This window comes from Gallinula chloropus (genome assembly GCF_964237585.1).
Source record: "Gallinula chloropus genome assembly, contig: HAP1_SCAFFOLD_213, whole genome shotgun sequence".
Lineage (NCBI taxonomy): Eukaryota > Metazoa > Chordata > Aves > Gruiformes > Rallidae > Gallinula > Gallinula chloropus.
The window spans coordinates 27501-97476 of record NW_028168653.1 but is presented as its reverse complement, the minus strand read 5'-3'; the positions used below and the strand labels follow the sequence as shown (position 1 = coordinate 97476).

General features: G+C 50.5%; 1 protein-coding gene and 1 pseudogene across 2 annotated transcripts; both read left to right on the top strand.

Moving 5' to 3' along the window:
* The first annotated feature begins 13815 nt into the window (after window positions 1–13815).
* LOC311204280 (hydrocephalus-inducing protein homolog) lies at window positions 13816–51407 on the top strand (annotated as a pseudogene). The gene is made up of 19 exons: window positions 13816–13965; window positions 15521–15616; window positions 17122–17217; window positions 17759–17911; window positions 18482–18550; window positions 18951–19140; window positions 19341–19468; window positions 19872–19985; window positions 28705–28765; window positions 28826–28904; window positions 31728–31852; window positions 33233–33393; window positions 35280–35379; window positions 36426–36544; window positions 36831–37054; window positions 38618–38771; window positions 46472–46624; window positions 47769–48004; window positions 51404–51407. The product of its transcript is annotated as a hydrocephalus-inducing protein homolog (transcript).
* A 1739-nt stretch (window positions 51408–53146) lies between these two features.
* LOC311204279 (hydrocephalus-inducing protein-like) lies at window positions 53147–65454 on the top strand (the record flags this gene model as incomplete). Its single annotated transcript, XM_084280728.1, has 15 exons — window positions 53147–53255; window positions 53769–53908; window positions 55066–55206; window positions 55449–55658; window positions 57006–57143; window positions 58419–58596; window positions 59048–59178; window positions 59853–59986; window positions 60382–60518; window positions 61331–61458; window positions 61575–61796; window positions 62230–62304; window positions 63179–63240; window positions 64242–64375; window positions 65360–65454. The coding sequence occupies 15 exons, from the start codon at window positions 53147–53149 to the stop codon at window positions 65452–65454; spliced, it is 2034 nt and encodes a 677-aa protein (XP_084136854.1).
* Window positions 65455–69976: the final 4522 nt, after the last annotated feature.

Genomic DNA, 69976 nt, shown 5'->3' with positions numbered 1-69976 from the left:
TACTTCTTTCCTACAATACAGGAAATAATACACAGATTGTCCCTAAAACTACATAAACTTCACAGAATCACAGAATCACAGGGGTTGGAAGGGATCTCGAGAGATCATCGAGTCCAACCCCCCATACCAAAGCAGGTTCTTTAGGACAGGTTGCACAGGGAGGCATCCAGATGGGTCTTGAATATCACCAGACATGGAGATTCCACAACCCCTCTGGGCAGCCTGTCCCAGGGCTCTGTCACCCTCAACGGGAAGAAGTTCTTCTGCATATTGGTGCAGAACTTCCCATGTTCCTACTTGAGGCCATTGCCCCTGGTTCTGTCTCCACAGACAACTGAAAAGGGGCTGTCCATTTCCCCCTGTGTCCCATACTTCAGATACTTACTTAGAATTTCTAATTGACCTAATGGAAACACTCTAAAAAGAAAAAAAAAAAAAGAAAAAATCTTTTCTGAGAATATTACTGATTTCTTTTGGTTTTCATATAAGAAACAAAAAAATGCTGTCTTTTGGAATTATAATGCAGTAGGGATAATAAAAGAAAACTGTAGCTTAGTCTACTAATACTCAAAGTGTTACCCTCCTTATTTTATTTGGTTTGTTAGTTCAATGTGACATTAATTTAGAAGATTATGCAACTTTAATATTTTTACACATCTCTTTTTTTCAGTCACTGTTAAAGACATTGAGTCAGCATTTCTGTTTTCAGTTCTGTTATTCAAGGATCAAAATGGCAAAAAAATTGAAATAAAATACCCCTAAGTCCATAATTTTAAACAATAAATAGTGGGAAAAAAACCCAAACCCAACAGTACCAATATCTCAATAATGGATTGAGGAAGATATTGGTACAGTAGACATTTTTCCTGTCTGACAGACAAAAAATTTCATCATGATCATTTGGTGGTGGGAGGACGTATGTTCTCAAAAGTCCTAAATTAGTTAATTGCCAAATGTTTCTGACTTCCCAAGATCATAATTTTCCCATGTTTTCCCATTTCAATTCTTATTCAGCTGTTAATATTTGTCAATGGGAAGTGATGTTATGTGGTTTGAAAGAGACTTGCAGGTGCCATGAATAAAATTTGGATCATCCAGATGATTGACATTTCCCCTTTCAATGGTTTTGGTCTCTGGTAAAAGCATCCTGAGTTTAGCAACACAAGTCAGCTTTTATCCTGGAAACTAACAGCCACTGCAGTTCTTAGTAAGACATCTTGAGTACAGGGCATTACTATATGCACGTGGCTTCCAAAAGGGATCTTGCATACATCTGGCTGAGTAGAGGCTTGGTGTCTGTGACTAGGCATTCTAGACTCCAGTAGAGTTAGATCATGGTACCTTGGTACAACAAGGTGCTTTGAGTAAAAGGATAACGTCACTTTATCTGACAAATAGGAAAATATTTTCATTAGGCTTTGAAATTGCTGATGTTGAATCTTATCATGGTTCTCTTTCAATTCCCTCTTTCTGAAGTTACTCTGCTCTTACACAAGTTCTTCATGTTTCCGAATTGTTTATCAAGATGAGAACCATCCCCCAGAACCATATTATGACCTTTAACATATACAGAAATTTACCATTTATCACAGGTTTTGTTTTCCCTCCCTTAGTCAATTTTTTCATGAGATTGTGTCGTGAAATTCTCACAAAGGCCTCAATTAGTTTAAATGGAAAAAAAAAGAAATTGCTTCCATGAAATAGATTTTGAGCACAGAAACAGTCACAGTCCTCCTGTTAGAGATCCTCCTACTATATTTTCAGATTTTTACAGGGAGAGGGAAGCTTCAGAAATACCCCCCCTGAAAAACAAGTTGCACAGGTATGACTAAGGAGCACCCAGTAATTGTATAAAGAAGGCTTTTGTTTTTTAAAATACAGTAATTGCCCATTCACGGGTGATGATTAGTCAGGAGAGACAGGTGCTGGGGAATTAGAGGAGATGCATGACTTTTGAGGCATGACAACTGTATGGAGGGACTAAGATCTCTAATATCTTAAAAAACCACTAAGTACTAGTCAGTGTTCTTGACTTATAGAAAATACATTTTAGGACCTTTACCAAAAAAACCCCATATATCTTTTCTTTACAATCCTGCAAAAACAAAAAATCTGTAACTGTGGGTGCATGGTGATTTTATCTTGAAGTCTTTCCACTGATGAAGAAAGAATTACAAGTACAATTAAAATAAACATTACTATCTGAAAAACTATGATATTTTAGGAAAAACTAAAATTTCCTAGAACCTCTTACAATTACAATATGGTCAGCTGATACAATCCACAAAACATTTAATTTTCATCTACACTCAAATATTTTCGATAATGCCCTGTGATTAAAATGATAAAAAACACCCCCAGACAGTCTGAAGACTGTCTGAGTGACAGCAGGTCAAGTCGGTGGCCACAGTCAGAAGCAACATGGCAAAGACAGATTATGAAACAGTAAAGAAATCTTGACTCCAGTATAATTTGAGTTAACTTTTTGGAGGTCTCATGGTTGTTTGTATATTTTATCTTATAAATTTGAGGCATGAAGTTCAAAGTCATTTATATAATATTGAGGCCTGAGTTGAATATTGGATATTAGCGGAATTATATGGTTAATAAAACCCTAAATACTATGTGGTCTTCTAACCAAAACATCAAATAAGGTCTTGCTCATTATTTTTTTTTTCAAATTAGTGAAAACATTTCCTTCATTGCTGCCTACTGCAAGCATCACTGGGGTTTGTGTAATTTTTGTCCTTGCCATTGCTAGATTCAGGGACAAAGAAATACATTTTTTTATCTGGGGATAAAAAAATGGATAAAACCCAAAAAATATTTCAAAGTAATTACTCTGAGCTAATCAGATTTGATCTGTAATCTGGAATACTGTCTACTTGTTACAGATATTCTCCTCTCATTGAGCTAACTCTACCACAGTGAAAAAATTATGAAAACTAGGTTAACACTAAGGACAAAATGGCTTCAACCCTGAATAGCAGCTAAACTTTCAGCCATACATCAGATTGGATACTATCAGCAAAATAATTATTTAATTAAAAGAATTTGTGTAGCTTTTAACAGCAACTCAAAACCCCAAGTTTCACACTGCCTGAAATAAAGGCAACAAAATAAAGTGCCTAGTTTCTAGTAACGAGAGTATTCTGTCACTGACACAATGCATTTCAGTAACTTTTAGGGCTTAACCTTCCCCCTATACTGTACCACAGCGTAGTGAAACACATAGATACAGAGAAATGTGGCTAGCTGAGAAAAAACAAACCCTTTTCCAGAAAACTAAGCTTTAAATAGCTTCTTACCCTAGAAGCTACAGAAATGCATGAATCAGACTAATATATGCATAATGGACTAAAATTCATGTGAATTCACTCTGCAGAGTTACATTGTGTGTACCTAAACAGTCTTTGAGACAGAAGTATCAATGTAATTTAAGGAAGTTTTCCATTTACTGTTTTGTTTTGCATTGTGAAGACTTCCTAGAAAGTTTAAACTGGATTTTTGTAACAGGGGTTTTTTATATTAAACTGAAGTAGAAGATGGAATCACGTAATGCACTCCAGCTGCAAACAGGCATTGGGTCTTTGGAACCAGGCTACAGGGAGTCTGAATTTAAACAAAATAAAATTTTATGTGTATTGTGTGAAGACCATACGTGTAAGTATGAATTTTAGGAACATCTTGAGAAACCTAAAAAAAGTTAGCGATACTGTCGTATTAAGGTCTAATATTTGAACTAGTCTGAAGCCAAGTGTAACTACTGCATTCCCAATGTCATAAAACAATTTTTGAAGTTGATAGTTCACAAAATGTCAGATCTTGAGGTTTTTTATTAACCTATGAGTAAATGTTCTCTCCTGTATCCCTGCCCTATGTCATTGAGAGCAGAGGATTCCAGTTAGGGAAGGAATATGCCAAGGTGATGGCTTAATCAAATTATAATTATTTAAAAACTGCTCAGAAGCTTGAAATTGTAGGAAACATTTCTATGGAATTACTGAACATAATTCATATAAGACAAAATGAGTGATAAATACTTCTCAATTAACTAAAAGAACAAGTCCTTATCATTTGTGCAACAAATATATATGTAAATATATTTACATTTAAAGATACCAAACTGGATACATTAAAATGGTTAAAAGATTTGATTCCGTCTCAGTTCTTACCTATGTGGGTATTTGTTTTTCTTAATGGCTATGAAAGAAAATATTGGAACTGAGTTCATATATGATAAATTAGATTCTAAATAAATAAGAACTGGGTTTAAACTTCTATCTGATTTCCTGAATTCTTGAGGAACATGAAACATTAATTGTGCATTATTGATTCAACAAGGAAGTGCAATCATTCAAAATCTATAGACCTGCATATATCCAGTGAAGTATCTTGCTCACTACCTTCAAAAGGAAATGAATGAATATCAGCAGCCAGGAGAGTAGTTTCTAAACCTCAGACTAATTCTATGAATGAATGTCCAGAAGTTAAGCCAGTCTTCACCGGAGAGTCTAAACATCTTCCTACAAACACACAAGAGTGCATGAATGTTCATGAAGCAAACACTCAAATAAGAAAGGGATATTTAACAGTGCTTGAGATTCTTCTGAGATTCATGCATTCACTTCCAGATCTCCCTGTGTTTTCTCTGGAAGTCTCTTTATGTTGGAGAAACATGTAGTTGATAGCTAAGGGAAGGTCTTACTGCAGGCATGTCTTTCATGTCTGAGAATGAAATGAGTACAGAGACTGGAAAATATGTAATCTCTCTAGATAGTGCAAAAGAAGGGGGGGAAAAAAAGTCCTTGACTTCAAGAGCCTTAGTAAATGATCACTTGCAAAGCAAGATATGCGTACAAGATAGCTCAAAAGAAATTGGTTATTGGTAAGTAACTTTCCCTTTCTTTGTTATCAGTGCACTTTTCAACTGGGAATAACCACGACGAGATGCTGACTCTAGCTATATTGCTTTAGCATTCTTTTAGTACTGATGTAGTGTCACTTTTTAAATCATTCCAGGCTAAAATAAGCACCCAACTTCTCTGGCTTGGAAAAACTGGCTCCACCATCTTCATCTTGTACCTGAGCTGGGATTTATGTAGCTTTTGGCAAGCACAAACGAGGCTTCTCACCCAAATACCTGAACATATATTTAAGCCAATCACATGCACACATACACACATATTTGCCAAATACCATTGATTTTACTGGCTCATTGTACAACAAGATATATAAAATCTGGTTTCATACCATTTTACTTCTTTTCATGCTGTGTGTATAAAAATCCACTATTTAAAAATATTTCTCACTTCAGAATATATTCTTCATGACATTTATGCTTGTCCACCTCTCCTCAGATATAATATAAACATGATAAATTTCCCATATCCATTATTTGCAAACCTGTATAACTTGTACTAATCTTATACACTTAGCTAAAAAGTTCTGATTGAGAAAGTTGAGGTTTCTTGGGAATTGTTTTACTGCTGACCTATTGCCTAGTGAGAATCTATGCTAAGGGGTACCAGAGTGACCATCCATTTTTTGTTCATGCTGATTCAAACACTTTCATGTGCATTATTTTACTTCTAGAGCTCACTGGGGTTCAACTACCACTGTTGAACATCTAATCTGCACACTTGATGATTTCATTATCACTAATTTGTACACAACTATGACCTTCAGTTTTACATCAGTATTTTCTAATGATTAATTTTTAAAATACATTTTGTAGTTTCTAGAAGATTCTGGGAAGCAGTGATCAAAAAGGGAGTGTAAATGCTCCCATAGAAAGGCTCATCTGCTACAGCCTTTCAAAACAGTATCTCCTCCAAGTCCACAGTGTACCTACAACAGGTGCTACACTTTGAAACTGGGAAAACATAGGTAAAATTCAGTGTATAATACATGATATTTTAAAATATTAAGCAAATCTATACTTCTTTAAGATTAAGATTTGAACATAAATGATGTCTGCAATACATTACGCATATTTGTGAGTTCTAAATGACATGTTAACAAGGCCTGAAGAACATATATATACTTATATGTGTTGGTGTAAACTATTTTGAGCAAGCAGAAATCTCTACATTGTTGACGATAACCAATCAAAACTGATCAATTCAGAGCAGAAACTGTGGTTCTGATGAAGGGATTGTCGTGGTTTCACCCCGGCTGAGAGCTGAGATCCACGCAGCTGCCTGCTCTTTAAAGGAAAAGAGGAGGGGGAGAGGTGTGTGGCGGGGGTGAGGAAAGGGAAGGGAGAAGGAAGGGGCAAATAACAACCCAAAACCAAGAAACCAAAAGCCCGTGGGTTGGGATAAGGAGAGTTTACTAGAATAGCAGAAAGGTACAATATTAGAAAGCTAACAGGACTTTAGAGCAAAATTATATGAAGCTGTTGATACCCAATGCAGTGTCTCACTGAACCCACAGCTCAGGCCGTGCCACCCAGAGCCGTCCCGGAACCTGATCATCCCCCCAAAACCGCGCATCCTGGAGCCGCCCCGCTCCTCCTCCCATCAGCCCCCCTTTATACTGAGCAGGACGTAATTGTCATGGAATACTCTCTTTGGCCAATTTGGGGCACCTGTCCTGGCTTTGCCCCCTCCTTCCTCATTAATAGAGAAATATGAAGAGCTGAGAAAGTCCTTGACTGCTTGACCACAACTAAAAACATCAGGGTGTTATCAGCACTGTTTTCATTTTAACTCCCAAACACAGCATTCCATCCGCTGCTACAAATGAAGTGAACTCCATCCTGACTGAAACCAGGACAGGGATTTGAAAAATGGGAAATTTAACTACAGAACTGTAGAATTTTTATATCACAGATTGTACCAGGAAAATGAAGGTTATCAACTGCTGTTCCAATTAATACTGTACTCCCTATGGGATGAACATGTGCAGAGGACCCAAAAGTTCTCTGTGGTACAGCATTAATCTTCTACATGCAGTACAGCTAATGTTGACAGAGCTGTGGCTGTTGTCAGGCCTACTGATGACTTTTGAGTTTTTGACTTCATCTGCCTTCTAGTGATTTGCTCTCTGAAGATAAGTTTGATGAGGAAAAGATAAAAAGTCATCAGCACCTTTAGTTTACAGAGACAGAAACAATGCTGAGTAATTACAGATTATTTTTCTCTAAGAATGTTTTGAGAAATCATATTCCTAAATAATTTCAGAAAATTAGGTAGAAATTTAAAGTTTCTTCAATAATTAGGAATTAGGAGAAGAAAACACTACAAAAGCTGATAGAAAGAAATCCAAAGTAGGATCACAACTGATGAATCATAGAATAGTTCGGGTTGGAAGTGACCTCTGAATATCATCTGGTCTAATCCCTCTGCAATGAGCAGGGACATCTCAAGTCAATCAGGTTGATTAGAGCCCTGTTCAATTATTCAGCCGTGGTTTGTTTCAGATTTAAGGAGAGGAGAATAAACCAGAAGAGATTCACACTGTTAGGCCAAAAACATTGAATAGTGCAGGTCATGAGTTCATTCAAAATGTGTTTTTTAGGAAGACACATATCAGACCACAATAAATACAGAAAATCTTCTATGCCATAAAAAGAACTGCTCAATCATTTTGATATTCTGGACAACTTCTTTTTCCATGGTTCTAATGAACCATGGAATTCTGATTCTATTATTAGCAAGAAATTGGTAACAATCGTTTGTACCCTTACATCTGAAATTTTATTTTGTGGATAAAAGCTGAACTACTTTTTTCTACATAGCTAAGAAAGGAAGGAATGAATAAACAAGCAACTAAAACAAGAAAGAGCAAAGAGAGAGATAAAAGAAGGGAAGCATTGGGACAATCCAAAGGACCTGAATTTCCCTGCATGGAAATCATAAATGTCTTAAAGAATTGGATAAAACTTGGATAGAAAAAAGGTAAAGATAAATTAATGAAGTTTAGGTGATGTCCATGTGGACATTTAGGATGGGTGACAGGTTTCTCAGACCAAACACCTCGCTTAGTATACATGAAAGCATTCCCCAAAATCTATTCTGCATTTATTCTCATTATTCCTTTATTCAAATGCCTCAGTTGGAAACAGACACTCCACAGCTCTGTGCAGTAATCACTTGAAACCACCATCGTCAGAATTGCAAGAAAATGCATTTCTCCTCCAGTAACAGCTGTGGGAGAGATCAAGGATTATCCTCCTATATTTAGACCACGTCCACACCAGCACTAGTGTGTTACTAGTTACCCAGCCCCAGCTAGGCAAGCGTTTGTGCATCTGGAGATGGCAGACTAACGCAGAGCTCAGAGTGTCAATTTATCCTGTGTGAAATGACCGGGGGAGGGAGACATAATGAACAGCTGCATTGAGCTGAGAAGCGTAGGAGAAGGTGAATGAAAAATAGGAAGATAAGGAATAAAGTGAGAAATAAGAAAGGATAGAAAATGAAAGGACTGTATTCATATGTAGAAAATGTGTGCAAGGTCACTTGCCATTAAACACAGTAAAAATGAGAAGGGACGTCATTGTCCATCTGACTCCATTTATCTGATAATCAACACTTTTTATACTCGTAATCCTGAACTCTCGTTTTAAACCCACATTAATGAGATGATCAGGCATTTCTACAACTGCCTTATGAACCTTGCCAAAGAGAACTCATTTTCTCAGATCATTTGCTGCAGTATCAGTCCATCGTCTCATCCTGACCAGACTGTCTCACCTGTTAGTATAAAATTATGCAGACAAATAAATTAAAGTGCTTTGACATTCCACTACTCTTTTTTTCTCTTTTTTTTTTTTTTTTTTTTTTTTTTTTGGCTGAGGAATCTTTGGTCAGTAACCAAATCAGCAGTTTCAAAATATTAGCATTTACCCATTTTAACACACCTAAATTTTCTTTAATCAATCACATAGTTTCATATGTACCCAGGTGTGACTTGTTATGCTCTTCAACATCTTCTCATTCTGAAAATTTTTATTTGTATCTGCAAATCAAGACATTTCCTGTTACCGTCTACTTTTTAAACAAGCACAATGAGGTTCATTTTGACCTTTTAACTCAATGAGAGTTATGCCAGGAGCAGCAGTCTTGCATGACATTTTTGGGGAGGCTTGTGTTTCAGGCATACAGGGTTTGCTACTGTTAAGCCTCAGACTTCTGGTCTCCATCTCAAGTTTTAAAGCACATTACAGTAGGCTACGTGTGCCGACCCTAGCTAAAACTATGCCAGCATTTCCATAATAAAAGCTCTTATTTCCAGAGGTCCCAGCTGTACATTCAGCTGTAAAAATGCGCTAGGCTAAAATTGGATGTACAGGATTCAATGTGGAATTAATAGAAATTAAAAAAACATTCCACTTGACTATTTCTGAGCTATAGCTTCTGAAAAAGTAACGGTTTGTGAGATTCCTTTTTGGCCTCTCATCTTGTAAATCAAAAAGTAATTTAACTTTTTCAAAATATTGATGTTATTACGTGATGAGACCAGTTCTGCTTCCACAGGAAGGATTCCTCTATACCTTAGACACGGGGATTTATTTTCATGTATACAAGAGGGCAGCATCTGTAGTTGTTTACCAAGAATTCAAAAATGACACACTGTCATCCTGCCTACACAGTTCACTGCTACTGATGTTTTATGCTCATCAGAATCCTACTCCTGCAAAAGCAAGGATGTGTACATCAATATATAATTTTGGTTTCTTGGCAGGGAGCAGAACTCATAACGCACTCTGTCTTAAACTAGCTGTGGAAACCTTGTTGCTTTTACTTTATTCCTTGTGCTTTGTGCTGTTCTTTTACTTCATTTAGAATAAAGGTAGAAATAATACTAAATAATAGATTAAATTCTGACAGGTCTTCCTATTTCTCCCTAGTTTTATCTCTTTAATTCCATGAAGCTCTCCTAGGCCCATTCTTAACGATCCCATGTAACATGCCTTGCCTGTGTCTTCTACAACCTTGAAGCATACAGTTCTCTTCCACTCAAGCATATTGTAAGGGCTCAGAGGACGTGTCTGTGTGCTCTTTTGCAGACTGGCATGATTGATCTGTCTCAAATACAAGCTGTGTGACAGCACCCCAGTAGTACTTACCAGCTTGAGCCTACTGATTTGTGGCTGATTCAGGGAGCCTCTCACCTCTATCTACCAAGTATCTCATCATCATAACCAGATTGGCATGGAGATGGATGTTCCTTTTGCATCTTGAAAGCCTCCAGTTATGAGGACTCTGACACGTCCCTGGGAAGGTTGGTCAAGTAAATCACTGTAAAGAAATGTATTTCTTGCATTGAACTAAAACATCTCTTGGTGTAACTTCCACCCCCATGTGACTGCTTGTGAAGAGAGAGCCTGCATCCTATTTTCAGTCACCTGTTAAGTACTTTCCTGAGAAAGAAAGGTCCATCAAGCTAAAGTATGATATCTAAGCTCTGGATCAGCGCAGCACTGACAGGAAGGAACCTCAACTTTCACCCGTGGCAGTGTGCACTTAGAGCCCAGAAAGCCAACTGTCCCCTGGGCTGCTTCACAAGAAGTGTGACCAGCAGGTCAAGGGAGGGGATTCTGCCCCTCTGATCTGGAGTGACGCCCCCTGCAATGCTGCATCCAGCTCAGTGGTCCCCAGCACAAGACAGGCGTGGAGCCCTTGGAGCAAGGCCAGAGAAGGCTGGAGCACCTCTGCTGTGGAGGCAGGCTGAGAGAGTTGGGCTGGTTCAGCCTGCAGAAGAGAAGGCTCTGGGGAGACCTTATAGCGGCCTTCCAGTCCCTGAAGGGGCTACAGGGAAGCTGGAGAGGGACTGGTGACAAGGGCAGGGAGGGACAGGACAAGGGAGAATGTTCTTAAGCTGGAGGAGGGGAGAGTTAAATTGGGTATTATGGGAAAAAAATCATCTTCCCAGGGACAGTGATGAGGCCCTGGCACAGGGTGCCCAGAGAAGCTGGGGCTGCCCCTGGATCCCTGGCAGGGTTCAAGGCCGGGTTGGATGGGGCTTTGGGCACCCTGGGCTGGTGGGGGGTTTCCCTGCCCACAGCAAGGGGTTAGAACCAGATGGGCTTTAAGGTCCTTTCCAGCCCAAAGCTGCCTGGGATTCTGTGATTATTTTTTTTCTTGTCTATTCTTATTTGTAGCATTTCCAGTAGGGATTATTTAATCTTATTCCCTAGGTTAATGGAACTAAACTGGTGTAGAAATAACCACAGTAAATACACTACAAGTGCTTTGCAGCCTTTGTGTTCCAGGGGAAAGCTGTGTCTGGCTTGGCAGAGAGCAGCAGTTGGATGTGACAGCAGTGTACAACCTTATTGTTGCTTTGGTGTTGAACAGGGGTATGCAGTGATATGGGGGTGCTTACTTCCTTGCAGTGTCTTATACTTTGTCATCTTAGATTTGGTTTCTTAACTTCCAGATAGAAGCTTTTAAAAGAAAATAATTGAGTACCCAGAAGCTGCTGTTCAGAGACACCTGCAAACAATGGATTTCTGTGGGATTGGCGCATATAAGAGAGCGAAGACAGAGGCCTCTTGTAGGTCTGACAGAGGACTAGAGCTCCTTTTCTGTGGGCTACAATATTCCACGTCATGACCTTGTTTCGATTATAAATGTAGGAAAATTCTGCTGTGTCCCCCAGATGATGAAGGGAACACAGAGCCTGGGTTTCAGTCAGATCTCTGCATGCCAGGTGAGTGTAACTGGCTTTATCCAATAACAGAACTGTTGAATTTTGTTCGGAATGCAGCTTCGAGCTGCTTCTCCAAACTGTTCATCCTCAGTGAGTGGGGTTTCAGGTATACTAAGAATGTGCTTGTCTGAAATGTTTGCCTCATCAGATGAGCTGAACTGTGCTGCAGATGGCCCATGGATTTATTTCCTTGTCATGAATCATGAGGGGTTTGTCAGTGAAGTAAACTCATCAAATACTCATTTCATGATGATCTGTAATGCCTGTTTGTCCTTTGCAGCTACCTTAAAATGAGATGTGTGTGCCTAAACTATCACAGATAGTTTTTTGTTCTTCTTGTGAGCCTTAGAGAGAGCTCTTGGAAGAGCTCAGAACTATTTCTGGACTTCTACAGAGCATTTGCCTTTTGTGAAGTATGGGAAATACCTGTACCGACCTTTGTGCTCCTTTAGATTGAAAAATAACAAATTCCCACAGGGAGAATTTTCCAGACTTTTTCTTTTCCTCCTGGAGCTGTCAGTGTGTAGAAAGGGGGTTGAGCACTGTGTAGGTCCAGAAGGGCAGAGAAGATAGAGGATGGTGAACAGGGACTCTCCACAAAGGTAAAGAACCTGCAAGAATTTAAGTGGGGATGGTTCCCTCCATGTGCATGCGTGTGTATACCTATGAGATTTAATCTCCAGACCATGAGATCTGAGCCTTTCACATCAGACCAAGACTTGTTCTTCCTCTTCACCTTTTTCTGCTGTTTGTGCTTTGATCCAAGCTGTATTTGAGGAGGAACTGTCACAGAAGCACAGCTGCTTTTGGAAATAAATCAGAAATTGATGAATTCCTTGGTATGTTTTAGTGCAACCAGTCAGGAAGTTTGTGTCATTTCAGTGAGCCTTGATAGAGTGTGTTGAATGCATCACTTCACCTGTCTTAATGTTGTTCTTCCAGAATTCAGGAAACATGAGACCTTCTGGTCAGTTAATGAAAGGATGTGCTTTTCTGAGGCTGACAGCTGACAATGAAATGCACTACTGCAACATCTCTAAGTGGCTCCCCAGGAGCAGGAGGCGTGTGAAATGATTAACCCATGCTGGCTTTGTTTTGAGGGACAGGAGGCTGAATGCTGTGCTGTGATTCTGGCTGGCTGAGGTGATAGGTGAAGCGTGGTTCAGATTGTTCTGGCACAAAATTAACTTTAGGTGAAGCCACTTCAGAGGGGGCACTCAGCAAATTGTGGAACACTTTAAGGAAGGTCCTGAAGAACTGTTCCCTGACTCTGTAGTGCCTGTAGCCTCACTAGTGCCAAAATCATTGATGTCTGACCGCTGTATGTGAGTGGAACCTTGTGGTGATGTGCAGCTGGACTCTGGGACTTGCTCCCACTGAAGCCAAAGGGAGTTTTACTCTTTGGAGAACTCTGCTTATCAGGAAAGCCGATGCTCTCCTGTCTGTCAGGTCAAACTGGTGTCCTTAAAAGGAAGAGGAGGAAGATGTTAATTCCACGTGTGCATGTATTCTGACTGCTGTAATCCACATTTGCTCTTGGGATGCTGTCAGAGGAGGCTTTTGGATGCTGTTTCCTAGTGTTCCTGGAAAGAAATGGGATTGTAAAAATATTGCCAGATAATGCATTTCCTGCCCTGGGAGCTTGCTCTGGTGGTAGTGTGGTGAAAGTCCTCAGACTGTCCAAGAAAATGCTGCAGCTTTGCACATCAGCAGCTTAGCAAAGGATGTCAGGTTTGTCTGTTAGATGGTAGGTGCTGCTTTTTCTGGTTAGAATAAGTCTGAGCTGCTATTGAACTTAGGGATATCTCAAAGTTTAGCAATTTCTATGTTGTATAAATGAACTTTGGTTCCAGCCCTGTTAAGAGGGAAATTTGCCATTAGTTGCGTTGGGAGCTTAAGGCTTGAATGCAGAGAGTGCCTGTTTGAACACTTGGGTTATTCTGGTGTTAAAGAAAATTTATCTGAATTCAGTGCTTCTAGTTTAGAAGCAAAAAGGACATTGTTTTGGTGCCTTAATCATGAGCTTAGAATATAAATGACAGAGATGAAATCGCTGACATTAGGTTTTGCAGGTACCATTTGCTCTTTGGTAACTGGGGCAGCGTTGTGTTCGATACCATCATCCTGTGTTTTTCAGGAGAGCAGCTCTGAATGGCTGGAGAAGTCTTCAACATCAGACCCTTGCAGCCATATGCTGTCACTCAACAGTTGCTGCAGGGGAAGCCTACGTGTGCTAATGGAGATGCCAAAACTGATCTAGGTCATATTCTAGATTTTACCTGTCGACTCCAGTATTTCAAGGTGAGCCATGTTTGCACAAGTACTGGCGGTGTTTCTGCCAGAGTGATGGGATTCTTGGCATGCTTCTGGAGCCTAGTTAGAATGCACAAGATCTTTACTGGCAGTAAACACCTGTAAGCATTTAGAGCTCGGTGTTAAACAGGTGCTTATTCTACCAACCTTCAACATAGTTCTCTAAGGAAGACGTTGATTCTGCCATGTGATGACATCTCTTCAGCGGTGCCCTCTAGGGTTTCTGTGACAGAGCCTTACTGGGTGCTGATAGGCAGGAAGGAGGCAGGAAATATTCATTTCAGCCTTGCATTCTTTGACAACACTATGGCTAGGCCAGTGCATACAGATGCATACATGCATGTGTGTGTAAGTCCTGTCCCCTTTCTCACCTTTAACTGTATTGGAAAGTTTAAAAAACCCCAAACCAAACTAACAAAACCATCAGTTTTAGAGATGAGTGGCCCAGAATTTCCAGGAAAAATGCCATTACAGAACAAATGTAAAATGGCCTCAGAGAACTTTTGTCTGGAACCAGTTTGATGTTTTGTTCTTCTACCAAATCAGTGAATTACAAAGACTTGTGCTGAGTAGCTTTTTTAACACTGCTTGCTACGGGTCAGTGTCTTTTCAGCCCTTTTATTACATGAAGAATTTCCTTGTAACTGTGTGGTATGTTCAAAGATGAAACGAAGCAGTGGTTTGGGTAAGGTGCACTGGAGGGCTTGGAAAGTTTAGAAAGCAAAACCACAGCTCTACTGTTATTCCTGTGGATCTTCAGTTGCCTTTGCCATCCTCTGTGTGTAGAACCTGTTGTTCAGAGGATTCTCTGGGTGGAGAAGAACATATGATTTAGAAAAATATTATATACAGCATATTATTTAGAAAAATACTTGAGAGTTTCTGGCCCTTCTGAAAGCTTGTGTGTGGGAGCCTTCAGAGTTTATAAGATATATGTAAGACCAAAAAAAAAAACCCCAAACCTTAAGAGATTTCTCCCAAAATTTTATTCACAGCAACCAGAACTGCAACCACCTGCCTTTTGCACTGGTGCCATGTGCTCTGGCCAGAATGCTATGGGCACATGGGAAAACTAGATGCCTTTTTATGAGATGGTCTAATGCTTTCTTCAAACCCATCTTGTCAGTGCCTTGGACTTCATCCCCTGGGCTGGAATTGAAGACAGTTCTGTCCTGGAGGATCCAGGTGTTTCAGGGAAGCTGGTTTAGTGAGTGCCACTCTGGCTTGATCAGCTGTGGATGAAGCCTTGCTCAGTCTTGTCTGTGGGATTTGAGTGCCCCATGTGCTACAAAATACAAGCACCAGGTGGCAGCTTAAGTTCAGTGCCTCAAGTTCAGAGCACTTAGCTGGAGTAACTGATGGTTTGGGTTTTCTCTGCTGAAGAGTTAATCTGCGAGTTTCCTGTATCATCCCGTGTTTGACAAAGGGGTTGGAGCTGTGGCTGTCCCAGCTGCTGTACTTGTGCTCTTGCCCGTGCACAGCTGTCTGAAGTGAGCACAGGTTGGGTTGTGTACACTGACTGTTCTTCCTTGTTGATGACCAGGTCACTGGAACAGGGGGACCTTTTGGAACCAGTAAGATTCAGGAGCATCTGTTGCCGTTTGACCTGTCAATTTTCAAATCTCTTCATCAAACAGAGGTACAACTAAGCTACTGCCTGTAATTTGAGGGGCTCTGTAAATGCCAGGTCTGGTGCATGTCTCTCAGGCTTGGCAATTGCTTTGCTTTGGTGCTGGGGTTGGGGCATGCAGTGTTCAGGAGGAGTGTTTTATTTGGGAAACAGTGTGGGGTTTTTCTCAGGACTTGGCAATACGGATGCCAGATGTAAATATTCAGAAGAGCTTGTGCATGTCTTCCCAAAGGATGTGTGTCATTTCCAGTGTATGCAGAAGCTACCCCAGGGTGGCTTTCTGTCCCTGTGAAGCTCCAACAGATGGGTTCTAATGGGAGCTCTTATTACAAAGTACTTCTTGTTTGGGAAGCAGCAGGGATTTCTGAATTGATGTGAATTTGCTTGAGAAGGTTCACTTGAGTGCAGCGCTTCTGGCTTGAGAATTTGCGGCATTTTTTCGTTGCTCTGCTCTCAGTGTGGATCACAGGGCTTCCACTGGGAGTGTTCAAAACCTCTTTCATCCCTTTCAGATCTTTCCAGAGTGGGAATGCCTGGTTGTGTCACACAGCCCTTACCCTGTGTTCCCTTCTGTTTGGTTCAGGACCTTTTGTTGGACATGCCTGCTGTCTCACTGATAGGAGAGGCTGTGCTGGTTCAGAGCTGCAGTGCAGTCCCCAAGTCAGGGACTTGCTGACATCTTAGCGTGGGAAGGAAACTTCAGTGGGCTGGTGCTGGGAGTGTGTCTAGCATGGATAATTTCAGGAGTAGCTTTGCTTAGTGTGGGGAGAATAAAAAAGGTTTTTGTTTTGAAGACTTTTGTGCCTGTGGGTTCCTGAAAAGTTCTGGATGGGCTGGCAGCAGACCTGCATTTTCATCTCATCGTAACTGCTGCCCAAAACCAAACAGTGGTGATCTGGAGAGGTGCTTCCAGGGGCAGCAGGAGTTCTCTGGGAACTGGTTGTTGTTGCAGAATGTGCCCAGAGAAGGACCCATTTGCTAGACAGAGGTTGAGTCACATTAAACTGCCGAAAAGACTTTTATAATGTCAAACTTAGTCTGTGTAATGAGCTCATTGGTGTATGAACTGCTGAGCTGGGCATCTCCCCTCTCCCGGACAGTTGTTGTTTATTCTTTGCAGTAAAGAAGGTGGGATACAGCAGTAACTGTGTTTGCAGGTCGATCTGCACAGCTTGAGGTACCCACCTCTGCGGTTGGTGACAGTCAAACACTGCGCCCTGTTCAACTGCCTGGGCGGTTGAACCTGGGGGAATGCCCAGGGAGGGTAGAAAGTGCCTAGAGAAGATGTTTTGTGCAAAGAAATATTTGGGAATTAGTTTTTCTGTAGTTGTGCCCCTAATTTCTTGCTGTAGCTTTACCAAATGTTGGGCTGTCTGACCTGATAGTCCCAGATTTGAAGGCAGTGCTGTAACTACTTTCCGGACCGGGAGGGAATCCGTCCTTGAAGCTTTCAGTTGCCTCTTCTGTGTCCCGTGTTTGTTCTGCCATTTCTGACTGTCATGTTTTTCCAATAGCTCAGTCATTGTGGGGGGAAGCTTCTCAAAGGGCTGACCTCATCCAAACATGCTCTGGCCACAATGAGTGTTCGGTTTTCGGCAACATCGATGAAGGTGAGAGGGAGTTTCTGATGGGCGTTCGAAGTGTGTGCGAGAATCGCGCCTGTGGTGGGGGAATCCTCATTTGGAGCCCTGGTCCTTTTCTGTCCTGCCTGTTGCAGGTTCTGCTCTTAAAGCTGGGAAGCAGAAAGGGTTTGCTGGCCTCTCAGAACAGACTTGAAGTGATGAGATGTGTCCCTTCACAGGGATGTTTCTGATGCTTTGATTGGAATGTGCTTCTGTTACTCCTCGAGAGCTGAATGCGTGTGGCTTCTTCTCTGGGCTGTGATTTGGCAAGGCTGTGAGGAGCGTACCTTTCACAGTCCCTCTCTTCCTTCCCATTCTCCAGCCTGGGTTGGCTGCCAGTGTTTGGGACTCCCTCCCTGTGGATCTAAAATAATTCTGACACACTCAGCTCCTGCTTTAAGACCTTTAATCTGGGTGATGATAAGGCTTAGGGATCTTTCTTTCATAAGGTCATTTGGATTGCTTGTGAAACAATGGGCTTTCACCGAAGATGCAGGTACCATATTTTTAGGGTGCTTGTCTTTAACAGGAAATCCTGGTGCCAGAGGCCTCTGAGTTTGATCAGTGGGAGCCAGAGGATGCAACTTCAAGCTGTCCAGTGACAGCAGTTATCCCAACTTGGAGAACATTAACAACCTTGGATATGAGTCACAACAGCATCTCTCAAATTGATGATTCAGTGGTAAGAAATCTTTCTTCATTTGTGTGTGGGGGGAAAGGATGGCTGGTCTTCTGTGGCACATGACTCAGCAGGGATTTTGCAATTTCTTCATGTATCTCTCTTCTGAAAGATTTCCCCTTGCACTGTCCGTGCTTGAGTTCCACAAGGTAATGATGTGGAGATCAATGCACTGCTCAACTTACTCTGATTTTTAGTTCTGTAATCTTTATCCAGGGTTCTGTGTAATACAGACAGGCCTGTTTGAGCTGGAAAGGCCTCTTAATGAGTTTGATCTGTAGTTAGTGGGGCTAAACTGGGGGCAACTTGCTTGTCTTCAGTGAGAACCCAGGTTTCAAATGCAAACGTGACCGTGCTCATCAGAGTATTCTGGTTCTCTCACGAGCAGGTGTCTGCACTCTGGCTGCACTAGAATGGGTGCAGAACGCTTTTTACTGCTGAAAGCTGAGAAGAGGGTCTGTGCCTTGGAAAGTTCCTGCCCTTTGCCTGTTAGTTGTTAGTTGGTTGGTGAAGGAAGTACAGCCAGGTTTCTAAGCTAAAACGCATTTAACATGTGCACCTTTTCCCTTCTAGAAATTAATTCCCAAGATCGAGTTCCTGGACCTGAGTCACAATGGGGTGTCTCTGGTAGAAAACTTACAGGTAAGGGATGCTTTTGAAGGTGATGTTTGCCAGCCTGCCCAGGATCTTCCAACACAGAATCCTTTTGCTAAAGGATTTTGCCACTCATCTAGCGGAGAAGAGTTTAAGCCCAAATAGCTTCCTAGCATCAAGCCCTCGTAAGGGTGCATTTCTTACTTGCCAACACTGACATGCAACACGTAGTTCTTCACTAAATTCAGTCGTTGCTGGCTGTGTCAATGGCTTGGGAAAAATAGAGTCGAGGAAGTTCCCTTTCCTGCAGGCTTAATCCTGTGTAATGAGCAAGTTCATGTTGTGTTTGTCAGCTGGGCAGCATCCAGCATGAGCAAATGGACAAGCCTTTGATATGGTTCAATTTTAGCAAATTGGTGTGTGACCTGGATTTTCTGTGCTCTCGTAGCATCTTTACAACCTTGTTCACCTGGACTTATCCTACAACAAGCTGACATCGCTCGAAGGTGTTCACACAAGACTGGGAAACATCAAAACTCTGAATCTAGCAGGAAATCAGCTGGAAAGGCTGTGTGGTCTTAACAAACTGTACTCTTTCTTTAGTCAACTTGGATCTGAGCAACAACAAAGTCAAACAGGTAACTACTGATTTTAGTGTCAGATTGCTTTAGAACACAAGTGATTTCTGTTAGAGGGTGAAAGTGCAAATAAAGTGGCTGGAGAGAATTTTTTTTCCTGGTTACTGTTTGTATGTAATTTAGTCAAGAAATGCTTAGACTGTGGTGGTGTTCTCATTTAGCCAATCTGTGTATTCATCCTTTTACTGAAAAACTTTCAGATTGATGAAGTAAAAAATACAGGAAACCTCCCGTGCTTAGAGAAGGTGGTGTTATCCAGCAACCCACTGAGCATCATCCCTGACTATGGGACCAAAGTACTGGCTCAGTTTGGGACAGGGCTTCAGAGGTATGTAAGAACAGCTTTTTCTTTCTAAAGCCTGGTAAGGAAAGTTGTGTGAATGCTCTACAAGCCTGAGGAGTTTTTAGTGGGGGTTGGAGTACGTCTCTAGAGAATGGAACCATGTATACGCTGCTGGGTGTGCTCCTCAGATCTAAGGGAGAGCTTGCCCTGCTTTCACTGGGTAACAGGGTGTTCCTGTTGGAAGGTGCTTGTGCCAGTGGGGTGTGGAGCTTCCCAAGCCCTTCTGAGTTTGCATTCAAGTCATGAGGTCTGACGTGGTCATTACCTTGTTTACAGGGTTACAGACATGCACAGCATCTGCATCAAACTATTTATTTATGACATAAGTAACAATAAGTTACAGAGCTGCCTTGTTTTCTGTATTTCTGGATGTTTTTAACATTTTTAGGTCTGTCTGGATAACACTATCACCACAGAAAAGGAACCAGACACAGTGGAAGTGCTGAAAGCCATTCAGAAAGCCAAGGAGGTGAAACACAAACTGAGCAGCTCTGATAAAAAGGTGAGTTGGGTGCTGTGAGAGCAGAATGTGCTGGGTACAAAAGAAGCCTGTGAGTCCTCTCCAGATTGGCTTTGAGCAGAATTCCTTAAACTCACTTCTCATGGAAGTGTGTGCAGTGTTTGTGCTTTACTGCAGTGTGAGGTTTGAACATCACCTCTTTCTCCTATTTAGATTTCAGTGCAGTTTCAGGATGTTCCTTTTTCTGCTGGCTTTGGCTAGAGGAAGTGGGAGGAAAAGAGAAAATGGCCTAATGGTACTCCTGCTAAAGGAGCTGCTTGCAGTGCACGGTGGGGCAGGCAGGAGGCACTTGAGGCTCTAACATCGCTCGGAGGGTGCTGGAACTGGTGGGAAGCAGAAAGTGGGGAGCGCCGAGTGTCAGAGCCTGTGGCTTGTGGTTTGCATGTGGGTGCCAGGCTGTGCGGAGAGCCGGGCCGGGGGTCAGGAGACGCCGGCAAGGCAGTGAGCTGGTTGAACTGGGCTCTGAGCTGTCACCAAGCGGCATCTCCCCCACGCCTGTGCCGCCCGTTTCCCCGGTCCCGGGGCAGGAGTGAGCGGGTAGTAACTCCCCGGCGAGGTGCGGCGCTTGGTCAGCTCTGCCCGGGGCTGGCCGGGCCCGCAGGCCGGGCTGGCCGGGCGCTGCCGCAGGGGCCTCGCTCGCGTCCCGCCGTTGCCACGGGAACGTGTGTGTCCGGTGCTTCATTGCCAACGGCAGCAGCCCGGCTGGCAGCCACGCTCCGGCGTGTGAGTATCCCCACGCCCCCCGGGAGCGGGAGGGGGGAGATTCCGGTGCCAAGCCCGTGTTTTTGGGGCGGTGGCCGCGTTCCGGAGGTGCGGCCTCGGGAGGGGCGGGGGCGGGCGGAGCGCCGGGGCTGGGGGCGCTGACGTCGGGAGCTGTGGCTGTAAATTCACAGCACTGTGAAGCTCTGGCAGGCCCTTGGAAGGGAGCCTGGTCCTCCTTGCCCACCTCGCCGTCAGCTGAGAGCTTGAGTTTATGAAAAGCAGGAAGGGGAAGGTGTAACACGAGGCTCCTGTTAATTATCTCTGCCGTGGTGGAGCTTTTACAATAAATTGTGGGATGGCAGTACCGAAGTGATAAAAAGACAAGAGGGGCTGGAGTATAAAGGTGCCAGGTGAGGCTTCCTGGGGAGCAAGGCTTGATTTAGAAAGCTCTCAGCCACTTAGTGGTGGGCTGCAGGGGCAAGAGATTAGTCCTGGAAATTCTGCTTCTCCTTTCCTGGCTCCCGTGAGATGCTGTTTATATGGTAATTACAGCTAAGCAGGTGATTTCTAAGCAAGAAACATGGTCCTGCTACTTAAGCCTGAACAGGGCAAGATGATTTAGGTGAAGAAAAGTGTTCAGGAGCATCCTGGTTCTCCCAGCAAAGTGTAATAGAAAGGCAAATGAACCGGTTACTCTGGAGAGAGGTGCCTTATAGCTGCTGAAGGAGGAGGATTTCCTGTGTATAGTGAAGCAGGATTCAGCCACCTGTCCGCGCTCCTGCTAGAGGAGCTGCTTGCAGTGCACGGTGGGGCAGGCAGGAGGCACTTGAGGCTCTGACATCGCTCGGAGGGTGCTGGAACTGGTGGGAAGCAGAAAGTGGGAAGTGCTGAGTGTCAGAGCCTGTGGCTTGTGGTTTGCATGTGGGTGCCAGGCTGTGCGGAGAGCCGGGCCGGGGGTCAGGAGACGCCGGCAAGGCAGTGAGCTGGTTGAACTGGGCTCTGAGCTGTCACCAAGCGGCATCTCCCCCACGCCTGTGCCGCCCGTTTCCCCGGTCCCGGGGCAGGAGTGAGCGGGTAGTAACTCCCCGGCGAGGTGCGGCGCTTGGTCAGCTCTGCCCGGGGCTGGCCGGGCCCGCAGGCCGGGCTGGCCGGGCGCTGCCGCACGGGCCTCGCTCGCGTCCCGCCGTTGCCACGGGAACGTGTGTGTCCGGTGCTTCATTGCCAGCGGCAGCAGCCCGGCTGGTGGCCGCGCTCCGGTGTGTGAGTGTCCCCACGCCCCCCGGGAGCGGGAGGGGGGAGATTCCGGTGCCAAGGCCGTGTTTTTGGGGCGGTGGCCGCGTTCCGGAGGTGCGGCCTCGGGAGGGGCAGGGGCGGGCGGAGCGCCGGGGCTGGGGGCGCTGACGGCGGGAGCTGTGGCTGTAAATTCACAGCACTGTGAAGCTCTGGCAGGCCCTTGGAAGGGAGCCTGGTCCGCCTTGCCCACCTCGCCGTCAGCTGAGAGCTTGAGTTTATGAAAAGCAGGAAGGGGAAGGTGTAACACGAGGCTCCTGTTAATTATCTCTGCCGTGGTGGAGCTTTTACAATAAATTGTGGGATGGCAGTACCGAAGCGATAAAAAGACAAGAGGGGCTGGAGTATAAAAGTGCCAGGTGAGGCTTCCTGGGGAGCAAGGCTTGATTTAGAAAGCTCTCAGCCACTTAGTGGTGGGCTGCAGGGGCAAGAGATTAGTCCTGGAAATTCTGCTTCTCCTTTCCTGGCTCCCATGAGATGCTGTTTATATGGTAATTACAGCTAAGCAGGTGATTTCTAAGCAAGAAACGTGGTCCTGCTACTTAAGCCTGAACAGGGCAAGATGATTTAGGTGAAGAAAAGTGTTCAGGAGCATCCTGATTCTCCCTTTTAGCAGATCTCCTCTCTGGCTCTCCCAGCAAAGTGTAATAGAAAGGCAAATGAACCGGTTACTCTGGAGAGAGGTGCCTTATTGCTGCTGAAGGGGGAGCATTTAGTGTGTTCAGTGAAGCACGATTCAGCCACCCGTCTGCGCTCCTGCAAGAGGAGCTGCTTGCAGTGTAGGGTGGGGCAGGCAGGAGGCACTTGAGGCTCTGACATCGCTTGGAGGGTGCTGGAGCTGGTGGGAAGCAGAACGTGGGGAGCGCTGAGTGTCAGAGCCCGTTGCTTGCGGTTTGCATGTGGGTGCCAGGCTGTGCGGAGAGCCGGGCTGGGGGTCAGGAGATGCCGGCCAGGCAACGAGCTGGTTGAACTGGGCTCTGAGCTGTCACCAAGCGGCATCTCCCCCGCGCCCGTGCCGCCGGTTTCCCCGGTCCCGGGGCAGGAGCGAGCGGGTAGTAACTCCCCGGCGAGGTGCGGCGCTGGGTCAGCTCTGCCCGGGGCTGGCCGGGCGCTGCCGCACGGGCCTCGCTCGCGTCCCGCCGTTGCCACGGGAACGTGTGTGTCCGGTGCTTCATTGCCAGCGGCAGCAGCCCGGCTGGTGGCCGCGCTCCGGCGTGTGAGTGTCCCCGCGCCCCCCGGGAGCGGGAGGGGGGGATAGCGGTGCCCAAGGCCGTGTTTTTGGGGCGGTGGCCGCGTTCCGGAGGTGCGGCCTCGGGAGGGGCGGGGGTGGGCGGAGCGCCGGGGCTGGGGGCTGGAGCGGTTCGGGTGCCTGGCACAGCGTGCCCGGTGGGGGTGTGGGGTGTGAGCTGGGTCCCGCCCGAACTGTGTCAGGCCGTGGTGCTCACCCTGCTGCCGGGTAGGCTTCCCTGCAAGGAGAGGCTCTGTTTGGGAGGGAGGGAGGGCGGGATTTCAGGGGGGAGGCTGCCTAAGGAGCCAAGGGGGGGCTCTGGTGCCGGGCTAGAGGAGGCGGCAGCGTTTTGTGTCGGGGCCTGTCCCCTCCTGCTGCACCCCCCCTCCAGCTGCCCCGCTGTTCTCCCCATCAGAGCAGACTTCCCAGGCCAAGGTCTGCCCCCCCATGGGATGCAGCTGTGGCCGCATCCAGGCCCTGGGGCAGGAGTGGAGGGGATGGAGGCTGCTGGTGCTGCCCTCCTCTTCTTGTTCACGGGCTTTTGGGTGTTTGGACCTTAAACCTCAGTGTTGCAACGTGTAAATGAGGGTGTCAGTGCCTGAAGGGTGGGAAGGAAGTGGGTTAAGTGTCTGTGACACCTCAGGGTTACTGCAGTCCTGGAGGAGGACAGCAGTAAGCCAGGAAATAGGGCCCGTTGTCTGTTCTGGCAGCCAGGAATGTGTGTGTGTGCTGGGTAAGTGGGTATGAGGCTGGAGCCTGCCGAGGTGAGGCTGGGGGTGTTGCTCCTGCCGCTGCTTTTGGCTGTTTGCCTGTCTCCAGTTTGGCATCTTTTAAATTCAACTGCTGTTGGTTTTGCCAGAGATTCAAACCCCCTTGTGAGAACTGGGCAGGGATGCGCAGAACTCTTGTTGAGAAGGTGTTTGCAGGTTGAGATTAAAAGATTTTGACTTGGATTGGGGTTTGTGGGAGCATTTTGGGTGAGCTGGGTGATAGCAGAGCTCTGTGGGTGACAGCAGTGGTCAGGATGTGGACACAGCACAGCTGTGCACCGTGAATTGATGCCACAGAAGCTGGGATGTGGTTCAGAAAGGGAGAGAGGATGGCTTTCAGGGATGCTGGCAGTGCCCCATGTTCCAGCTTGGGTGTGTGGTTCAAGGGTAGATGACCAAATCCTTGTGTGGCAGCAGAGCCGTGGCTGCTGTGCACATGCCTGAAGCCCCTGGGCAGCGCGGACTTGTTCGCTTCGTGCTTTTAGCTGCAGGCTGCTGTGGGTCCAAGCGTTTGCTTTGGGTAGGGTAAGATACTGCCCGTGGAAACAGCCTGATAGCCTGTGTCTGCCTATGAGTTCCATGAGCTTTGGCTCAGATCTTGACAGGAGCCACTACAGAATGGCAGCGCTTCGCTGTGTGTGATGGAGATGGAGAGGTGGTTGTCAGGCTGGTGACTGGGCCATGGACCTAAAAGCCGGCCATGGACTGGTCAACCCGCATTCCTTGTGGGGTGGGGGTGCTGGAGAAGAACTGCCGTTAGGATCAAGTCTTTAGCAGCCCTGCCTGCATAGACGTGGTGTTCATGTTTGAGCTCATTGCTGTTGTTCCTTTAATGGCTTCGTGGTTTTCTTTCTGCTGTTACAGCCTCGAATGCCTGTAGAGAGCCTCGAGTGTGAGTGTTAATAAGTGAAAATTAGGGCCCTTGTTCTCCCGGGAGAAATGCTCTTGGGGGCTGTGGGAATTTCATGCCTGGAAGGAGTCATATTTGCTGGATAATTTCTGTAGCTCAAACCAACCGACTGAGCCTGGAGACTCTAGTTCTTCATCAGAGCATTGAACTCCGTGCTGCGTTAGTTAGAAACAGGACAAAGCTCCTGGCACGGGGGGTGGGCATTGGGCTGGCGAAGTGGGAAGGGGTCTGGTCTGATCTTGTTCACGCTCGGGGCAGCCGCGGTCCCCGGGCTGGAGGTTGGTGTAATAACCCTGAGCAGGTGATAAGGTCGGGCACAAAGTCGCCTGGGGTCAGCTGCTCTTCCTGGATTTTCAAAGTCCCATTGTTGCTCCTTCCAGATTAGCTGAGACATGGCTACCAAAAACGTTCGTCGATCTAGTGAGCTTTCTACAATATTACAACGGAGAGTAGTAACAGCTCCAAAGAAGAAGTATGTAAATGTAAGTACCTGCTGTGGCCAGATAGGAGCTGTGGTAAGGCTGGAAACCTGCCCTGTGTCCCTCCTCTGCCTGCCCCTCCTGTTTAGCCACACTGTGAAGGTACACACCACCACCCCATCTCTTTGCTGCCATACTTGTGTTGGAGGTGGCCATCAAGGTGCAGTGGGAGATGGAATGTGGGCTGAAAGTCCAGAGTCTTGTCTGAATGTGCTGCTGGAACCCAGTTAATGGGATGTCCTGGGCAGTGCACTGGAGTAGCTGAAGCATTGGGGTGCTTCTACCCATCCTCTTGGTGAGGGCAGCAGTATCTTCTGTCACGGAAGCATCCTTGCAGGCGCTGCTCTGACCATCCCTGCCCTCCCAGCAGCTGGGGCTGTGGTGGGGCTGCTCAGACTCTGCCTGAAGACTTGAGAGACGTGTCCAGTCCCAGCTAGAATGGGGTCCAAACCAGTTCTGTCATGAGTGTCATCCTGGGTTGAGCGCAGATCCAGCCCTTGAAACAGCTGTGGAGTTGGGGCAGTTCCTCCTCCCCATCCATGAACGTGGGGCAGTTCCTCCTCCCCATCCATGAATGTGCCTTTTGCTGGCCAAGGCTCCCTTTCCTGGAGGTAACCTCATGGAGGTGGTATCTCTGTATGCTTCTGTGGAGGGGGCTGTGAGGCCAGAACAGAGAGAAAACAAGGGCTAATTAAAAAGATAACTAAAGCTTGGACCCAGCCAGCTCCACCTCGGTCTTGGCACAGCGCTGCTTTTCTGCTCTCCTGTGATTCAGCCGGCAGTGACATCTCCACACGCCGGCTGGTTGTGAGCATTGTGCGAGGATGGAGTTAGGGGGTTTCTGATGACTCCTCCCCACTCCTTTCAAAGGTCACTGCCTGAATCCTGCAAAGCTAAAGGGGAAACAAATGCCCAAAGAGCAGAAATCCTCAAAGGTGTCACATCAGAGGACGAAGGAGAAGCGCAGGGGACAGAGCCGCTTGGTCAGAGCGCGTGTTCCGCTCTCCATCATTCAGTGACTGATGTTAAATATTTCAGCGGGGAACTTTGGGGACTTCCAGGACTATCCTAGTGGCTGTGGTGACAAATGGTTTATCAGTGGCGCTTGAACAAGAAAAGCCTTTCTGAAGAGAGGTGTTTCTGCAGCTCTTGTTGGTGTTTTGTGTTTCAGTGGACACCCTCTGCCTTCCTGGAGAAGTCTGTCACCAAGGCGCAGAGGCTGGCCAGCACCCAGGAGCTGAGGCGGTCCCGGATTCTCCCGCCTCTAGATACGAGTGAAAGCTCCTGTGATGAGGTAGACCTTTTCCTGCCCTTTTCCTTGCCCTTTGATGTGATGTTTGAAGGAGGTGTGTGCTGGTGGCAGGCTTTCCCCCAGCTTCTCTAAATACCTCGGTGACAAGGTCCTGCTGTCCTTTGAAACCGCTGCTGCTGGACGAGTTCCTTCTGTTGGGGAAAAGGGAAAACATATTTCCCCCCGGGATGATGTTGAAGCGACATCTGGTGCTAAGCCAGGATCAATAACCCCCGACCGAGTTCTGCTGGAGTTGAGTTGCTATCACCAAAGGGATGGTACTGGGGGAAGGCTGGGGTGGGACACAAGGGCAGGAGCTTGCCGTTTTCCATCCTCCCTCTGAACTAACCTCCTCCTTCCTTGCTTTGGTGTAGTCACAGCAAACCCTCAGGGCCGTGACACCCTCAGCAGTGGCAGAGTGGACCTTGGAAGGCCGTAGACCCTGCGGTACCTGCTCAGGGCTTAATGAAGCCGATTTGTTAATGCTTTGGCTTGGAAGGAGGAGCGTGAGCCTTCAGAAGGGTGTGAGGGTTGCAGGCTTCAGGGTCTTGCCAGGGAAGTCCCCATGGGCAGAGTGGGGGGGATGTGTTTTATCTGGAGTAACACTTGCTTGGATGGGTGCTTAAAGCTGCTGCTTCCACAGGACCAGTGGGTATGACACCACCCAGACAGGAGGTTACTGGGGGGGACAGTGAGAGACCCGTAAGGAACGGGTGAGGGATGGCCTGGGACAGCACGGGAGGTTGGGAATGTGTCAGATGAGTGCAGGCAGAACTGGCAGCGAGCTGCAGCTACTGGCTGCAGTGTCACCATGGTGTCTGGGGACAAGTGGGAGACCTGCCTCTGTCTTTCGGGTGGGCACAGTGCAGCTGGAAGAGGGGAGACGAGGCTGGGAGGACTTATCTCTGAGGAATGCCTCTGCCTGGGGGACAGGGCAATGGCTGTCTGGCTCCTTGCTGAACCAGCCCAGGGCTGAGAATAGCATGCTTGGCTCTGGTAGGGCTGTCCCTGTGCCTCCCGCCTGTGGACCTGAGAGCACCAGCTTCAGGAAGGCACCCAGTCCCTTCTGGAAACTTCAGAGGCGTTAGCAAGGCATCGGCTGTGCCACAGTGTGCAGCAGAGAGAGCAGAGCTGTCCCCTGCCTCCCCCAGGGCTGGGCTGAGGTGAAAGGGAAGTCAGAGGTTAGATGTGCAGCGAGAGCTCTCAGGGCCTGGGAGGAGCTGGAAGAGGCTGCGCCGAGGGCAGGGCTGGAATTGTTGGTGCCCTTCAGTACCTGTCAGGAATCTCTCAGGAATAGCTTGGGTATGGAGCAGAGCCGGCTCGGGGCTGGGGAGATGGATCAGTTATGGGAGGATGGGTGTCCCCAGCCTTGTCCTTGCGATGCTGTGGAAAGGGGTGGGAAATCTCTGCCTCCCTTGATGTTAAAACAGTCATCTCGGTAAGGAGTTGTGAGGGCCTGGGACAGGCTACCAGGGAGGGGGTTGAGTCACCGTCCCTGGGTGTGTTTGAAAAAAGGGCAGATCAGGTACTATGGGATATGGTTTAGCACAGGACAGGATCAGTTGGACTCGATGATCTTAAAGGTCTTCTCCAACCTTGTGATTCTGTGATTTCACCAATGGCTGGTGGCAAAGTCCATCCAACAGTGTACCTGAGCATCCCCCACCAAGCTTCAAGTGGGGTCACTGGGATGGAGTTGGTGCCGCGGCATAACCGGGTGCGGAGCGGTGCTGGAAGCAGGTCCTTGATCTGCTGCAATCCCTTCCGTGGGATTACTCTGTTGTGGTGCTTCGGCATCAAGCTGTCAGGTGACTTGGTCTGGTTCTGCCAGCTCACTGAGGAGGCAGCTGCATCAGCAGGGGGGTTTCCTCTCTGCAGGGTACCAGCCCTGTCCCAGTGGTGCTGCTGGAGGGAAAGGTCGTTACAGAAAGAAGTGCTGTTCCATTCCCAAAGGCTCCTGTTAGTGGTGGGAAGCAGCGGTTTTCCTTCCGCCGGGGACTGAACGTACCGTGATTTGTTCCTTCCCCTCAGGATTACTCCCAGCCGATCACCTGTGTCACAGACAGGGGACACTTCATTGTGCGGATCCGAGGTATTGGTGCCCGGGCGGTCCTGGGCTTCCCCCTCCACCTGGACTTCTCCACCTGTCCAGTCAAGTACAGCAGCCAGAAGACTCTGCTGGTTCGCAACATTGGTAACCGGGAGGCCCGCTACTCCATCAGCACTCAGAGGTAAGGGACCTCACTTCATTTGCCCAACAAAAGGTGTGTGGGGGTGTTTTTCTTCTAGAGCTCTAGAGCAGCAAGTTTCACTGCCAGGAGCTTGCTCCGACACGGGCTTCCCCCAGAGTCACAGTGTCCTTCAGGTGTCTCCAGGCACTCCAGCGTGGGGTCCTCCACAGCTATAGATGGGATCTCTGCTCCCTGCCATCCATGAGCTGCAGGGGGACAGCCTGCTTCACCATGGTCTTCTCCACAGGCTGCAGGGGAATCTTTCTCTCTGGTGCCTGAAACACCTCATCATCCCTCCCTGCTCCTTCTTCCCTGGCCTTGGTGTCTGCACAGTTCCTCGCATCATCTCACTCCTGTCTCCTGGGGCAAAAAGCAGCTTCTTGGTGGTTTTTTTCCCTCTAACTGTGATTCTGAGGCACTGTGACCATCCCTGATGGGCTCGGCCTTGGTCAGCAGCGACTCCAGCCTTGAGCTGGCTGGTGTTTGCTCTGTGGGGCTTCAGAGAGCTTCTGGTTGCTTCTTGCAGAAGCCACCCCTGCAGATCTCCCCTTTCTCCACCAGAACCCAGCCATGCAAAGCCACAACACAGGTACAGGCACATGTGAGAGAGGAGGAGGACAGCAGTGGGGTAGAAGGGAATGAGAGATCCATCTGAGCATGTAGAGGCCAGCTGATGGGCCTGTATCCTCTATGTTTTATCTGTGCAGGTTGAACTTCTGGTTTAGTTGATGCAACTTCTCTTTTCTGGCCTGAGCAAACTCAGGCTCTTGCCCATTCACAAACCAGCTCAGGTGCCACCGTTCCCCAATCTGCTGTCCTGCTTGTGCCACTTGTCTTTGCCTCCCCTCTCTGGGTTCCCTTCCCTGGCACCAAGCGTAGAACTTTCTGCTCTCCCCATTAGGGTGCTTTTGCAGCCCATCTCCCATCCTTAACTGTTCCTCACAGTACTGAGAGCTCAGCTCGTGCATCTGGTCACATCCTGGTGATGTTCCCTGCCCGGTCATCGTTTGTGCGAGGACTTGGCTGTTTTCTGTTCTGCTTTTTGCTCCAGAGAGGAGCTTGTCAGTGAATGTGTGGGGCCAATTCAGCATCTTCGATAGCTTCCAGAAAACGTGGTCGCATTTTGGCCATGATTTGACTGCTTTTTCATGAAAAAAACCCAGCCAGCCACCTCAGCACTGCCCATTCTTCAGTGTGCTCTGTGCCTGCCCTCCCTCCGCAGCAGGGCCGTGCCCAGCCCCTAACCGCAGCGCTTGGGAATAAAAATCCCTGGAGGCTAAATCCAGTAAGTCTCTTCCCATTGCTCTTGTGGTTCAGGCAGGAGAATGAGTTTCTTCTCTGTGACATTGGCAGAGAGAAATGTCATTCCGATAGGTTTAAGATGAAAATGGTGTCTGGGAGCAGACAAGGCGCAGCGCTGCCTTTTCCTGCGGCGATGGACGTTGTGCTCTGCCGTGCTCCAGGGACAGAGAGGGTCGGTCTGGGATTAGATCCCTCTAGGAGTGTCCCCACCCAGCTCGGAAAGCTCGGGAGATGATCCTCCAAGGCAGAACGCTCAGGGATCCCCTGTGGTACCCATACACTACAGGGAGGTGTGGGGATGCACAAAGACCACCCGAGGTTATGAAATTAGGGCTGAGGTGCAGGAAAAGGGGGGAAGGGAAGGTTGGGCTTGGGAGGTGCTGAGTGTACCTGGGATTTTTCAGTGCAGTCTCGGATGCTTTGTCCTGAGGGACTGGGTTTGCTGGGATGGTTATGCTGCTTGACTTTGGCTGTTACACTGCTGCCAAAAAGTAGCATGTGCAAACATTAAGCCTTTGGGGCTGGAGGTAGCTTTTAATGAACTAGGTTCTCCCAAACTCAACTGGTTTTAGGATGCCAATTAAGGCAGCAGTAGACCAAAGAAAGCTTGGCTGTTAGAAGATGAAGGTAGCCCGGGACTTGCAGTATAGTGCAGCCTCCTTGCACGCTGCGTTTACTGAGCATGTGGGTGCAGGAGAGAAGCCAACGTGGTGCTTTGAGGGCCTGTGTCACAGACTTGCCAGCTTCTTTCACTTGTCAGCTGCCTTTCTGCATTATGTCAGGAGTATGCTGGTCCTTGGTATCCTCGTGGGACATAACTTGAGCCCAACTCTGTCAAGATGGGGAAGCTTGACCCCTGGTGAGAGTAAGCAAGCCCTAAATAGCAAGGTAGATAATTATCAGAGTGCTTACAGGTCTAGTGTTGCTCTCTTGCTGAAGGGCCGTAATGGGCAAGATCTCAGCAGGTCCTGGTGTGAAGGGGACTCCTGGGTTGGTGTGCCTAGATGAGGGTATAGGAGCTGGGGACTGCAAGGTGCCGCTGGGAGATCAGGACCTGCGAAACTTCAGACATTGTGCAACAAAGCAAGCGTACAGCTGGATGTAGTAAAAGCATGCCAGAAGAAAAGGAGCTATTAACCCCCCCTCCAAACCTTCTCTCCTGTCTTTCAGGAGTAGCAGGTTTCTAGGTGGCAGAAAAAACCCTGATTCCCAGGGACATCAGGGTCAAGCTGTGCATGCAAACACCTCTTACCTGCTCTGGGCTCTTCAAAACCCATTCTCTGATGGTATGGTCCGGACTGGAGCCTGGATGCAGAATCTGGGGAGGATGAAGTCATTTCATACCCTCGGGACTTTGGAGAGCGAGGGTCGCCAGCCGTGTTTCTGACCCGCTGTGTTCTGGGTTGCTGCTGCCAGCTGCTTGTTTGCTCCTCACACAAGCGAGCTGCCGGGAACTAGAGTGCAAAAGAGCCCCCAGAGCTCCCACCACAGTCCTGATGAGTGTGTGTGTCTCTGTTGCAGCCCTTTCTCTGTCGATCGCTCCATCGGTACGCTCGGCATCGGTGAGGCCATGCAAGTAACAGTGGACTTCCACCCGCTGAAGTCTGGGGATTATTGCGGTTCCCTGATAGTTCGCTACGACACAGGTGAGTGTCCTATCTGCAGGTCTGCGTCCTTCAAAGCAGAACAAGGCTGAACTTCCTTTGCAATCTACTTGTAAACCCTTTTGTTTCAAAACCTCTGTGTATTTTGGTGCTTAGAAGGGCAAAGGCTGAGTCTGTCCTTATTCTGTCTGTCTGGTGTCCTGGCCCATCCCTGGGCGTTCCCTGCTGTCAGCACGGTGGCCACCACCCCACACCCCTGTGACAGTCATCTGCCATCATTGCCTATTGTCCCAAGCACCCAAATTCCCTTGCTGGGTGCTATCCCCCAGCTTTACCTCCAAGAAAAGTGAAAACCAGCTGGTGTTTTGGGGCTGTTAGAGTGCATCCCCCTCAACAGGAAGGATAATGCTTTGGGAATCTGTTTTCCTGGGAGCTGCTGGGTGGAGGAAGGATGAACCTCGAATCTGGGTGACCGCGTGCGTACGCGCGTGTGATGTTCCATTCCGAACCAGTGCTGGATTTGGTCCTGTAAGCGTAACGTGTCTGTGGGGGGTGTGTCTCTATGGGATGCTGTCACATGCCCACTGTCCCTTACACACCTCTGTCCCATATGCCGCTTCCCCGTGGTCTTGCTCCAGCCCCTTTTTCTACGCCGCCCTCTAAATCCCACTCTTGACAACATCAGGACTAAAGCAGCCAGGACGTGGGGTTCCTGGGATTTGTCAGGAAGAGACAGGTAGGAAATCTTCACGAGGGTCCGAGGTGCCACCGAAGTGCCATCAGCTTCATAAGTGGCTTTAAGAACAAGTTGAGGGGGGGAAAACTCAAGGAGAACGTGAGATGTTAAACAGCTTCTGTCAGGATCTTCGTGGCTTGCTTGGAAAACCTGAGTCTTGTTCTCACTGAAGCAGCTGGTTCCTCCACAGCTTACATGGGGTTGGGTTTCTGCAGTGATGCTTAATGTTTGCTGCAACTGGGACAAGCCTGTCCCTGTCCCTGCTTGAGCAAATGTAGAGGAAGTCACAGTTCTCCCTCTGCCCGATACTGGGTGGATTGAAGTGGCAGCTCTTCAGACTGTCGTGATCCAGGAGTACGGGCACTGCTTCTACAACACAGGGAAGCTCTTGTCTGCATCCCATCCTGCCATGGGCTGTCGCTTTGCTCCTTCCTCTGCCACCTTCTTTTCTGGCCCACACCCTGCAGGCATCTTTGGGGGGGGATCAGTGAGAGACTGGGAGAGACTTGACACTTGTGGTGGGCCTGGAGGAGATGCCGTGTGAGCTGTGGCTGAGGTGGGACTCCCCTGGGAATGAGGGGTAATAAAAGCTGTAGCCCTTTCTTCTGTGACCTGAGGCTCGCTGCGTTCCTCGTACTTCCATCGGCAAGTGAGAGGAGTAAAGAGTCCCCTTTGCTTTCTTCCAGGTGAAGACATGAACACACACCTTCATGGAGTGGCTGTAGACGTCAACATCTGTCTGGATGAGGAGCCTGTGAGCATTGAGAAGACCTACCTCACGCTGTCGAAGCGCAGATGCGTGGCCATCCACAACCGCAGTGACATCATCGCCCGCTTCCAGTGGAAGGCTTGTGGCACGCAGGAGGAGGAGGATCAGCGGGAGAGAAGGTCCGTTTCAAAGATGCCTTTGGTTAGGTACCCTGCCCAAGGGGAACGCTACCGTATGGCCTCAAGGGGGGTTGGTGCTTTTAGGACAAGTCAGCCATCCACAGCATCAGGGTGGGTGTCCCTGGGCTTTAGGGTAATGGAGCTGGGTGCTTCCCATCCCAGTTCCATCCACCCTCTGGCTGAGGGTGATGTTTTGGGGAGGAAAGCTTGATTGCAGTGAGTGGATTTCCTCTGAGAGCGAGCTCTGGTGTTTGTGGGAGCTGCAGACTGCTGAGAGCCAGTGGCTCCCGGGCTGCAGAGAGTCTGTGAAGCTTCATTGGCCCAGGAGGATGAGGCCATCTCCTGAATAGGTTTGGGCTGTCCAGGTTTCCAGCACGGGGTGTTTCTGCCTTTCCTTCAAGCCTGGGGAGAGTTTGTAGGTGGAAGGGTCTGCAGGGAAGGAAGGTAGGGCAGCATGGGACTTGGAAGTGCATTTGGGCTTCAGAACCCCCTGTCTTCATGGTGGTGAGAGATGGGGCTGGATCTTCAAAGGACGTCTTTGGGGAAGCTTTGAAAGGCCTCTCTCAGGTGGCAGAGACACACTCTGGTGGAGGCGGGGTGGGGAGCAGAGGGGATGTGGTTGTTCCTTACACCTGCGGGTCTGAAAGGGAAGAGAAGACAGTGATGCTGGGAACCTGCAGCCCAGAGCAGGGGTCTGATGCCCTGCCTGGTGATACGCTGCCCTGGTGCTCCTCATCCTCCTCTGCCTCCCCTGAGCATCCTGGGGGTAGGAGAAGCCAGTTTGAGGATGGAGGTGGATTCCCCATTGGTTGTGGCAGCAGCTTTGAGCTAGGTCGCTCTCCTGAGGGCTGCTCACTTGTGTAAGACCCCAGGACGCAAGATCACCTTTCCCGCCTCCTCTTCTGCAGCATCCCCGACCAGAGTGCCAAGGTGCAAGGAGAATCCCTGCTTTCCTCCAACGGGATCTTCAGCATTGAGCCAGCGGTAAGTGAGAGCTTTGAAAGCTCCCTTTCTCTTCTTCCTCCTCCTCTTCCTCCCTGAATGAGGTCACTCAGCAGATCCCTGCTTGATGTGCTGGGAGGAAACATTGGGTTTCTGGTGGGGCCGGGAGAGCTGGCGGCAAAAAGCGTTTCCCAACTCGTGATGGGCACCGGGAGCCTAAAGCTGGGCTTTGCTCCCAGGGCTATAAATGAAGAGCTGCCCAAGTGTCCTGACCACGTTCAGAGGGATGGAGCCTTACATGTAAAGGCACACCTTGCACAGGGCTAACGCAGGGTGTGGGACCATGTCAGTTGAGATGCTGACCTGAAGAGCGAAGCGCTCCTCTGTGGGAAGGAGGGCAAATTCAGCCCCCGGAACTTTGTCACTGTGAGGGTGATGGAGCCCTGGAACAGGCTGCCCAGAGAGGCTGGGGAGTCTCCTTCTCTGGAGACATTGAAGCCCCCCTGGATGCATTCCTGTAGGATTTACCATGTGTGACCCTGCTCTGGCAGGGGGTGGGACTGGATGAGCTTTGGAGGTCCCTTTCAGCTCCTAACGGTCTGTGAGTCCGTGACTGGCCGGCACCTCTGAAGCGATCCTGCTGGACTCGCTGGAGTGTGATCTGGGCTGGTTGCTCCGCTATAGCCCTAATTTAAGAAAATGCCTCTCCCAGGTGCCAGTAAAGGTCAGGGACTGGGAAAGTTTTTCGTAGCTGCTTCCAAACTCCCTTATAAATATTGTTGATCAGTGTTACTGGCTCTTTCCTCTTCCCTGGTGCTCTAAATATCGGCTCATGGGGCCACGGTTGGAACGAAGGGATGTGACGTTTGAAGAGAAATGGTTTGCTGTCTGCTTCTGTTTTAGGAGGGAGAGATTTTGCCAAATTGTTCAGCTGAAATTAGTGTGACCTTTAAGCCTGAAGAAGCCAGAGTGTATCAACAAAAGTTCTACTGCGACATCTCAGGTACGGCTCCTGTCCCCTCCTGCTCTTGCCCGTGGTGGGGAGGAGCCTGGCTGAGGTATTATGGTGGGAATTTGGGGAGTTGCTTCTCCCTAGACATCCTAAAGCCCTGTGGTGGTTAGATGCTGCTGCAGGTGGCGAGCCCTGGAGCACCCAGGTGTGGAGCTGAGCTGTATGTTGGGTGCAGGTGGTGCTGAGCTGCATGAGTATAAACAGCAGATTTTTGTCTTGGGTTGTGTTTTCCTGAGCTTTACACCTTCCTTGAGTGGATTTCAAAGCTCATCTTAGCACATGGGAAGAGATTCAGAGGTGGCGTTGGAAACTCAGCATCACCCCAAATCCTGTGTTCAGTTTGGGCACCTGACTCCAAGAAGGACATGGAGGTCCTGGAGCGTGTGCAGAGAAGGGCAGTGGGGCTGGGGAAGGGGCTGGAGGGCAAATCCTCTGAGGAGCGGCTGAGGGAGCTGGGGGCGTTCAGCCTGGAGAAGAGGAGGCGGAGGGGAGACGTTATTGCTCTCTCTAGCTCCCTGAAAGGAGGCTGTGGGGAGCTGGGGCTCAGCCTCTTCTCACAGCTAAGTAGCGAGAGGACGAGAGGGAATGGCTGCAAGTTGTGCCAGGGGAGGTTCGGGTTAGAAAGGAGGAGAAATTTCTTCTCCGAAAGAGCCATTGGGCATTGGAAGGGGCTGCCCAGGGAGGTGGTGGAGTCACCGTCCCTCAGGAAAGGTTGGATGAGGTACTTAGGGACATGGTTTAGTGAGTAATAGAGGTGGTGGGGGGATGGTTGGGCTGGATGATCTTGGAGGTCTTTTCCAGCCTTAATGATTGTGTGATTGTTTCAGGGTGCAAAGTGATGGCTCAATTAGAAAGCAGCCCAAGGGTTTGGTCAGAAAGGAGAAAGCAGCCCAAAGGCATATCTGCCAAGGGAAGGGTCCTGTACCTTTCCCTGGATCTTCCTGGGCTGATCTCTGCCAGCCCCAAGTCGGAGGCTAGGGCCTGGAAAATGCGGGATCAGAGGGAATTGCTGTTCTGACATTGAATTCTCTCCCCAGGCCGTGAGACCAGGCTGCCCCTGTGCATCCAAGGGGAAGGCATAGGGCCTCAGCTGCGCTCCAGCTTTGAGCGTCTGGACATCGGGGATGTCTTCATGGGAGCAGCACACAAGTACGAGGTGAGCTGTGAGAGCTAGCAGGGCTTGGGCTGGAGCCTGGTGGCTCCTTGTGGGATTTCTGGCAGCTCAGGAGTTGTGAGCAGGGCAGTTCTGTGCCAGCTGGACAAAGGCAGAGGTTCTATGGAGTTATCACTGCTTTGCCTGGAAAAAACCCAAAGGCAGAACTTGTCCCGTTGTATTTCCTTTGCCTTCTGCCTTGCAGGTGTTCATTGTTGAATTAGAAAGCAAATGGGTCTTCTCTAAAGGAAATGTCCTTCTGCGTTTGCATTTTGCCTTCCTGCTGCAGGTGGTGCTGTTTAACAAAGGACTCATCCAAGCTGCCTTCAGCTTGGTTCCTCCAGCTACAGCTCTGGGCTCCTGCTTCACCTTTCTCCCCAGCGAGGGGGAGATTTTGCCAGACGATCTCCAGGTCATCCAGATCTCCTTCAGTTCCACCATCCTGGGGAAGTTCACAGAAGAATTCAAGTTCAATGTGAATGGATCCCCTGAGCCCGTGACCTTGTCTATCAGGTGAGTGGGGAGGTTACAGGAGCTTGGTGGGCACCTCTGGAGTTATCTCTGGGTAGTGATCTCCCACCTGCCTCATTTTCTGGTGAAGCAGAGAGAAAAAGGTGTTGTGGGAGGTCTTGGCATGGGGATGCTAGGTTAAGAGCTGAGACCCTTTAACCTTGGCTCCAGTTTGAACCTTGCAACCCAGGGGTGATGACCTTCCTTCCTTCCTACGCCCTCAATATACCCTGTTTAACTCTGAAAGACTTGGGTGCCTGTGGGAAGCACCTTGGCCTTCTTGGTGGAGCTTTCCAGGACACTCTTGGCACGGAGTTTGGCAGTGACAGGTTCCTATCGTGACCCTTTGACACCCCAGTGTGATGATCCTGGGGCTGGAAGTGACTTGTCCCAGTGGGTCATAACCATGGGCTGTTGGGATAGTGTGGTGTAGGCAGGCAAGATGTGGGGCTGGCTGTGCCTCCTCGGCCAGCAGCCTCCTGCTAGATCAAGGTAGCCAAGAAATGAAAGGAATCTGCAGTGGGTTTTGCTGGTGAGGCAAGAGAAACCGGTAAAAACAGAACAAGAAGTTTATTGCTTGAAGAGAGAGCGGGGAGTCGGTGTGACCAACTGGAGCTTCAAGACACCCACCCACCCGCTCGAGCTGAGCGCCCCGCTCCTCGGGAGGCTTTGAATGCTGGATTGAGTCCCATGCGGAGAACAACTCCCATTTGGATGTGAGCTGGCTGGTGGGACACTGGGCTATGAAGAAGGGAACGAGGATGAGTGTTTGAGCAGTTCTTTGTTATCCTTCCCACTCAGCAAGAACCCCCGAGTCCACTAATGCTGCCATAGATGTGATCGTTCCCAAAACATCCGCGTTTCCCCCCCAGGTGGAGCTGGGCTCGGGTGGCATCAGCCATGAGGTGAATTCATGAATGGTGTGTGGCTCCAAGGGCCGATTTCAGGCAGTGATGGCGAGTTTCAGAGTTTGGAGCTGATTTTAGGGACAGGAGAGGAGGTGTGGTGGGTTCAGGGCCCCGTGTTTGGTTTAAGATGTGTTGTTCTTGGCTGTGTCAGCAGTGAGAAGCTGATACATTCCTGTGTAGAATTGTTGCTGATCTTGTTGTGGTTGGTGGGTGTCTGTGCGCTCCCTAGGATTCTGATAATTGTGTGGATCCAGATCTCCTGAGAAGACGCTCAGCCACTCAATGGAAACGCTGGCTCCAGCTGAGAAGAAGGGAGCCTGAGGAGGGTTACTCCATTGAGTCCGCTTTTGTGTGGGCATCTCTACCCATGCGTTAGAGATGGGGAAACTGAGTCACGGAGCCATCGCTTGTTTGGGGCCCCTCATTGAGCCAACTTGGGGGCATAGCTTTGCCCTATCCTGCCTGACACTGTGCCCTAAGCCCCATCTGATAGCTGCTGGCCACCTCCTGTCCCCTTGAATGAGGGCAAGGGTGTGAGGGGCTGGTTTGAAACCCGCCGTGGTTCTGACACCGGCTCTTACCCGCCCGAGCAGCAGGGAGAGCTGAAAGCTCTGCAGTTCTCTAACTCAGCCAGTGCCTTGTCTGTCTGTCCTCACAGTGGCTGCGTCATTGGACCAACGCTCCACTTCGATGTGCCTGCCCTCTGCTTCGGTGACGTCTCCTTCGGTGAGTGCGCCCTGGGCTTGGACCGTGGGCCGAGAGGTCCATGCGTTACCGAAACGGGGCGCTTGGAACCTCAGAGCACCCAGAATGTGTGTTCCTCTGCAGCAGCAGCCTTCAGGGTGTTAAAAGCAGGACTGATACCCTTGGCAGCAGAATGGCTGCGAGGGTATCAGTCCCTGAAATGCCCCGGGAATGGGAGATGGGGAAAAAAGGGTGATGCTGGCGGGGGGAAGAAGGGCGGTGCCTGGGAGGGGGAGAAGGGCGACGCTGGGGTTGGGGGAAAAGGGAGATGTTGGAGGGGGAGAAGGGTGATGGAGCTGTGAACCAGCCTGGAGCTGCTCTGGATAAATGTTGGGAGGACAGGAGCCATTCAGTCCCCTGAGCCTTAGTGTGAAATGTTAATTAGTGCTGGGAGGGCACCTTGTTATCACCTACCCCATAATATGCCCAAGCCATAGCTCTGCACAGAGCTCCTTCCCTGTGTGCCCCCACCCCGAAAGCCCAGTTCTGCTGTGCCAGCAGCGCTGGTGGCTGAGCATCCAGAGCTCCATTGAAATGCAGGTTCTGGTTCTCCATCTCTGCCTCACAAAAGGCTTTTTACTGAGATGAGGTGAAGTTTTTAATGGGAAATCAGTTGTGGATTGATGGAAGGGCCATTATCGAGATGGGCCAGCCAAACCAGATGTCTTCTCCTGGGCTGGTCTCCTGCCTCTGCAGAACATCCCCACTGAGTGGGGTTATGCCACTGGTGCGGCAGGGAAAGCTGGTGTCAGAGCTTTTTGAGCAGTAATGAGACGTCGCCGTTCGTTAGGGAAGGTGAGACACGGCTTCTGCTGATTTCTCAGCCAGTGTCAGGCTCAGCTCCTGCCAAGTGGGCTGCAAACCTTCCCGTGCTCCATCTGGTCACCCTGAAACAGGAGATGCCGTAAGGCTCCAGCTAACAAAACTGCATCAGAGGGCTTTGCATCGGGCTGTAGCTCCCCATTTCATCCATCCCTGCTTTTACTGCAGCTTCTCCTTGGTGCTAACCTGCTCTTCCGTATTGCAAACCATAGGGGGTGTTCATGGGGAGTTTTACGGATCCGATTCTGGGAGTAAATGCTCTGTCTGGCTGCTCACTCTTACGTGAGACGTAACCGGTGCTGGTGTCGGGGCAGCTGAGAGAGAAAAACTCATGGCTTTGGGCGTCAGAGCTGCCAAGGAGGGATCTCCATCACCAGCCTGGCACAGAGCTTCCATGGCAATTAATTCCTTGCTGGGCTTCTCAATTAGCTGCAGTTGAGATTGAAGAGAGCCAAAGTCCAGGCGCAGTTTTACCGTGAGAGGCTGTTCAGCCCAGGAATGGTGGGATAACGGGGGCATAAATCCCTCTGTGTGTCTCTTCCCCAGGCTTCCCTCACACCTTGTCCTGTCGCCTCAAAAACACCTCCTTGGTGCCCATGACTTTCCACCTTCGCATCCCCGGGGACGGCTCGGGAGGGCCCAGCGTTACCAGTGCTGCTTGGCTGTTGAACAACGATCCTGAGCCCTGGAGATGGGGAGTTGAAGGTTCCATCAGGCCGGCTGAATTTACCATCGAGCCTTGCAGCGGGACCATCCGCGCCCTGGGATCCAGGAATATCAAGGTGTGGGGAGAATCCGTCCGGCCGTGCTTCAGCAGATGGAGCTGAAGCTTCACTGGTGGGGAGGGTCCGGGGGGGCTTTAGTGATGGGAGGCAGATAGATGCACTTCTGTTGTCTGGGTTGGTCCGGGATGTTTGTGAAGGGGCATCGGTTTGTTTCCAGAACCATCCGCTGAGCATCCTGTGCCCTATGGTCAGGTGCGGAAGCCACGTGTGTGCTTGAGCGCTGCGTGGAGCTGTGGCTTTGGCTTAACCGTGGGCAGAGGAAGGATGAGGACAGCGGGTGGCCATTAGAGAGATGCCCTTGTGTAAAGCAGTTTGCTTTTCTTCCCGGACTTGTTTTCCCTCTCCCAGTGAGCAGAGGAGCTGCATTCACTGCAACCATCCCTAGGGGGGGCTGAAGCAGCTCTGCCAGGTGTGACCTGCACCCAACTTCTGGGGCCCTTGGCATTTGGCCCTGGCTGTAAAGCTGAACTCGCTGGGTTTGAGGCAGCGCATTGCCCCGGGATTTACGCTGTTGTAGCTGAGATTAGAACCGAGATTAATTTTAATACAGTGGTGAGCAGAGCAGTTGTCTGATTAGGCTTTAATTCAGCTTACACACACCCTGTTAACCACACAGGGTGTTGAACCAAGCAGATGCTGTCAGGAGACCTTTATTGCTCTCAGACTCTGCTCTACACATGGAGCAGCAGAAGGATGAGGGGAAAATCCTTCTCCTTACCATGGAAGGAGAATCAGGGGACGCCACACACGGAACGATAGTTTTTGGGGGTGGTGAATGTCTTTGACGGTCTTCTCTGTCACCAGGTCACCCTGTGCTCCAACACCGTGAAGAAGTACAAGCTGGCGCTGGTGGTGGATGTGGACGGTGTCGGCAAGGAGGTGCTGGGGCTGCTCCTCACAGCCAGGTATCGGCGCTTTCCTTTGCGGCGTGTCCTCTCTCCTGGTGCATCGTCTCTCCTCCCCTCACACAAAGGCCAGCTCCAAACGAGAAGTATTACTTAATGAGCTCGTTAAGCAGGGCTTTGAAAGCAGCCAGTGTTGAGGAGCATCTGTGCTCACCAGACAGGCACAGCCCCCAGCCTTTTCCTAATTATATTAATTAGATTAATTATAGACCTATTTCTTTGGTGGGTGAGGTGTAACAGACTTCCAAAGGGCTGTCTCTCTCCTCCTTCCTGCAAGCAGTCAGTGGGGGAACTGTGTCTGTGTTGCCACCAAAGCACAGTGTTCCTTTGGGATGTGGGGAGCAGCCTGGTGTCTGTCTGGCTTAACAAAGGCACGTGCTAATGGGGAAGGGGCTTAGGGCAGGACTGGTGCAGGAAAAATAACAGCAAGATCTTCCGAAGGAGAAACAGAGTCCTTGATGCTGAGGAGAGCTCAGGTTTTGCTGCTTCCCTCTGGTCCTTTTGAGCATGAATGTTCTCACACTTAAGCTGGAAGTCATCCCTGCTGCAGCCAGGCTGGATCCCGCTGTGCTGTGGGTGTCGGTGTCATTACCAGTAGGATGCAGCTCACTGGTGCTTTTCCGCCGTCTGGTCAGTGTCTGGGCTGTGATTTTATTTTTAACAACCACCCACTGCGTAAGGCAGGGGCTGGCTCGGACCTTCCATCGCCACAGCAAGCAGTTGAGGCTCTTCAGGCCCCTTTTCTGGAGAGGAGGGAGTAGTTTCTGCTGAGATACTGGGCCATACTGCACCAATCCTTGGTGGGAAGGTTCCTCCAGAGCTCAGGGCTTGCTGTGGGAATCAAAGGGAATACAGGAAGCTGAAGGTGATTTATTGCTGTCGGGGTAATACATGTCTGTCTGACAGTGACAAATGTGTTCCGCTCCTCTGTGCCCTATTCAAGGAGGAAACAAATTCTACGTTCTCTCAGTATCTCTAATTCCCTTTGGGACATCTCTTTGCCTAGATGCATCGCTCCTGAGCTGGAAGTGCGGGACCCCACTGTGACATTTGGCCGGTGCTTCCTAAACTTCCAGTACGAGCGGCCGCTGACCCTGGTGAACAAGAGCCGCGTTCCAGCCTGCTACAGGCTCCTTCCTCAGGTTTGGCATCGCATCTGCCCTCAAGAGTTATCCAGGGGTTTATTAAGGGGATGAAAAATAATAACAAAGGGGTGGGGTAAGACCTTGCTGGTTTATATTCAGATGGGTTCTTGTTTTCAGCAGACCTTTGGGTGTAGAAGAACCGCACCACCCCCACCCCCCCCCCCCCCCCGCATATAGACTTTGGGAAGAGGTTTGTATTCTAGTCTTTAGGTTGATTTTATGCAGGGTGTTGAAAAGCTGCTGTGAGGAGGCTGCTGGCAAGGGTGTGTATGCCTGTGGGTGCAGCAGCTTTTGGACCCCCTTGGGATTCAAAGCCCATCCCGCTCTCCTAGCTGGGTTCCAATGGTAGATGTTAAGGAGTGCAGGTTTCTTCGGAGGTCGCTCTGAATTTGGGTTTGATTCTGTCTCTTACAGAAGCACAAGCAGGGTGATGCTGTGCTGTACTGCAGCCCCGTGTTCTCTGGGATCATCAAGCCTTACAGCACTGTCAGGGTCCCGTTGGTGCTGGAAGCCCAGAAGTTGGGACATCAGTCTGCTTCTGCTGTGCTCGCTGTGCTTGGGAACAAGAAATCCCCATTGGTGAGTCCTCGAGGTTCCTAATTCCAGGGATCCTTCCCGGGGCTGCAGTACGCAGCCAGGGTGGACAAGGAAAGGGGTTCGTGGTACAAGCAACAGTCAAGGTCTAGAGGAGAGGAAGGCTGGTGGGACTTCTTGGGCAGGTGACAGTCTGAGAGTCCGATGTGGCACATCATTATAGATAGGGGAGACAGGATAACGAGCGCAGTCTGCAACTCAGCATGGTCCCTGGAGCTGAGACTCTGCTGCGTGATTAGGTGAGCAGGAGCTGCTGCTTCAGAGCAGGAACTTTTGTTCAGGAGGGCACTGGGACACCCTGTGTGAGAAACCACGCTGAGAGCTTGGCCCATCACGTCGAGAAGTATCTGTCTTATCTCTGCGTAAAGCCCTGTGCATCTCCACACCCCTGGCATCTGCAAGGCAGGGACTCTTCCTTTTTCCAGCACAGGCTTGGAAATGGTGAAGCATTCCTGACGATGTTTCTGGAGCCTCCTGAAAGATGCTGTTAGCGTTCAGGCATGCACAGCAGCAGCAGTGACAGCAAGATGTAGGCAGGAGAATGCCTTGTGTAGTGTCCTGGCTTCATCTAGCTGAAATCTAGAACAAATGTAGTTAATTAAATTTAAGTTTAGAATGATATTAACTTTGGAAGCGGCTGTTTCAAGATGTCTTGCCATCTCTCTGAGCATGAAGTAGGATGCTACAGGAACCTTAAGCTTTCTGTACCCGAAAGGGAGGCTGGCCTTTTGAAAGCAGGCTGGGGATTGAAACTGTCATTAAAACAGATGGAAACAATGCTGCTCAATCCCTGGATGCCAGGGAACATCTCAAGCCTGGCCTTTGTGGCTGTGCTGGTAGGAGAGACAGGCAAGCCTGAAGTGGGACAAACCAGTTGCTTGGGCGTAGATGTGGTGTTTCCCTGGAAAAGGGGGATTTCTGCCCTCTAGAACCAGCCTGCTGTTTAACTGCAGGTTCCTTGCAAAGCTTTTCTCCTTGAGCTAACAGCTTCTGGGTTCAAAGCTTCACCTTGCCTAAAGTATTTGCCTTTGGAAGTGAACGTCATCTTCATTTTCCTTGTGCTTCAGCTGGAGGATCCCAGCTCTCCCTGGCAGGGGGTTGAGTGGCTCCACAAGCCCGTGCAGTCGGTCTTTAACATGCAGCATTTATGCTCCCTTGCCGCGAGCGCCGGTAGAGGCTTCCCTGGGTGTACTGAGCGCAGGGATGGGAGTTTCTGGCCGTGGGGCGGCATTCTCCCTGTTTCCTATAGTCTAAGCAGAGTAGTGGATTCATCTGAAGTTTTCTGGGCTAGCAGAGCATCAACTTGCACATGCTGCACTGGTGGCAAATCCTCCCCATAGGGATCCTGTGACGTCAGCCTGACTCCGGGGGAGTGGCTGCAGTGCGTCACGATGGAGCAGAGCGCGAGCTGGCTCTGAAGTCACCCCGTCAGCGCGGATACCGAGTCTGCGGCCGCACCTTGCATTGCGTTGAGTCCCTCTGGGTGTCTGTCGCTTGGTGTTGGGTTTGCAGCGGCTGCGTGCCAGCTTTGGTGTGGTGTATTCTGTCATCCTCTGTGGGAAGGAGCTGGTAAAACCCAGACCTGGGGTTACTGGTGGTCACGTGGACCACGGCTGTCTGCCAGGGACAGATGCTCTTCTTTCCTAAAGGATCTACCGTGACGTTATGGTACCCAGAAGCAAAGCCAGAGTGGTGCTGGGGTTTGTACGTGCAGCAGTATTACCCAGAGCAAAACTCCTGTCGCCTTTCACGGGTGTCACATTGCCCGTCACGCTGTTGAACAGGGTTTTTCTTTCCCCCTTTAAGAAGACAGCAGATGAAGAGTTTCGTTGGCTTTTTAATAAGCCTTCTCCTTGGTGAGGATTCATTGTGTTAGTGCACGTTCCCTCGTTAAAACCAGCTAGCCTGAGCATCTTCCAGATGTTATTGTGTCCACCTCCAGAGGGCTCTGCCCTGCCTTTGCTGCTTCCACCCCACTGCTACCGGGAAGCCAAGGCAGCTGGTGAGACACAGCTCTTCCCTCCAGCTCCTTCTTCCTGGCAGCTCTGGGCAAGCATCAGTAAGACCTCAGCTCTCCCTACCTCCCTCCTCCCGGAGCGATGAAACATCTATCATCACACAGCTTTAGCTTCCTATTTTTGAGGTACCAGCCTTGGTACGTGGCTTGTTGGGGGTTTTTTGGCTCTTGCACAGTGCGCTGTCAAGAGATGAGTGTTTACAGACGCTGCTCCTTCTGCCTGAACTGGACTAGTGATTCTGACAGCTGTCAGTGCCTTTTCCTCGAGTGGGCCATCGTTAAAGGTTTTCCATCACAGAGGCTGGTTTGTCCTGAGGTTAAATCCCACTCCGTGTCCTCCGGTGAATCGCACAGAGATTGTCAGTGCTGGGAGTTCTGTGTGTTCGGGTTCTGTTGAAAGGTTGAAGTGTTCTTAGGAGCTGGGCTTGTTCAGCCTGGAGAAGAGAAGGCTTTGAGGGGACCTCATTGCAGCCTTCCTGTCCCTGAAGGGAGCAGAGGAACAGGAGGGAATCAGCTGTTCCAAAGGGCAGACACTGGCAGGACAAGGGGGATGGAGTGAAACTGAATGAGGGAAGGGTTAGATGAGATATCGGGGGAAGTTCTTTCCAGAGAGAGTGGTGAGGGCCTGGAAGGAGCTGCCCAGAGAAGGGGTGGGTGCCCCATCCTTGGGAGTGTTCAAGGGAGTGTTGGATGGGGCCCTGGGCAACCTTGTGTAGCTCCAGGCATGGAGGTTGTTGGCCCTGCCTGTGGCAGGGTGTTGGAGCTCTCTGGTCCTTGAGGTCCCTTCCAAGCCAGACCGTTCTATGATTCGGAACTGGTGAAGTCCAACCAGAGCAGATGAAGTTCCCTGGTTTTTAGCGCTGTGAGAAGGTGGCTCAGCACAGGAACCCGTGTTCCTCCTCCTACCATGGCCTTTACAAGAAGAAAACTTGGAGGGTCTCAGGCTCTGGAGAGAAAAGCAATCCTGCTTGAGGGACAGAATGAATAATGAATCTCTTGTTCCTGTAGTACTGGGAGTGCCCAGAGGCAGCACCGAGAGGCAGCCAACGGACGTGATCTCTGCTGCCAAGAGCCTGCTTTGCTGGGGGCTCGCGCTGGTTTTCAGGGGGCAGCTTTGTGGGGGATGCGGAAGAAGTTACCGGCCAAGTGTGGCTGTCTGGAAGTCCTAGAGGACAGTTTGGGGCAAGATCCAGCGGGAAAAGGAGCGGGAGCAAGAAAAGGGGCAGGAGCAGGCATGGGGTAGAGGAAGGAGAGCTGAGCAAGGGGGAAAATACAAGTGTGGGGAGCTGGTTTTCTTTATCCCCCAGTAACAGGGGCCTGTGGCTTCCTGATGGGATCACTGTAGATCCCACACTTGCTCCAGGCCTTCTGCATCAGTGTTACAACACCTCAAACGACCGACAGCCGTAATCACCCTCCAGTCTAGGGGTGCCCTGAGAGCCATCTCTTCTTTAAACTTTCCCTTGCCTTTGTTTTTTTAATCTTCCCTACCTGGAGCAGGCCATCAGCTTGAAGGCCATTGGAGAGGGACCAGTTGTCCATGTGTATCCCAGCAAGATCGATTTTGGCGATATCCAAGTTCTGGCAGACGCTTCTCGCACTCTCTACCTCTGCAACCAGAGTGTTATCCCTGCATCCTTCCGGGCAGAGGTGGTAAGTATCTGTGGGGATATTTCCCAACAGAAATGATGGCTCCATAGCAGCCTGGGACTTGATTTTTGTACGTGATGTTTCCATGTTGCTATCTGAGAGAGCAGCAAGGTATTCCACCGCAGCGCAGCACGAGAAGCCCAGCACTGGGGTACCCCTCACTGAGGCAGGGAGTTTTCCTGGATGGTTGAGCAGAAATTGATGCCAGGTCCTTTTCACAAGTTCTGGCTTTACATTGTGGGAGGTGTTTTGCTCTGAGCTGTGTATTTGGAGCTCTGAGATGAAGAGAAGCCCGTAGCCTTTTTTCTCCTGAAAGGAGCACGGGTTTCCCGATCATCTCCCTGCTCTCTCTGCGTCTGTTTCAAGCTCCTCCTGGTGATGGAGACCATTGCTCTGCTGCCAGCTTGCTCCCTGTGAATGTGGCTTTAGAAGGACTGGGGGGTCCAGTGCCCTGTTCGCCCCATCTGTAAAGGGCAATCTGGAAAAAACGAGAGGAAGAGAGAGGAAGCTGGGGCCGTGCCCACAGGGCACAGCTGGCAGGTTTCTTCCTGCTTGTTTCTTCACTGCCCCTCTGTAAACATTCAGAGCTGGATTTCCCGAAGCAGAGAGCGCCAGGACACCTCACTGCGGCTGATGATCAGTGGGAACGGAGTGCTTCAGTCCTGGGGGGCTGTTGGGAAGCACTGCCCAACTCTTGGGGAAAGAAGACTTTGGGCATCAGGATTTTGCTCAACCCGTTTGGCAGAGTTTATCCTTCAGGCTCTCGGCCATATCCCCTGGCTGCGTGGCTGCTGCAGTGGGGTTTGAGCAGTCCTGGCCTTGAGGCTTTGTGCAAACCCGTCTGTGGGGAAGCCAGGAGAGATGCAGCTTGCCTTGGTGTGCTCTCCCTAGGGGAGGCTGGAGGGGAATAAAGCTTTTCCCGAGGATGAGCATCCCTTGGGCTGGGCAAAACAGGGTTAAAGAAGTGGGTCTGTTAAAGGAGGGTGCAATACAAGCTCCAGCATAGTTGCTGTTTCCAGACGCTTGGATTTAGGGAAACGAAGCCTTTATGTATTTACCCTCATGTCTTTAGTCCTTTCTCCTGCACCCCAGAAGAGAGCAGGGTCTGTAGTGTCTGTGCTCACTTAGCGTCTGCCGTGTCTTACAGGCTGGCAAACGCTCGCGCTGCAGGATTGAGCCCAGTAAAGGAGTGATCCCCCCCGAGACCAAGGTGGCTGTGACTGTTATAGCAAACTTGGATGACATTGAACAATTCAAGGACAAGGTGATCGTGTCCATAGAGAACAGCCACAGCTACAATGTCCTGATCCGGGCTTTCGGCATTGGCACCACCATCGTCGTGGACAAACTTGCTCCAGAGCTCAACTTGGGCCCCCACTTCAGGTAAGTTATCTGTCTGCTCCGGGCTCTACTGTGGGCCCAGCAAGGAGGAGTTCTGCTGAAATCCTTGGGGCCGGTTCTCCTCCAGCACTCCAAGTCCTGGCTCGCTGCCACTGAAGCCCCAGGAACTCCTTTAGAAATGTTTTCTGGGCGGTTTTCAAGTTGTTAGATTCCCTCAGAAAGCCACTGAGCCAGACACCAGTTGGGAAATGGTTCCCGACTTGCCCTGGGTCAGAATCCATGTATTTTCTGGCTTGATGGAGTAAAGATTTGGAAGAAAACAGCAGGTTCTGGAAGCCTCCAGCTGGGAAACGTGACGTTACAAGTAGAAACACAGTACACAGTACTTTTTGCAGTAGCCTTGCTGGCTTCTTCACTGGCTGTGGAGTATCGTCTGGCAGCGGCAGAGAAACTTGGCAGTAGCTTGTTAGCAACTCCTTGACTAAGTTACCAGCGCTGTTTGGTTTCCCTTCTGCCCCAGGGAGTCCGGGAGGAGCAGCAGAATTTGTCTTTGCCCTGTATCATCTCTGAGCTTGCTGTCTCTCTCCTCTCCCCTGCCAGGCTGCTCTCTATCAGATGTAGATACTCTTTCCTCCCTTCTCCTGCCTGTTTTCCTTTCTGTCTCTTCCGCCAGCTGCCACAGCACGGAGCAGCCATGGTGGCTGCAGGACCGGCCCTGAATGGAGGAGAAGTCTCCTGAGGTTGGGTGGGTTGGTCTGTGCAAACAGACCGGCTGCTGGATGCTGATGAACTTAGGGGCAGCCAGGGTCTGGCTCTTGGTGTAACTTTGAGCTGGGTCAGTGGTTTTGGAGGTGGATTTGTTGCTGGGTGAGTGGTCAGATAAGGCCAGCGGGGCACTGAAGCCAGGTGGGTGCTGGGAAGAGGCAGTTCCTGAGCCATTTTCCATCTCTGCTTCTCTTCTAGCCTACGTCCCTGTTGTTACCGCTTCAAGATAACGAACGCAGGACGACGCATCCATCGGCTCTATTGGAGAATGGAAGGTTCCCCCCCATCTCCCCGTCGTGATTGTCTCCCTGCCATCCAAACCAAGGGCAAAGGTTCCTCCAAGACCTCCAGACCTGCCAGTCCCGTGTTTAAGATTCAACCCCTGACAGTGGAGCTGATGCCAGGCCAGACTGTGGAGATGACTCTGGAAGGCTCCTCCAGCACTCCTCAGGTGAGGTTCCCCCCCGGGTGCTGAGCTTTCCCCATCGCATCACCTCCACTGGGGCTTCTCCTGCATCCCCTTGACTTCTCCCTGGGAAGATGAACAAGTGCGTTCAAGAAAATATCTCAACGCCCCGAGTGACCATGTCAGCACCAGTTGCACTCCTTGCTGGCCACCATCAGTTCCCAAGGGGTTTTTTTGGGGTGTTTCTATAGCTACCATCAAGCCAACTTGCCCATACCAAAATAGGGGCTGAAGGAACAGGGGCAAACAGTGGGTTACAGGGAAGGAAGGGCAGAGAAAATAAGTTAGGCTTAGCCTAGGAGCAGAGGCAGGGAGTGGATTGAGAAACCGCGAGGTAATTTCTCTGGGGAAAGCAGGGAGTAAAACAAAGGCCCTGGGAAGGGAGGGGAGCAGCGTTTTTTTTCCCTCTGCAGACAAACATGGGCAGAGGGCTTGCTTAGAGCCCAGTCCTGGAGGAGAAAAACGAGCCCAGCGCAGCAGCCAGAATGGTGGGAGTGATGTTCTCCATGGGGGAAGCTGCTCCCAGGGATCATTAGAATTGACAGTTTCACTTGTATCAGTATTCCCAGAACAGCTCACCCCAGGCTCTTGGCCGGCCCCGTGTCCCAAGGGCGATCAGGTCCGGCAGCGCCCTTGGATGGCAGCTCAGAGCGGGGGTAGCTCAGCGGGATCACTGTGTCGTCTTCTTCCTGGCCCCTTCTTTCCAGGGGAAGCTCTGCAGAGGAGCTGCCAGCTAAGCCTGGGGCGCATTCCCTTGCTCCAGGCCCACTGGGCACAGATGTTTAGGCGAAGGTGGAATAAATCTGCATGAAGCTCCTGCTGTGTTTTGAAAGGTGTTTTGAAAGGGTTGCCTCGGCGGAGGCTCCAAGATGTGATTCCCGGCTCAGTTGGTTGCAGTGGGACTGTCCCCGTGCAGTTGTGAGTCCCGAGGTTTTGCTGAGGTGGAGAAAAAGGTCCAAGAAAGAAACTAAAATGCTTAGGGCATTGGAGAGGGTGTCTTGCTTGGAAATCTTGAGAAGGGCACTGGGAAGCCCTGTGAAGGGCACCTGTGAGGCAAGAGCATGGGGAGCAGATGTAGCTTTGGGTCTTGAGAAGTTGGTACTCTTGAGGTTGGTCAGAAGCCCAACTCCCTGCGGTGCACGTACAACCCAAGAGTTGTGAAGGCTGTAGGCTCCCGAGAGGAGTTGGCTTGTGGAGCTGTACCAGAGGGGGAAGAGTGCAGAGAAGGGCAACCAGGCTAGTGAAGGGGCTGGAGGGCAAATCATACGAGGAACGGCTGAGGGAGCTGGGGATGTTTAGCCTGGAGAAGAGGAGGCTGAGGGGAGACCTTATCACCACCTACAACTACCTGAAGGGAGGTTGTAGAGAGGTGTGCGATGGTCTCTTCAGCCAGGTGACAGAAGATAGAACAAGGGGAAATGACATGAAGCTGTGCCAGGGCAGGTTTAGATTGGATATTAGAAAAAAATTTTTTACTGAAAGAGTTGTCAGGGCCTGCAACAGGCTGCCCAGGGAGGTGGTTGAGTCACCATCCCTGGATGTGTTCAAAAAAAGGGTAGATGAGGTACTTAGGGATATGGTTTAGCATAGGATGGGAATGGTTGGACTCGATGATCTTCAAAGGTCTCTTCCAACCTTGAGATTCTTGTGATTCTTGTGAAGAGTGGAGGGGGAAGAACCTGGGGAAGTAGAACCATGAGAAATCAAGGGAATGGGTTACCCAGCAAGGCTGTGTAAGCCCCTGGATCCCTGGCAGGGTTCAAGGCCAGGTTGGATGGGGCTTTGGCCTGCCTGGTCTAGGGAGGGTGTCCCTGCCCATGGCAGCGGCTTGGACCTAGATGATGTTTTTCAGCATGATGATCATGCTGTGCAGCAGGGCACATCGTGGCGATAACAGTTTGCGGGAGGGGGGGGATTATTCCAGTTCCACCTGACTTTGTGGGTGCCTTTTGTGGACGTTGGGGTGTAGCACTAAGGATTTTGGGAGAGCAGAATAAGTAGGATGGAGCATGAAGAGAGGACTAGCAAGGAGACCAGTGACTGTAGCTTTATGGCAGTGTAATAGTTGTGGAGGGTTGATGGCCAAGATCCCATGGCATGGGTTTATCCAGGCTATCAAATTCCTTCTGTGTCCACGGCTTGCAAATTCCATGGTGTTTTCTGGGCTCCCTGCTGGCACTTGGTGGGTGACGTGTGACTCTTGCCCACAGGTAGTGAAGGAGCGGCTGCTGTGTCATGCCATCGTGGGGAACCAGTTTAGGAAGAGAAAGATAATGCAAGTGGCTGTCACGTGCGAGTTCATTGCTCCCACCCTGCAAGTGTCGCCCAGAGCAATGTCTTTCCGGGTGGAGAAGGTAGGTCTCTGGGTTGGGTCCTGGTGTTTAGTAGCATGGCTGAGGACTGAAAGCCCACGGAGGGGTGTGATGGCCTTCAGGGAAGGAAGTTAAACATCTTCTCCAAGTCCTCAGGGCTTTGCCATTGGTTTGAGCAGGACCAAGCTATTGCCATCAACACTGAGATCATCATTTCTCCCCTGTGGGGTTGGGTCCATCTCTCCAGCTCTATTTTGCCTGTGTTGAGCTGGAGGCAGAATCGAGCTGCTGAGCCCATGGCCAGGTGTGTGGGACCCACAAGAACAGCATGGGCCTCTCACAGCCATCCTCCTGTGTTGGGACTGGGGCGGGAGAGCAGGTCGCTGTGGCCGAGCGATGCCAAGCGCCCTCCTCACCCCCCAAGCCCCCCGTGAGGTGGTCTGTGAGCAAAGCAACCATGTTTTTAGAGGTGGGACTGCTTAACTTCACCGAAGGGCGGTGAGTCACCCCCCTCCCTGTTTTTTCCACTTGTCTTTAGCAACCCAGCGATGTCCTGAGCCTTCAGTACAAGCCTCTCTCTTTAAAAAACACCTCCTCCCTGCCGCTCAGCATCGTCCTGATGGTAGAGCAACCCTTCTGGGTCTGCAGTGCGTCCCAGCAGCCCCTGCCAGACCAGGTGAGCAGCCCCAGACCTTCCCGCTGGTGGGGTTTGAAGAAGGAGGGGGATGGGGATGCGTTTCCGTTGGGAAGCCCTCCAGGAGAGGTGGTTATTCCTTTGAATTGGCAGTCAGTTGGCATGAACAGCATCAGGTTTGAAAAGGAGAGAAAAGACCACCTCAGTTGGGGAAATACCTCCTGGCTCTAAGACAACTCGGAGCAGGAACCTAGGTGTGGGCCAACCGTGAGGTGAAGGTGTCTCTTGGAAGCCCTCCTTGGGTGACTTGAAGAGCTGCTTGCTCTCTTTGGGGGCAGCTCTGCCCTTGGGAAGGCCGAGGCGCTTGTCACCTGCGCTGCTGGCGGTGGGAGGTGTGAGACATGGGCTCTGCTAGAGACATGTTGAAAGCACAGCCACCGTTGCCATGCAGGTGATGAGCCCTCTCCAGGCTGAGGGCACAGTGCCCTAGGGCTCATGTTGAGTGTGAAGACAAAGGGGTTCCTCTAGAGTCAGGGCACGCCAGGATTTATTTCCCTCTTGCATTATGGGTGCAGAGCACAAGGGGGTGAGCCTGAGAGTCTCAGAGAAGAAAGTTGTGCTGCATGGTCAGGGGCACGTTATAAAGAAAATGAAGGCTGAAGCAAGAAGCCCACGTTGGGGTTGCACTTTGAACACTGAGGCGTTTTGTGCCACCAGACCTCGGAACTTCATCACACCAGTGGTTAATACTCGTCATCTTCTTGCAGCCCATAAAGCTGGGGACCGGGAAGGAACTTAATCTCTCCATCGGGTTTAACCCTGCTTTTGAAGAGGGTTGGAATAGTTGGGAAGCAGAGAAAACTCTGAAGATACAGTTTCCTGAGCACCCTCATGAGGAGCAAGTCACCATTCGGGGAGAAGTCTTCTTCCCAAATCTCCATATCCAGACCACAACCTTGGACTTTGGCTGCGTCTTGAGTGACACTGAACACCAGCGCCACATCCAGATGACCAACTGCAGCCCGCTGCCCGTCCAGTACCACTGGCTGTTCCTGATGGACGACTCCACAAGGCACCTGAGGTACGTGCACCTCTCCTTGAAGCTCTTCGTCCGCTGTACCGTTTGTCCTTTGCAAAGCCTGAGATGGTTTGTGTAGCATCCGACAAATCCCTTTCACTTTCCCTTGTGGAAAAAGCACCTCCCAGCTTCAGGCAGGGAAGGTGCCCAGGGAGTGGGGCTTTTCCACAGCTTGAGGTGGGGATTTCCACGGCTCGAGGCAAGCGCCACCTTGAACTGAGTTCTCATGTGTTCAGCTGCCCATGGCATTCACACAGCGGCTGTTGTGTGTGTTCCGGCGCTCGTTGTGTGTTGTGTGTTCCGGTGGGTTCTGCTGCGGCTTTGGGTGCAGCAGTAGGTGTCAGTAGGAGGACTTGTCCCCACGTCCCTTGGCACCAGGGCCACCCAGTACTGGCCTGTGCTTTCCAAGCCCAAGAGCAATCTCTCAGTTGTGCTGTAGCGCATCTCTAAAGGCGTTTTCGAGCGGTTCTTCCCGCTGTGGCCTCTCTTGCATAGGTCAGAAGTTGACTCTGGGCAGTTTAATTCCAGCAGCCAATGGTTTTTCCATACAGCCCCGGGAAACGGAGCGAAGTTACCCATTGAGGGGCAGCTCTTCCGAGTCCTAGAACAATTGGCTCTGCTGGACGCAAGCCCGCAGGTGCTGGTTCTTCCAGCAGATGCCGAGTCACCCAGCTCTGTTGCCTTGAGGGTCGTGAGTGTCCTTCTGGCAGGATCCTCTGCTTCAAAGGGTTTGGCATTGCCCCTTTGCTGGCTCGTTAGCGCTGCGGCCATTTAGGACAGCTCCCTCTTCTGCTCCGCATGTTAATTAAGCGGTAATGTGCTCTCTCAGGGTCCCTCAGGAGACACCATGTGATCCTTGTGGCAGAGCTGGAAATGAAGACGGTCTCCAAGCTATTAACACCTCACATTGCTCACTAAGAGCCCGGCAGAAGGGCAGCATGTCAGATCTATTTTTCTGGTCCACGTTAAGCACTGTTGGTATTGTAAATTATCAGATGAAACTAACTGGGTGTGACATGGAGGGAATCAACCGTCAGGGCTGGTGACGGTGAGATGGACAGAATGGTGGTCAGACCGGTGTGTGGCTGGAGAGTCTCCAGGCGCTCCCGGTGCGTGTGTCCCATTGGCACAGGCACCTCCCTTCTCACCCAGAAGAAGTCAGGCTGCCCGAAGGCAGCTGAGGTACCTGGGTGTCCCGTGCAGTGCTGGGCTCTGTCCAGTTGAGGCACAGCAGGCTGGAGGCTCCAACCCACCCCAGCCCCGGCTCCATTCCAGCTCTGGCTCCATCCTGCCTTGTTACACGTACAAAAAGCCACCAGCGTCGCTGCTTGCTCGTACCGACCCGCGGCTGTGGGTCACTCTTGGGGAGATGTTCTTCATCTATGTCTGGCTGAGCCACAGAACTTCTTGCCGTGGCTCTGCAGGTGGGGAAGGCATGGTCTGGGGTGGCAGGTGCTTTTGGGAGGGTGCTGCTGGGTCTGTACCAGCCCATGGCTGCCTGGCTCTGTCCCTTTGCCCTCCAGTCTGGGCTTGTTGCAGGGTTCGTGTGTGTCTCCCTTTGCTGCCACGCTCCCCACCCTGGTGAGGTGTTCACCCCTGTCCCCATCTGCTGCTCCTTGCACCCGGCTGCCGGCACTGCCGCTATACCGGCATCGTTCCCAAGCACTGACCTGCTCTGACCCACTTATGGAGCTGCTGAACTCCCACCTTGGTGCCGGATCCTGCCAAGGAGCTGCTCCTGCTGCCCTCCCTCCTTCCCACTGCAGCTCCACCATCAAAGCTTTGTTATTTTCCAGGTTAACTCCTCCAACACCAAACTCTTTCACAAAAGCCAAACCACCAAAGGAGGAGGGAGCTCAGCTGGAGTGCCCAGCACCTTCAGAGAGCATCCTCGGGAATGGGAGTGTGGAGGAACCACTTGAAGCCCTGGCAGGGGTGGGGGATTCTGTCCCACAGCCACCAGATGCAGATGACACCCTGGAAACAGAGGTAGGTGATTTTCTACACCTCCCACCAGCGTTGCCTCCCCCAGCTTATGCATTCATTACTGAGTATGGGAGAAGATTTTCCCCATGGTCTTTCCACTTTTAGGCAGGGTGGCTGCAGGATGAGACTGGGTTTGAGGAAGAGGCCCTCCAGCCACGTCTGTCCTTTGCTGCAAGCAGTGGCTCCCTCCTCTCCTGCACCCATTTCCACACCTGATGTCTCAGTGTCTCTTCCCCTTCCTCCAGGTTTTCCACATCCTGCCGCTGTACGGCGTGCTGCAGCCGGGCGAGAGCGAGCGGGTCAGGGTCACCTTCTCTGGCCATGCAGACATCATTGCCCGCGTCACGGCGCTGTGCCGCGTGGAGGGAGGCCCGACCTATGAGGTTGCGCTGCGTGGGGAGGCCTCGCTCATCCACTACCTCCTGGACAGCACGGAGATGGACTGCGGGCTGCAGGTACCAGGCACTTCTCTTGGCAGGAATCCTTGAGACCATCCCTGGCAGGTGGCTGCCCACCGAGGTCCAGGACTCTCACTGGCTTCTTTGGTTGTTTGGCTTGGAGGTGCAGCTTTGGGGTGACAGGTCCTGTGTCCAAGCTGGTTTTAATGGTCATCTCCATTGCCCTTCCTGAAGCTGGGAATCCCTCCTCTTCAATGAACTCTGGCTCCCAGGGCAGGCGGTGATCTCCAGGGAGTTGTGCCCTGAGACATCCATCTGCAGATCCGCTCCCGGATCCTGGGGTCCAAGGAGATGGTCTCTTTCAGTGCTCTCCATAGACCAACAAAAGGAACCAGGAACAATGTTACTGTGGGCTTCAGTCACCGTGTGAGAGAATGTCCCAGAACAATCCCCATTTTACCTCTTTTCAGTCAGCCCCCCCAACATTGCCAGCTGTTGGCCCTGTACATCTTGCCCCGTGTCCTTGGTTTGCTGTCCCTGGAAGCTCTGCAAATCCCTTTCCTTCTGAAATGCCTCCTTAGTGCCTCTCTGTCAGTGCCAGCAGAATCCAGGCATCCCAGCAAGTACGTGGCTGCCTCGTAAAGACAAGTGATGCCCTACAAGTGGGTAAAGGGATGGTGACTGAGAGCACGGTGGGCTGGCCATGCTGGATGGGGCAGTTGCCTTGATCTGTCCTGAATTTCCTTGGAGCCTTTGCAGAGGCTCTGCTCCATCCAGGGCTCCATCCAGGGCTCCATCAATCCGAGAAGCGGGGGAAGTCCGAGGGAACTAAGCTCACTGGAGATGGATTAGAGACTGAATAGGGGCTCGGCCAAGAAGGTCCTTGGCACTAGTTAAGGGTTGCTGTCCAGACCACTGAGCACCCCCAGCTCAAGGGGGCTGGTAACAGAAGAAGCTTCCTGGTGGGAGCCATGGTCCTCCTTTGTGTTTCAGCTGGCTGTCAGATGACGCCTTAAAGTGCTGAGGACTTGTATCTTAAAATCCTAGAACAGTTTGGGTTGGAAGGGACCTTAGAGGTCATCTTGTCCACCTTCACTGAGCAGGGACATCTTCCACTAGGTCAGGCTGCTCAGAGCCTCATCCAGCCTGACCAGATGTTTCCAGCAGTGGGGCATCCCCCAGTTTATTACTGAGCTTTTTGTGGTGGTTGCTGCACCTCTGCGCGCTGCCATAAATCCCTGCGTGGGTTCCTCAGGTTGGCCTGGGAGAGTCAGGTGCCCGTCCCTCTTCCTCTGCCTCTCTCTTGTGTTGTGTCCATCGGCTCTCATCCCAGTGTCAGCAGGAGGAGATTGCCAACATCCAGATGTGTGTCCTCAGTTTCCCGCCCCTCTGTCTTCTCTCCAGCTGTTTACCGAAGTCACCAAATCAGAGGTCACCCTGCGGAACAGCGGGAAGATGGGATTCACCTACGTGGTGCTGAGCCCCAGCACGGCCACCACGGACAGTCCTCAGCCTGGCGTGCCCCTGGTCCTGCCCAGCACCGTGAGTAGCACGAGGGGTTGACGCTGGCTCCACATCAGGCTGCCCAGGAGGGGGTTATAGGGGAGGAACAAAAGGTTGGGCAAGCAGAGTCCTAGTTGTACCAGGTGAAGTTGTGCTGGTAGCGGCACTGGAGCAGGATGGTGCAAGGTCTCCTGAGCGTCTCCTTCCCCTCAGGGTTGGGTGGTGGGACAGGACTTCCTCCAGGTCCCTGCCTGCCTCCTGTCAGCACTAAGGACGTAAATAGTCCCTCTCTTGGGCACGCAGCTCCTGTGTCGGAACTCGCGCCGGCCCCTCGCTCCTCCAGCTCGTAGCATCCCCTGTCCTAGTGCCTGGGTTCTGCCTGGATCCCTCAGCTGAAGCAGCATTCCTATCCGTGTCCCTCCTGGCAATGGGAAGAGGAGGCCAAATGGCTTTCATATGTCCTCGTGCCAGTCTCCAGGGGTTTCACTGCTCCAGAGGACACGGCTCTGCTTGGCCCTGGGCAGTTGCTGCTGTGCAAGCAGCTTGGCAGGACTTGCTTTTGCAGATGCCGTGTTGGGAGCTGGAGTCCGGGGCTCCGGGGACCAAGAGGCAGGATGTGTCCTGCTCAGCAGCTTCTCCCTGCAGCGTGGGGGGGCGAGCAGGGAGCTGAAGGTCCAGCCCAGTGAGCTGAGAAGAGCTGTGTCTGTGCCCTGTCCCCTGAGCAGTGTTGCCACCTGTTTGTATTGGCTCTCAACCTGCTTGGCATGAGCCCAACTCCAGGCTCAGACAGCTCTTCTCTAGGAGCCCAGTGAGGAGGGGATTTGTGGGGAACCCCTTCATCCCTGGAGCTCGTCCGAGCCTCTGCCTCTGCTTTTCCAGGGGTGTAAGTTTGCAGGTCACTGTGAGTCTAGATCGTGCCATGTACCCTCGGTGTAACCACCCAGGCAGGAGCTGTTGGTTGGGCTCATGAGTAAGAAGTCAGGCTCTTGGACACCAGCCTGGGAGCCACTGCAGTGCCGTGACAGGAGCTGCTGGCCCTGCTGAGAGTTTGGGCCCGCCGCTCCTCCTCCACAGCAGCTGGCAGAAGGGCTTTTCTTTGCTGCTTGGGTCTGGCAGAGGGTGGGCAGTGTTGGCAGGAGGACAAACCACAGCCCGGTGTAGGAGACTTGAGCTTTTGGATGCAGGGAAGCTGGAAGGCGATGTGTTGTGTGAGAACCTGCAAGGTGCCTTCTCATCTCAGCTTACCGGTGGTCTGAGCCACCCCTCCGCCAAGCCCTCTGGTTGAATTCCCCTCCTCTTCTTCCACACCTCCAGGGTTACATTGGACCTGGCAGAGAGCAAGTGCTCACTGTCTATCACCTGCCGGGAGTGCCTGGAGTCTTCTGCCGGACCTTCCAGATCCAAGTGGGTCACCTGGAGCCAGAAGAGATCAGGCTGAAAGGAGAGGGGAATTTTCCCAGGATTTATTTGGACCTTCCGAGGAGAATCAAAGGTGAGCACTGTCTGACTGCTCCTCGGGGAGGTCCCCTGTGTCGTCATGCTCATAGGGCAGCTCACACCCACCTCCACCAAGCCTGGAGGTTTCAGGGCTGTTGTTCTTCTGGTTGCTTTCTAGAAGCACATGGGCTTTGCTCCAGAGAGCCATCCTGGCCAGTGTCATCTGTTGGTGGCCTGGATAAAGGGGACAGCTAGAAAGCAGTGTTGGGGAAAGCTGTAATGTGGGCTGGCAGGGATTTGGGCAGGGGTGGGGGGGATGAGATGCTCCCTTGTGTGGAGGAAGATGGGTGGGAGAGAACATAGAAGAAAAGCAGCATCCTCTTTCCATGCGTTGCTGGAGGAATGTGTTTGTGGGAAGGGCCAACGCTGGGGGTGTGGAGCTTCCCAGCTTTAACGGGGACGCCGCTGTGCCCACACTTCTATTTGTGGCTGGTTTCTTCCTTCAGGAAATGAGAACTATGAGCACATCCTCAAAGAGGCAAAAGAAAAGCTTGGAGGAGGCAGCCAGAGAGACGACGCGGTGGTTGTCGGGGAGGCCACGGCCAGCGAGCCACCCATGGACGACTCTGGCACTGTGGTGAGACCGGCTGCTGCCCTGTTTGGCAGGGGCCACCCTCTCCCTGTGTCACTTGTCCCCCTTGCAGCTGGCTCCCCTGGGCTGGCCACAAACATGGGGCTCCTCTGGTAGTAGTCCTTCCCGTGGGTGCCTGAGCTTCCTGAGTGCCCGAGTGGGAGGTCCTGAAGACTGTGCTCAAGCAACTGAGATGTGTCTCCAAGAGCTGTCAGCGCTGATGTGGTTCCCTCATGGAGAGAGCTTTTGTCTGAGCTGCCCTGGCAGCAGCTGGGGACAGGCAGCTAGTTGGAGCTCTGGCAGGTCCTTGACTTGTTTGGTCAGATCAGCTTGCATAAGGGTGGCTGAGCAGGCAAAGGTGCTGGAGTTCATCTCCCTTCAGATATGGTCCTGGCAGATTCGGAGCAGCTGGACAGAAGGACCCCATCATAGACTGTATTGGCAGGGACATCCAGAGGCCATCTACCCACTGCAGCGAGTAGGGACACCTTTAAGTAAATCAGGTTGCTCAAAGCTTCATCCTTGAATGTCTTCAGGCATGAAGCCTCCACCACCTCCTTGGGCAAGCTGTGCCAGGGTCTCACCACCCTCAGAGTGAAGGACTTCTTCCTGCTTCTTACCAAGAGCAGGGTGGGATTAACTTCCCTTTGCTAACCAGCCACTGTCTTTGTTTTCCTCAGCTGGACGTTGGGCTGCAGATGGAGATGGAGAACATGCTGATAGAGCAGCACGCCCTGGAGCAGCAGAAAGCTCTCTCCTCCGGTTCCCCAGAGGACGCTGCCTTTGACCAGTGTGCTCGTCGGAGGCTTCTCAAGTTAGTAGGGCCCCTGTGCTCTGATGGTAGCGCACAGTGGTGCGCCCCTGCTCCTGGGAGCTCCTTGTCTCTGGGAATAGCTGGGGACTTGAGAAGGGGGTTGGTCCTGACAGTTTGGACGTGCTACCATTGAGCAGCCTGAGGACTTTTTTCCAGTGGCTTTTCACAGCAGAGGAGTTGTGCCCAGTGTCTGTTTAAACTCATTTTATTCTAAGAACCTGTTAGTAGCTGATAAAAGCTTGGACCTGGGTGCCCCGTGACGTACCAAAGTCTTCTTAGCAGAAGATCAGACCTTGGGCTTCATGGGCTGGAGTTTCTGCAGCAGTGACTACAGAAGCACCTGCTTTGTTTGCATCCTCCTCCACCTTAAGGACTCTCCTTGCTTCTCCTTCCAGAGTGGAGCTGCCCGAGTACATCCTGGACTTTGGCCACGTCGTTCTTGGTGACATCCACACGCACGTCGTGAAGATCACCAACCCCGGGCAGCTCCCCGCGTCCTTCTGCGCCGACGGACGGGCTCTGTGTGGCACCGGTAACCCATGCTGGAGAGACTTCCCGCGGGCTTGAAGGACCTGTCTCTGACAGATGAGCTGGGGCCACGGGGAAGGGTTTTGAGTGCTCTTTTGCATCGTTTTCTCTTCCTTCCTCCCCCTGCTCGGTGCTCGGCAGCCGGAACTCTCCTGGCCCGCAGTGTGCAGCCACCTGGGCTGCCCTGACGCTTCATTGCGGGGGCTCCATGGGCTGATCACCTTGGTCACCTCTCAGCATCTTCTGCTCTTGGCTACCAGGAGCATCTCCTGAGTGTCTTTGTGCGCTCCATGAGCTTGTGTTGGGAGCAGATGGGACCCTTGGTGCTTTGGAAGTGCTTTGTTTAGAGTTCGTAATGGCACAGTGCTGCTTTAGCCTCTCTTGAGACAACAGCCTGTGAGGTCAAAACAGGCTTTCAAAACAGGTCCTTGAGGACCATCAGATGGTGACTTGCTGCGTCTGAAGGGTGGTCAGGTGTCTCCTCTAAATTGTCTTCCAAGCAGCACCACAGCACGGGGGAATCTTCCCTGGAAGTTCTTTGGAGAGATCTGCGCATCCTTCCTGGGGGCCTGGTGAAGGAATTGCTGGTGCTCCTCAGCTGATGGGTTTCCGTTTTACCCTGCGGGTCTTGAATTCAGGCTGTGAAATTCCTTTCTCTTTGAGCGGTGACAAGAGAGAAGGAGTGGCTGTCTTCTCTGGAGACACAAAGGGTCCTTCTGCCTGACAGTCCTGTGGACACCCATACGGTCTGAACATACTTGTGACCAATTTCACGTTGCTGGTGTATCTCAGCTGCTTTATTTTCACCCATTCAAGGTTTTAGTGTGGATCTGGGCTGCGTGAAGAACCTGCCCTTCTGTGAGACAGAGACCTTTGAAGTGCGCTTTGACCCGCAGAGTGCCAACCTGCCGGTGGGAGAAGTGAATGTTGTCCTGCCCATCAAGGTACTGCATCCTTCCTCACCTCCCTGTGCCAGCACGGCCTTTTGAGGCAGCTGTCAGGTTGGGGGCAGCAGCAGATGTTGCCTGGACCTTCAGCTGGATGCTCTGCCCCTCACTAGGCAGAAGAAGGCCCCACATTTCCCATCTGCCTCCGTGCCAGTGTGGCTGAGCCATCCGTCTGCGTGTCCAGGGACAGACTGGAGTTTGCTGCTGTCCAGTGTGGACAGAGTCAGGAAGCAACCATCCAGCTCCACAACCAACTCCAGGTCCCCTGTTCCATCACCGTGAATGAGCCCATTGTGAAAAGGAGGAAGAGACGACGCGGGACACGTAACTTCTCGGTTGGGTTTTCTGTGCCTCTCGTGCCTTTTCTGCCGCTGTGGGTGCCTCACCGCGTGGGGACGGCTCGTGGGAGGGAGATTGGAGGGTATGGAGCAAGGCTGGTTCACCTGGACTTGTGGAGCAGCTGATGCTTCACTTCTCTGCCACCTTCACCCATTCGTCCTCCTCCAAGGATGGTGCCTGCCCGTGTGCCTGCCCTGCCCACAGGTTTTCCCTCCAGTTCTAGGCTGTAGTGGCCACATCTGGTCTGGATGTGGGTGCTCTTGGCACTGTGACGGTGTCTCAGAGCCCTGTGGGAACTTGAGGGTCTGTCCTCACAGCCCAAAGAGACCTCACAAGGTTCCTTCCTGTGCCCAGGTGGACAAGTATTTGCCACTTTACATTAAACAAAAGCTGCTGAGGCAGTGGAAGAACAAGCGCTGTGTCTTCCAGGTGCTGCCCTCGGCCGGGACCCTGACTCCGGGACAGCGCTACAACGTGCGAGTCAGGTTTACACCCCGGAAAGAGGTGAGATTGACGTGCGGAAAATAGACTCTATAACTTGCTGAGAAGTATAAGCTGCATCCGAGTCCTCATCCTGTTCCTGCAGCCAAGGGGGAGGCTTAAAAATATCGTTCAGATCCTGTTCTGGTACCTGGTAAATTTTATCGGGTCTGGTACACCTCTGCCCTATACTGCACGTCGAGCAACACCCCCTCAGTTTACCTTTGTGTTTTTTATTCTCCCTCTCGAGTGCTAGTACCATAGGATCTTGTGGTGGGACTAATCCACACTCCCTTTGCCACTCTGGATGGTTTTGGAGGGTGTAAAACATATCCAGATATGTAACTTCATCCCATTTTCCTTCTCTTCTTAGAAATAACATCAATTGTAATAAGGTGTTATAATGTATTGTTCCGTTTAGTAGCCATTTAGCCCCATCTTCTAATTTATCCCAAGGCCACCACTGATTACAATATTTCATAAGTGTTTTCTTATTTTCAGTGCCTCCTGATCCCACCAATTCCTTCCAATGGGCTAGCACACACCCTAGGGGATTCTTCTTAGAGGCTCCACTTTGATTGTTACCCATCATTTTAGGATTAGACTGCGACGGTTACAGTTTGAACCTTCCCTTTCTAGTACTTTCTGTGGGGACGTAGGGGGAAAACTGCGCCTGCGCGTGTCCAAAAACACAGTTAGGTGAACACGCAGTCAAGCAGCAGAGCAGTACAAAGTGGCCGGCGCTGGTGAGGGTGAGACCCCAATTCCCTTGCCTGAATCACAGGATGCGCCTACAACTCCACGAGTGGTAAATGTTCCTTTCTACAGCACTATAGCCAGGCAGTAGGGACAACGTCCTTGCTATGGCTGTAGTGGTATATTGTTCCCTTGCCATTAGACTTTCAGGTTGTCATCGCCTTCCGAACGAGTGCGGCTTTACCCACCGGAACAACCAGACAGGTGGGTGTTACTGAGACTAAAAGGTCTCTTCAAGCTCAGATAATTTAGAAAGAATCTAAATTTTCCTTTTCTGTTGTTTTAATTCTAGGCAGAGGACCCAGGCTTCTGCTCCAGCTGATGCGCATATGTGGGAGCGACGCTTTAAAATGGAATGCTGTGTCTTGTCAGCACTTATTATTATTTTTATTATTTTTATTATTTTTATTATTGTGTTTTTATTGTTGTTTTAGTTGTGCATAGTAATAAAGTTTAGTTTTTGTTCAGTTATACAGTTCTGTGCACTGAAAAAGATTAGATTAGTTAATCAAGAGTTTCTATCTATATCTCTATTGGACATCAGGGGGAGAAAGTTGCTACACCACGTGACTCATAACTTTATAGGAGACAAAGAAGGGATATGGTTCACAGTAACTTTGCATGCGATTCACCACGTCTTGGATCAATTAGATCAGACACGGTGGAAATATTTAATTTCCCACATATTCCTTTCTCTTAGTTTTATTGCTCTTCGAGATCTGTATTAAGTTTTTGATCTCAACCCCCATCTAATATCTACCACAAGTTCCAACCAATCTCTTCACAGGGATTCGGGACTACAAATTGGGGCCCTTTACTTAGTTTACAGTAACTTGATTTCACAGTCACTCACTCATCACACCACAGCAAACACCAAGATTTACGCCAGACAGCAAGTTTTACGACAAACAGTTGACATTCTATTAATTAATTGTCTGTTAAACTCTATCTACATCCATCCCCTCAGCATTATTCCATGTCACTGAATCACTGGTACCAGCAAGCAGCCCCAGCCCAGGCCCCTTCCCGGGCTCAGCGGGGCTGTCGCCCATCGTGGTTCACCGCCCGTGGTCCCTGCGGTGCCGGCACGTTCCGGGCAAACTGGGAATCCGCTTCAATGGTGGAGCGTTCCCAAAGGTGGTTTGAACGTGGCCACTGGGACTTGGAAACTGGTGGCTTGTGGACACGAGAGCTCTGGCTCCCAGTCCCGGGGTGTTCCAGTTGCTGGCCAAAGGCCGAGTGGAGATGACACCCCTTAGTGCGAGTGGTCGGGAGCTCCTCGCCCCTCTGATGGAGCGATACAGAGCGGATGTTTGCCCGCGGTGGCAGTGCCAGGACTGTCTGGGCAGTGTAACCCTGAAGGAGGAGGAGAAGCAGCCCCTGAGCCCACCCATGGGGACCTGCACTCCCCCAGGGCGAGCTGAAACCCCTGTCAGTCCATTTAAATCCATGGAATACCCAGTTCCACCTGATGCCAGGAACCATCCTGGTTCCTGGGAGCCAGCGTGCCAGGGCCCCAGCCCCTGCTACACATCAATAGCCGTGGGTGGGACCCCACAGTGCAGCAGTGGGAGGGTGTGGAATAAATGCCGTGGGGTCCCACCCACAGCAGACAGTCCTCCACAAAGTTCTCCAATGGGAGTCCTTTCCCACAAGGCTTTATCTGTTCATCAGCTGCTCCGCCGTGGATCACTGCTATGGCGGGCAGTAATAAATCCCAATGTCTCTCCAGTCCTCCATGGGGTCACCAGCCTCCCCCCCAGCAAATCTCTCTCTCGCTCATCTCTGTGGGCTGCAAGTGCTGGCAGGGGCTTGCTCCAACGTAGGGTCACAGCATCTTCTTCTCTGTGTCTCCACCTGTTCCATCCAGCGTGGAGCCTCTCCACTGGCCAAAGGTGTGGTCTTGGCCTTTTCCATGGACTCGGGGGCGGGGGGGGAAACACCCTCTCCACCGTGGGTTTCTCCACAGGCTGCAGGGGCATCTTTCTCTCTCCAACACCCAGGGCGCCTCCTCCCCGACCCTCCCCAGCCTGCGTGTCTACACAGCTCGTTACATCTCCTCACTCCCTTCTCTGGTGGCAAAATGCATCTGCCAGCAGGGTTTTTTTTCTCCTATATGTGATTCACAGAGGCGCTTTGGCCCAATATTTACACTTTGGGGCCACAGAGAATTCCAGCAGCTCCTCACAACAACCATTTTCTACAGCCCCATGTCTCTCCCAGCACCCAGCTACACAAAACTGTGACACCGGGGGAGCGGCGCGCTAATGACCCGGGTTCATTAAAGTTGTTTTCATTAGACGCTGGGGTGTGGTGGTGACAGCAGCGACCTCCGCGCCACTGACGCCTGGCGTGGTGCGGGCGCAGCATGACAAGCTCTATGAGAAGAGGAAGGTGGCAGCGCTCGAGATGAAGTGAGCGGTGGGAGGGGGGCGGGGGGAGGCTGCCTGGGAATCGGAGACGCACCGGGGCCGGGGTGGGGGGTGGGTCCCGGGCGGGGCTGGGGCAGCGGGAGCTGGTTCTGGAGACTGGGGGGTGTCCAGAGACTGTGGGTCCAACCTGGCTCCCCAGCGACATCTGCTGCTTCTTCAGCGGAGGGTCCAGGGGAATGGGGCATTCCCAGGGCACCGGGGGAAGGGGCCATTGTCAGGGCACCGGCACCGCCCTGGTGCAGGCATTGCCCAGGGTGACCTTGTCAGGCCGGGGAGGATGACGGTGCCCGGGCATGAGGGGCCCCCGGGTGCCACCCACGTCCCTGTCCCACCGGTGACCGGAGCGCCTCTCCGAAGCCGGGGCTGCCCTGGGCCAGCAATGGTGCCGGGAGCCCCTTGCAGAGCCCAGCCTGCCCGCGGGCACACGCTGGGTGCAATAAATCCCTGGCAGGCGTTAATTGGAGAGCACCTAATTGGGAGTGGCATCCTCTCTTGCAATGCTCTTGGGGCCAGACTGCTCCATGCCTGGCCCTGACCATGGTAATGGACATGAGGGTCCTGCTGGACCACAGTCAGGGCAGCACCCATGCCCATCGTTGGAGAGAAGCTACAAAAGCAAGAGAAAAAGTAGAAAAGAGGGTCGTGTAGAGATGTGATTTGTGCGTCACGGTAAGGAAGGTGCAGACAGAAGGACGCCCCTGGGACAACCTTTTGTATAGGAATGTTGTGGTTCTTGTAGTAATGAAAAGTCCAGAAACCTGACTGGAGGCTGCTGCCTCAGCCATGAGAGGGGATAAAAGCTTGCTCAGTTGTTACTAAAGGTGTCTTCGATCCACCGCGATCGCAGTCCGGGCCTTTCAATACGCCACCAATGGCGCCCAGTGCGGGGCACTGACACGACTCGCTGCGATCCGGTGCCGCGGCTCAGCTGAACTCAGGGCAGAACGCTGACAGGAAGCGCTACCGGCGCCCCAGTGCCTCTCGCAGGAGGAAGGTGAGCGGCTGAGAACTGTGGGGATGAATGTGATCAACAAGATTGTGAAGGAACATGGGAAGAAAAGGGATAGTGGAGAGTTACAGCAAATTTTTCTTTGGCCTTTTAAAAGTGATCCTTCCACAAACAGTCACAATATTTCTCACGCAGAAATCTGGGATGAAGTTGGGGTCAGATTTGGGACGGTGCCACTAAAATGGCTTTGCCAAAAACGTTATCATTTCCTCCAAGTGGAATTGAGCCATGAAGGTGAATTCATGTTTTGAGGAAATGAGGGTGGAACAGGAGGCTGAAGAACAAGCAAAAAATGTGTGTAGAAGAGTAAAACCTATTACCAGGTTTATTTTTTTTTTCTTCTCCATCCAAAATACTCTGAGGTAGGATGGTCCAGGTGAAAATGAAGCTCTTTTGATTTCAGCAATGCCTCTCTGGAACCATCACCGCTGTGTACATCTAACTTTCCCTGAGGGGTTGATACCCATTGCAAGGAAATCCCTTTATGCTAGGATGCAGCTAGGCTGGCTTGGGTTATCAGTTTCCAGCAGGTGTGCTGCTATGTTCTGAGGGACATGATCTGCTTCAGCTGGGTAATACTACTTAAGCTTATCCAAGTGTGGCTGGTGAGGAAATAAGCTCACCTTGTTCCCTTCTAGCTGCAACAGCAGCATGGACAAACTGTACCTGTTTCTAAACCAGAGTACCTCTTCCCATATTCAAGTGAGATTCAATTGTCTTGTCTGCCAAAGCCAATCACCCCTGCAATATTTCCAGGGCACAGGGGAGCTGCCTCAGTCCCCCTGTCTCCTGTGGTGTTTGATTGATGTGCGAGAGCCAGGTGCCCCAAGCAGCCCATCCTCCCTGAAAGGGCAGCTGTGGAGCCCCTGCAGCAGCCTCACTCGCCCAGCCCTTACCGCTTGGGTGACAGAGATGAGCTGGTTGAAGCTGATAAGAACGATGTTGAAGACAGAGGCAGTGCACACCAAGTAGTCCACCACCAGCCACAGCTTGCACAAGCCCCGGCCAAGTCTCCTCCACTCACTGGGCACCACGAGGTCCACTACTTGAACCAGCATTACATTCTCCCCTTGGATCTGAAGGTCAGTAGCTCATACTCTCTGCTGGTTAGCGATGGTGGTTTGGACCACCACAGAGTCTCTGATTACAAGAGTTACTTCTCATTAACATGGCCTCAGGTCATAAGGAAATAGACTTATTTAGTTCGGTAGCCGCAATGAGTGGGGAACTCCAGAGGAGAGATCTCTATCCCTCTGGGTCAGTTCTCTCTCTTGACAGTGGATTGAAAAGAAAACAGCACAGATTCTGTAGGAAGACAAAGAGTACTATCAGGATTGTGTATAGGCTGATAAATAAAGCATATGCTTAGGTCATGGATGAATTATGTTATGCCTCTGAGTTAGCTAGACCACAGTAGGACTTTATACACAACAAAATTGAAACTACCCATGGCGTATCACAATGTCATGGTCTCTTACTCCTGATTATAGTATGCCACAGTTCTTATCCTGCCATGGACACTGAGGATGATAATACTTCTTTACTTTGCCCCTCAAGTATTCTGAACACATTACAGTGCAAACATGAATGTGAGAGTTTGGAAGTGATACATGGCCCATTAATTAAAAAATAACATTTTTTTTTGAGCAAGATTTTATATCCTTTTTCCTTCTTCTTCCCTTCTCTGCTGTTCTTTTTCTCTCCTTCTTGCTAGAATTCTCTACTTATGTTCAGCTTTTCCTGCAAACAGCCTTTTACCCCTGAGGCACTAGTAGATTTCAAACCAGGAAGCCAGAGTCATTTATTTCTGTTCACTGTCTCCTGGACATTGCAGTGATTACTAATCAGGTGTGGTGTCAATCTATTTTCTAAATAGGTGCCTTCCTTCATGAAGAACCATCATAATCAACACTATTGGCCACAATACAGATAAGAAAGTTCTGAGTACTAGAATTATCTTTCTCAACTGCAGCTTGAACTGTGTCAGCAGTACCAGCCCTATTCTTGATTAGGATAATTAGAATCCATGAAACCACTAAAAAAAGCAAGGTGGCTTATTAAAATTGGCGTTTCAAATTTGAGATCTGTGTCTTATGATCGCTCCAACGTAGAGAGAACTTCATCTTCTTATAGTTGAGCATGTATGGAGAATGACTGTAAATCATCAAGTGTTGAAACCTGGGGCATACCCTTGATTCATGAAGTGGATGGCATGAAGCCATGGAAAAGAGTGCTATAGTTTATGTGCTTATACATTTTTATGTTCTATAGTTGACTCACTCTTTAACTTTTCACATGCCAATTAATTGTGTGGTTTAAACATCTTAAATAGATGTCTTCATCTGCAACCCATTAATTTATCTTCTACTGATGAACAGAGATTTTTAGCAAGAATGCTAGAAAAATCAAAGTTTCAGAATTCACAAAGTAACTTGCATTTGCTTATGGAGCTACTTAATTGGGTAAAATTAATCTTTTGCCCTACCTGCAATGAAATATGTTGGACCTTCAGAGAATACTATTCTTCTGTAGAATGTCCAAAGCAAAACCCAACCACCTGTTCAGAAAAGCTTTAACGTTACAAAGCTCTATTTTTTTCTATTGGTCAGTTACCTTAAGGTGACCTAAACTCTTATTCCAATGAAAAAGGAAACTAGCTGAAAATACTTTGTGTAAGAATACCCAGCTTTCTGGCTTCTGGGTCTTGTGCTAAAACATGCCTGAGCATCCTAGTAGAACTGATTTTACTAAGGGCAAAGAAATTTGATAAATAGGTGCATCTTGTAGATGGGCATCTCATTGGCAAACCTCCAGTTGTCTGGGATTTCACCTGTTAACCAGGACTGTTGATAAATGATAGAGCTTGGCAAGTTCCTCCGCCAGCTCCCTCAGTACTCGGGTGTATCCCATCCATCCCCATGGATTTGTGAGTATCCCGGTGGCATAGTAGGCTGTAGACTGCTTCCTCCTGGATTATGGTAGTTTCATTCTGCTCTCCATCCCTGTCTTTCAGCTTACCAAGAAATATTGTTGTTAATATTATTGTTGTTATTTAATCTTGAATGTACTCAATACAGCCTGTGCATTGCAAAAGTATACAGCAGTTACAGGTTGTTCTTCATTCCCTGCACTAGGTATGGATCTTTGAAAGTGATCTTTTGAAACCCTACAAACATTTGGAGCTCAATTTAGATCAAACAAACTTTACAAAAGTTGTGCTGAAGTCCTCGCTGCTGGTCTTGGATGTGCCCAGTCAAAGGTCAGAGACAATACATAGAACCAGACAACAGTGTCAAAGCAAGTAAGCAGATAACATCTGATACTATTGCTTTATTGAAATTTAATACACTGGGAGTGTCTTTGAGAATGGTTCTGGTTTTATTTAACAGAAATGACCACAAAGTTAATGACTTACCTTTAAAAGAAAAATAAAATGCATTGATTTGGTGATCTTGCATAGAGCCTGATGAATAAAAGAGGTTGTTTTGGGCTTTGGCAG